Genomic DNA, 72089 nt, shown 5'->3' on the forward strand with positions numbered 1-72089 from the left:
TTGTGCCTTTTGTATTTAATTCCGATGCAATTTCTGTGTTTCATCGTCAATAAGATGATCAGAGGGATACAGTACACCTGAAGTGAAGCATCGGAATCTATAACTAGTGTCACAGGAATGGTTCAAAACATAGACAGTAAGAAGAGCCAGTCTTCTTGTACTTCAGTCGGCATTGTGCCTTTTGTATTTAATTCCGATGCACTTTCTGTGTTTCATCGTCAGTAAGAAGGTCAGAGGGATATAGTAAACCTGATGTGAAGCATCGGAATCTATAACTAGTGTCATCGGAATGGTACAAAACATAGACAATAGAAAGAGGCAGTCTTCTTGAACTTAAGTCGGCATTGTGCCGTATGTATTTAATTCCGATGCATATTCTGTGTTTCATCGTCAATAAGAGGGTCAGAGGGATACAGTAAACCAGAAGTGAAGCAGAGGAATCTATAACTAGTGTCACAGAATTAATTCAAAACATAGACAGTGAGAAGAGTCAGTCTTCTTGTACTTAAGTCGGCATTGTGCCATTTGTATATATTTCCGATGCAATTTCTGTGTTTCATCGTCAATAAGAAGGTCAGCTGGGTACAGTAAACCTGAAGTGAAGCATCGGAATCTATAACTAGTGTCACAGGAATGGTTAAAAACGTAGAGAGTAGGCAGAGTCAGTCTTCTTGTACTTAAGTCGGCATTGTGCCTTATGTATTTCATTCCGATGCAATTTCTGTGTTTCATCGTCATTAAGAAGGTCAGAGGGATACAGTAAACCTGAAGTGAAGCATCGGAATATATAACTAGTGTCACAGGAATGGTTCAAAACATAGACAGTAAGGAGAGTCAGTTTTCTTGTACTTAAGTCGGCATTGTGCCTTATGTATTTAATTCCGATGCAATATCTGTGTTTCATCGTCAATAAGAAGGTCAGAGGGATACAGTAAAACTGAAGTGAAGCATCGGTATCTAAAACTGGTCTCACAGGAATGGTTCAAAACATTGACACTAAGAAGAGTCAGTCTTCTTGTACTTAAATCGGCATTGTGCCTTTGGTATTTAATTCCGATGCAATTTCTGTGTTTCATCGTCAATAAGAAGGTCAGCTGGATACAGTAAACCTGAAGTGAAGCATCGGAATCTATAACTAGTGTCACAGGAATAGTTCAAAACATAGACAGTAAGAAGAGTCATTTTTCTTGTACTTAAGTCGGCATTGTGCCTTTTGTATATAATTCCGCTGCAATTTCTGTGTTTCATCGTCAATAAGAAGGTCAGAGGGATACAGTAAACCTATGTGAAGCATCGGAATCTATAACTAGTGTCACAGAAATGGCTCATAACATAGACAGTAAGAAGAGTCAGTTTTCTTGTACTTAAGTCGGCATTGTGCCTTTGGTATTTCATTCCGATGCAATTTCTGTGTTTCATCGTCAATAAGAAGGTCAGGGGGATACAGTACACCTGAAGTGAAGCATCGGAATCTATAACTAGTGTCACAGGAATGGTTAAAAGCATAGACAGTAAGAAGAGCCAGTCTTCTTGTACTTGAGCCGGCATTGTGCCTTTTTTATTTAATTCCGATGCACTTTCTGTGTTTCATCGTCAATAGGAAGGTCAGAGGGATACAGTAAACCTGAAGTGAAGCATCGGAATCTATAACTACTGTCACCGGAATGGTTCAAAACATAGACAATAGAAAGAGTCAGTCTTCTTGAACTTAAGTCGGCATTGTGCCTTATGTATTTAATTTCGATGCAATTTCTGTGTATGATCGTCAATAAGAAGGTCAGAGGGATACAGTAAACTTGATGTGAAGCATCGGAATCTATTACTAGTGTCACAGGAATGGTTCAAAACATAGACAGTAAGAAGAATCAGTCTTCTTGTACTTACGTCTGCTTTGTGCCTTTTGTATTTAATTAAGATGCAATATCTGTGTTTAATCGTCAATAAGAAGGTCAGAGGGGTACAGTAAACCTGAAGTGAAGCATCGTAATCTATAACTAGTGTCACAAGAACGGTTCATAACATAGACAGTAAGGAGAGTCAGTTTTCTTGTACTTAAGTCGGCATTGTGCCTTTTGTATATAATTCCGATGCAATTTCTGTGTTTCATCGTCAATAAGAAGGTCAGAGGGATAAAGTTAACCTATGTGAAGCATCGGAATCTATAACTAGTACCACAGAAATGGCTCAAAACATAGACAGTAAGAAGAGTCAGTTTTCTTGTACTTAAGTCGGCATTGTGCCTTTGGTATTTCATTCCGATGCAATTTCTGTGTTTCATCGTCAATAAGAAGATCAGAGGGATACAGTACACCTGAAGTGAAGCATCGGAATCTATAACTTGTGTCACAGGAATGGTTAAAATCATAGACAGTAAGAAGAGCCAGTCTTCTTGTACTTGAGTCGGCATTGTGCCTTTTGTATTTAATTCCGATGCACTTTCTGTGTTTCATCGTCAATAGGAAGGTCACAGGGATACAGTAAACCTGAAGTGAAGCATCTGAATCTATAACTATTGTCACCGGAATGGTTCAATACATAGACAATAGAAAGAGTCAGTCTTCCTGAACTTAAGTCGGCATTGTGCCTTATGTATTTAATTCCGATTCAATTTCTGTGTTTCATCGTCAATAAGAAGGTCAGAGGGATACATTACACCTGAAGTGAAGCATCGGAATCTATAACTAGTATCACAGAAATGGCTCATAACATAGACAGTAAGAAGAGTCAGTTTTCTTGTACTTAAGTCGGCATTGTGCCTTTGGTATTTCATTCCGATGCAATTTCTGTGTTTCATCGTCAATAAGAAGGTCAGAGGGATACAGTACACCTGAAGTGAAGCATCGGAATCTATAACTAGTGTCACAGGAATGGTTAAAAGCATAGACAGTAAGAAGAGCCAGTCTTCTTGTACTTGAGCCGGCATTGTGCCTTTTTTATTTAATTCCGATGCACTTTCTGTGTTTCATCGTCAATAGGAAGGTCAGAGGGATACAGTAAACCTGAAGTGAAGCATCGGAATCTATAACTACTGTCACCGCAATGGTTCAAAACATAGACAATAGAAAGAGTCAGTCTTCTTGAACTTAAGTCGGCATTGTGCCTTATGTATTTAATTTCGATGCAATTTCTGTGTATGATCGTCAATAAGAAGTTCAGAGGGATACAGTAAACCTGATGTGAAGCATCGGAATCTATTACTAGTGTCACAGGAATGGTTCAAAACATAGACAGTAAGAAGAATCAGTCTTCTTGTACTTACGTCTGCTTTGTGCCTTTTGTATTTAATTAAGATGCAATATCTGTGTTTAATCGTCAATAAGAAGGTCAGAGGGGTACAGTAAACCTGAAGTGAAGCATCGTAATCTATAACTAGTGTCACAAGAACGGTTCATAACATAGACAGTAAGGAGAGTCAGTTTTCTTGTACTTAAGTCGGCATTGTGCCTTTTGTATATAATTCCGATGCAATTTCTGTGTTTCATCGTCAATAAGAAGGTCAGAGGGATAAAGTTAACCTATGTGATGCATCGGAATCTATAACTAGTGTCACAGAAATGGCTCAAAACATAGACAGTAAGAAGAGTCAGTTTTCTTGTACTTAAGTCGGCATTGTGCCTTTGGTATTTCATTCCGATGCAATTTCTGTGTTTCATCGTCAATAAGAAGATCAGAGTTATACAGTACACCTGAAGTGAAGCATCGGAATCTATAACTTGTGTCACAGGAATGGTTAAAATCATAGACAGTAAGAAGAGCCAGTCTTCTTGTACTTGAGTCGGCATTGTGCCTTTTGTATTTAATTCCGATGCACTTTCTGTGTTTCATCGTCAATAGGAAGGTCACAGGGATACAGTAAACCTGAAGTGAAGCATCTGAATCTATAACTATTGTCACCGGAATGGTTCAATACATAGACAATAGAAAGAGTCAGTCTTCCTGAACTTAAGTCGGCATTGTGCCTTATGTATTTAATTCCGATTCAATTTCTGTGTTTCATCGTCAATAAGAAGGTCAGAGGGATACATTACACCTGAAGTGAAGCATCGGAATCTATAACTAGTGTCACAGGAATGGTTCAAACCATAGACAGTTAGAAGAGTCAATGTCCTTGTGCTTAAGTCGGCATTGTGCCTTTTGTATTTACTTAAGATGCAATTTCTGTGTTTCATCGTCAATAAGAAGGTCAGAGGGATACAGTAAACCAGAAGTGAAGCATCGGAATCTATAACTAGTGTCACAGGAATGGTTCAAAACATAGACAGTAAGAAGAGTCAGTCTTCTTGTACTTAAGTCGGCATTGTGCCATTTGTATATAAGTCCGATGCAATTTCTGTGTTTCATTGTCAATAAGAAGGTCAGCTGGGTACAGTAAACCTGAAGTGAAGCATCGGAATCTATAACTAGTGTCACAGCAATGGTTCAAAACATAGACAGTAAGAAGAGTTAGTCTTCTTGTACTTAAGTCGGCATTGTGCCTTTTGTATTTAATTCCGAGACAATATTTGTGTATCATCGTCAATATGGAGGTCAGAGGGATACAGTAAACCTGAAGTGAAGCATCGGAATCTAAAACTAGTGACACAGAAATGGTTCAAAACATAGACAGTAGAAAGAGTCAGTCTTCTTGTACATAAGTCGGCATTGTGCCTTTTGTATTTAATTCCGATGCAATTTCTGTGTTTCATCGTGAATAAGAAGGTCAGAGGGATACAGTATAAGTGAAGTGAAGCATCGGAAACTATAACTAGTGTCACAGGAATGGTTCATAACATAGACGGTAAGAAGACTCAGTTTTCTTGTACATTAGTCGGCATTGTGCCTTTTGTATTTAATTCCGATGTAATTTCTGTGTTTCATCGTCAATAAGAAGGTCAGAGGGATACATTACACCTGAAGTGAAGCATCGGAATCTAAAACTAGTGTCACAGCAATGGTTCTAAACATAGACAGTAAGAAGAGTTAGTTTTCTTGAACTTAAGTCGGCATAGTGACTTAAATATTTAATTCAGATGCAATATCTGTGTTTCATCGTCAATAACAAGGTCAGACGGGTACAGTAAACCTGAAGTGAAGCATCGTAATCTATAATTAGTGTCACAGGAACGGTTCATAACATAGACAGTAAGAAGAGTCAGTTTTCTTGTACTTAAGTAGGCATTGTGCCTTTTGTATATAATTCCGATGCACTTTCTGTGTTTCATCGTCAATAGGAAGGTCAGAGGGATACAGTAAACCTGAAGTGAAGCATCGGAAACTATAACTATTGTCACCGGAATGGTTCAAAACATAGACAATAGAAAGAGTCAGTCTTCTTGAACTTAATTCGGCATTGTGCCTTATGTATTTAATTCCGATGCAATTTCTGTGTTTCATCGTCAATAAGAAGGTCAGAGGGATACAGTAAACCTGATGTGAAGCATCGGAATCTATTACTAGTGTCACAGGAATGGTTCAAAACATAGACAGTAAGAAGAGTCAGTCTTCTTGTACTTACGTCTGCATTGTGCCTTTTGTATTTAATTAAGATGTAATTTCTGTGTTTCATCGTCAATAAGAAGGTCAGAGGGGTACATAAACCGGAAGTGAAGCATCGTAATCTATAACTAGTGTCACAGGAACGGTTCATAACATAGACAGTAAGAAGAGTCAGTTTTCTTGTACTTAAGTCGGCATTGCGCCTTTTGTAAATAATTCCGATGCAATTTCTGTGTTTCATCGTCAATAAGAATGTCAGAGAGATGCAGTAAACCTATGTGAAGCATCGGAATCTATAACTAGTGTCACAGAAATGGCTCAAAACATAGACAGTAAGAAGAATCAGTTTGCTTGTACTTAAGTCGGCATTGTGCCTTTGGTATTTAATTCCGATTCAACTTCTGTGTTTCATCGTCAATAAGAAGGTCAGAGGGATACAGTACACCTGAAGTGAAGCATCGGAATCTATAACTAGTGTCACAGGAATGGTTAAAAACATAGACAGTAAGAAGAGCCAGTCTTCTTGTACTTGAGTCGGCATTGTGCCTTTTGTATTTAATTCCGATGCACTTTCTGTGTTTCATCGTCAATAGGAAGGTCAGGGGGATACAGTAAACCTGATGTGAAGCATCGGAATCTATAACTCTTGTCACCGGAATGGTTCAAAACATAGACAATCGAAAAAGACAGTCTTCTTGAACTTAAGTCGGCATTGTGCCTTATGTATTTAATTCCGATGCAATTTCTGTGTTTCATCGTCAATAAGAAGGTCAGAGGGATACATTACACCTGAAGTGAAGCATCCGAATCTATAACTAGTGTCACAGGAATGGTTAAAACCATAGGCAGTTAGAAGAGTCAATGTCCTTGTGCTGAAGTCGGCATTGTGCCTTTTGTATTTACTTAAGATGAAATTTATGTGTTCATCGTCAATAAGAAGATCAGAGGGATACAGTAAACCATAAGTGAAGCATCGGAATCTATAACTAGTGTCACAGGAATGGTTCAAAACATAGACAGTAAGAAGATTCAGTCTTCTTGTACTTAAGTCGGCATTGTACCTTTTGTATTTAATTCCGATGCAATTTCTGTTCTTCAACGTCAATAAGAGGGTCAGCTGGATACAGTTAACCTGAAGTGAAGCATCGGTATCTAAAACTAGTGTCACAGGAATGCCGCAAAACATAGACAGTAAGAGTAGCCAGTCTTCTTGTACTTGAGTTGGCATTGTGCCTTTTGTATTTAATTCCGACGAATTTTCTGTGTTTGATCGTAAATAAGAAGGTCAGAGGGATAAAGTAAACCTGAAGTGAAGCATCAGAATCTGTAACTAGTTTCACAGGAATGGTTCAAACCATAGACAGTAAGAAGAGACAGTGTTCTCGTACTGAAGTCGGCATTGTGTCTTTTGTATTCAATTAAGATGCAATTTCTGTGTTTCATTGTCAATAAGAAGGTCAGCTGGGTACAGTAAACCGGAAGTGAAGCATCGGAATCTATAACTAGTGTCACAGGAATGGTGCAAAACATAGACAGTAAGAGGAGCCAGTCTTCTTGTACTTGAGTCGGCATTGTGACTATTATATTTAATTCCGATGAAATTTCTGTTTTTCATCATCAATATGAAGGTCAGAGGGATACAGTAAACCTGAAGTGAAGCATCGGAATCTTTAACTAGTGTCACAGGAATGGTTAAAAACATAGAGAGTAGGCAGAGTCAGTCTTCTTGTACTTAAGTCGGCATTGTGCCTTTTGTATTTAATTCCGATGCAATTTCTGTGTTTCATCGCCAATAACAAAGTCAGACGGATACAGTAAACCTGAAGTGCAGCATCGAAATCTATAACTAGTGTCACAGGAATGGTTCAAATCATAGACAGTAAGAAGATTCAGTCTTCTTGTACTTAAGTCGGCATTGTGCCTTTTGTATTTAATTCCGATGCAATTTATGTGCCTCAACGTCAATAAGAAGGTCAGCTGGATACAGTAAACCTGAAGTGTAGCACCGGAATCTATAACTACTGTCACAGGAATGGTTCAAAACATAGACAGTAAGAAGAGCCAGTCTTCTTGTACTTGAGTAGGCATTGTGCCTTTTGTATTTAATTCCGATGAATTTTCTGTGTTTGATCGTCAATAAGAAGGTCAGAGGGATACAGTTAACCTGAAGTGAAGCATCGGAATCTATAACTAGTGTCACAGGAATGGTTCAAAACATAAACAGTAAGAAGAGTCAGTTTTCTTGTAGTTAAGGCGGCATTGTGCCTTTTGTATTTAATTCCGATGCAATTTCTGTGTTTCATCGCCAATAACAAAGTCAGACGGATACAGTAAACCTGAAGTGCAGCATCGAAATCTATAACTAGTGTCACAGGAATGGTTCAAAACATAGACAGTAAGAAGAGTCAGTTTTTAGGAACTTAAGTCGGCATTGTAACTTATGTATTTAATTCCGATGCAATTTCTGTGTTTCATCGTCAATAAGAAGGTCAGCTGGATACAGTAAACCTGAAGTGAAGCTTCGGAATCTATAACTAGTGTCAGAGGAATGATGCAAAACATAGACAGTAAGAAGAGTCAGTCTTCTTGTACTTAAGTCGGCATTGTGCCTTTTGTATTTAATTCCGATGCAATTTCTGTGCTTCATCGTCAAAAATAAATACAGCTGGATACAGTAAACGTGAAGTGAAGCATCGCAATCTATAACAAGTGTCACAGGAATGGTTCAAATCATGGACAGTAAGAAGAACCAGTCTTCTTGTACTTGAGTCGGCATTGTGCCTTTTGTATTTAATGCCGATGAATTTTCTGTGTTTGATCGTCAATAAGAATGTCAGAGGGATACAGTAAACCTGAAGTGAAGCATCGGAATCTATAACTAGTGTCACAGGAATGGTTCAAACCATAGACAGTAAGAAGAGTCAGTGTTCTTGTGCTGAAGTCGGCATTGTGCCTTTTGTATTTACTTAAGATGCAGTTTCTGTGTTACATCGTCAATAAGTAGGTTAGAGGGATACAGTAAGCCAGAAGTGAAGCATCGGAATCTATAACTAGTGTCACAGGAATGGTTCAAAACATAGACAGTAAGAAAAGAATCAGTCTTCTTGTACTTAAGTCGGCATTGTGCCATTTGTATATAATTCCGATGCAATTTCTGTGTTTCATCGTCAATAAGAAGGTCAGCTGGCTACAGTAAACCTGAAGTGAAGCATCGGAATCTATAACTAGTGTCACAGGAATGGTTCAAAACATAGGCAGTAAGGAGACCTATTTTTCTTGTACTTCAGTCGGCATTGTGCCTTTTGTATTTAATTCCGATCAGTTTTCTCTAATTGATCGTCAATAAAACGGTCAGAGGGATAGAGTTAACCTGCAGTGAAGCATCGGAATCTATAACTAGTGTCACAGGAATGGTTGAAAGCATAGACAGTAAGAAGAGTTAGTTTTCTTGTACTTAAGTCGGCATTGTGACTTAAATATTTAATTCAGACGCAATTTCTGTGTTTCATCGTCAATAAGAAGGTCAGCTGGATACAGTAAACCTGAAGTGAAGCATCGGAATATATAACTAGTGTCACAGGAATGGTTCAAAACATAGACAGTATGAAGAGTCAGTCTTCTTGTACTCAAGTCGGCATTGTGCATTTTGTATTTAATTCCGATGCAATTAACGAGATTCATCGTCAATAATAAGGTCAGAGTGATACAGTAAACCTGAAGTGAAGCATAGGAATTTATAACTAGTGTCACAGGAATGGTTAAAAACATAGACAGTAAGAAGAATCAGTTTTCTTGTACTTAAGTCGGCATTGTGCCTTTTGTATTTAATTCCGATGCTATTTCTGTGTTTCATCGTCAATAAGAAGGTCAGAGGGATACAGTAAACCTGAAGTGAAGCATCGGAATCTATAACTAGTGTCACAGGAATTGTTCAATACGTAGACAGTAAGAAGAGTCTGTTTTCTTGAACTTAAGTCGGCATTGTGCCTTTTGTATTTAATTCCGATGTTATATCTGTGTTTCATTGTCAATAAGAAAGTCAGAGGGTTTCAGTAAACCAGAAGTGAAGCATCGGAATCTATAACTAGTGTCACAGGAATGGTGCAAAATATAGACAGTAAGAAGTTAGTCTTCTTGTACTTAAGTTGGCATTGTGCCTTTTGTATTTAATTCCGATGTAATTTCTGTGCTTCATCGTCAATAATAAATTCAGCTGGATACAGTAAACCTGAAGTGAAGCATCGCAATCTATAACTAGTGTCACAGGAATGGTTCAAATCATGGACAGTAAGAAGAGCCAGTCTTCTTGTACTTGAGTCGGCATTGTGTCTTTTGTATTTAATGCCGATGAATTTTCTGTGTTTGATCGTCAATAAGAAGGTCAGAGGGATACAGTAAACCTGAAGTGAAGCATCGGAATCTATAACTAGTGTCACAGGATTGGTTCAAACCATAGACAGTAAGAAGAGTCAGTGTTCTTGTGCTGAAGTCGGCATTGTGCCTTTTGTATTTACTTAAGATGCAGTTTCCGTGTTTCATCGTCAATAAGAAGGTTAGAGGGAAACAGTAAGCCAGAAGTGAAGCATCGGAATCTATAACTAGTGTCACAGGAATGGTTCAAAACATAGACAGTAAGAAGAGTCAGTCTTCTTGTACTTAAGTCGGCATTGTGCCATTTGTATATAATTCCGATGCAATTTCTGTGTTTCATCGTCAATAAGAAGGTCAGCTGGCTACAGTAAACCTGAAGTGAAGCATCGGAATCTATAACTAGTGTCACAGGAATGGTTCAAAACATAGGCAGTAAGAAGACCGATTTTTCTTGTACTTGAGTCGGCATTGTGCCTTTTGTACTTAATTCCGATGCAATTTACTAGTTTCATCGTCAATAAGAAGGTCAGAGGGATACAGTAAACCTGAAGTGAAGCATAGGAATTTATAACTAGTGTCACAGGAATGGTTCAAAACATAGACAATAAGAAGAATCAGTTTTTTTGTACTTAAGTCGGCATTGTGTCTTTTGTATTTAATTCCGAAGCAATTTCTGCGTTTCATAGTCAATAAGAAGGTCAGAGGGGTACAGTAAACCTGAAGTGAAGCATCGGAATCTATAACTAGTGTCACAGGAATTGTTCAATACATAGACAGTAAGAAGAGTCTGTTTTCTTGTACTTAAGTCGGCATTGTGCCTTTTGTATTTAATTCCGATGCAATTTACAAGTTTCATCGTCGATAAGAAGGTCAGATGGATACAGTAAACCTGAAGTGAAGCATAGGAATTTATAACTAGTGTCACAGGAATGGTTCAAAACATAGACAATAAGAAGAATCAGTTTTCTTGTACTTAAGTCGGCATTGTGCCTTTTGTATTTAATTCCGATGCAATTTCTGCGTTTCATAGTCAATAAGAAGGTCAGAGGGGTACAGTAAACCTGAAGTGAAGCATCGGAATCTATAACTAGTGTCACAGGAATTGTTCAATACATAGACAGTAAGAAGAGTCAGTTTTCTTGAACTTAAGTCGGCATTGTGCCTTTTGTATTTATTTCTGATGCAATTTCTGTGTTTATGGTCACAAAGAAGGTCACAGGGATACAGTAAACCTGAAGTGAAGCATCGGAAACGATAACTAGTTTCACAGGAATGGTGCAAAACATAGACAGTAAGAAGAGCCTGTCTTCTTGTACTTGAGTAGGCATTGTGCGTTTTGTATTTAATTCAATTGAATTTTCTGTGTTTCATCGTCAATAAGAAGGTCAGCTGGATACTGAAAACCTGAAGTGAAGCATCGGAATCAATAACTAGTGTCACAGAATTGGTTCAAAACATAAACAGTAAGCAGACTCAGTCTTCTTGTACTTAAGTAGGCATTGTGCCTTTTGTACTTAATTCCGATGCAATTTATGTGCTTCATCGTCAATAAGAAGGTCAGCTGGATACAGTAAACCTGAAGTGAAGCTTCGGAATCTATAACTAGTGTCAGAGGAATGATGCAAAGCATAGACAGTAAGAAGAGTCAGTCTTCTTGTACTTAAGTCGGCATTGTGCCTTTTGTATTTAATTCCGATGCAATTTCTGTGCTTCATCGTCAATAATAAATTCAGCTGGATACAGTAAACGTGAAGTGAAGCATCGCAATCTATAACTAGTGTCACAGGAATGGTTCAAATCATGGACAGTAAGAAGAGCCAGTCTTCTTGTACTTGAGTCGGCATTGTGCCTTTTGTATTTAATGCCGATGAATTTTCTGTGTTTGATCGTCAATAAGAAGGTCAGAGGGATACAGTAAACCTGAAGTGAAGCATCGGAATCTATAACTAGTGTCACAGGAATGGTTCAAACCATAGACAGTAAGAAGAGTCAGTGTTCTTGTGCTGAAGTCGGCATTGTGCCTTTTGTATTTACTTAAGATGCAGTTTCTGTGTTTCATCGTCAATAAGTAGGTTAGAGGGATACAGTAAGCCAGAAGTGAAGCATCCGAATCTATAACTAGTGTCACAGGAATGGTTCAAAACATAGACAGTAAGAAGAATTAGTCTTCTTGTACTTAAGTCGGCATTGTGCCATTTGTATATAATTCCGATGCAATTTCTGTGTTTCATCGTCAATAAGAAGGTCAGCTGGCTACAGTAAACCTGAAGTGAAGCATCGGAATCTATAACTAGTGTCACAGGAATGGTTCAAAACATAGGCAGTAAGAAGACCTATTTTTCTTGTACTTGAGTCGGCATTGTGCCTTTTGTATTTAATTCCGATGAGTTTTCTCTGTTTAATCGTCAATAAAACGGTCAGAGGGATAGAGTTAACCTGCAGTGAAGCATCGGAATCTATAACTAGTGTCACAGGAATGGTTGATAGCATAGACAGTAAGAAGAGTTAGTTTTCTTGTACTTAAGTCGGCATTGTGACTTAAATATTTAATTCAGACGCAATTTCTGTGTTTCATCGTCAATAAGAAGGTCAGCTGGATACAGTAAACCTGAAGTGAAGCATCGGAATATATAACTAGTGTCACAGGAATGGTTCAAAACATAGACAGTATGAAGAGTCAGTCTTCTTGTACTCAAGTCGGCATTGTGCATTTTGTATTTAATTCCGATGCAATTAACGAGATTCATCGTCAATAATAAGGTCAGAGTGATACAGTAAACCTGAAGTGAAGCATAGGAATTTATAACTAGTGCCACAGGAATGGTTCAAAACATAGACACTAAGAAGAATCAGTTTTCTTGTACTTAAGTCGGCATTGTGCCTTTTGTATTTAATTCCGATGCAATTTCTGTGTTTCATCGTCAATAGGAAGGTCAGAGGGATACAGTAAACCTGAAGTGAAGCATCGGAATCTATAACTAGTGTCACAGGAATTGTTCAATACATAGACAGTAAGAAGAGTCTGTTTTCTTGAACTTAAGTCGGCATTGTGCCTTTTGTATTTAATTCCGATGCAATTTCTGTGTTTCATCGTCACTAAGAAGGTCAGAGGGATATAGTAAACCTGAAGTGAAGCATCGGAATCGATAACTAGTTTCACAGGAATGTTTCAAAACATAGACAGTAAGAAGAGTCAGTTTTCTTGTACTTAAGTCGGCATCGTGCCTTTTGTATTTAATTAAGATGCAATTTCTGTGTTTCATTGTCAATAAGAAGGTCACGGTAATACAGTAAACCTGAAGTGAAGCATCGGAATCTATAACTAGTGTCACAGGAATGGTGCAAAACATAGACAGTAAGAAGAGCCTGTCTTCTTGTACTTGAGTAGGCATTGTGCCTTTTGTATTTAATTCCGATGTTATATCTGTGTTTCATCGTCAATAAGAAAGTCAGAGGGTTTCAGTAAACCAGAAGTGAAGCATCGGAATCTATAACTAGTGTCACAGGAATGGTGCAAAATATAGACAGTAAGAAGAGTTAGTCTTCTTGTACTTAAGTCGGCATTGTGCCTTTTGTATTTAATTCCGATGCAATTTCTGTGCTTCATCGTCAATAATAAATTCAGCTGGATACAGTAAACCTGAAGTGAAGCATCGCAATCTATAACTAGTGTCACAGGAATGGTTCAAATCATGGACAGTAAGAAGAGCCAGTCTTCTTGTACTTGAGTCGGCATTGTGTCTTTTGTATTTAATGCCGATGAATTTTCTGTGTTTGATCGTCAATAAGAAGGTCAGAGGGATACAGTAAACCTGAAGTGAAGCATCGGAATCTATAACTAGTGTCACAGGATTGGTTCAAACCATAGACAGTAAGAAGAGTCAGTGTTCTTGTGCTGAAGTCGGCATTGTGCCTTTTGTATTTACTTAAGATGCAGTTTCTGTGTTTCGTCGTCAATAAGAAGGTTAGAGGGATACAGTAAGCCAGAAGTGAAGCATCGGAATCTATAAATAGTGTCACAGGAATGGTTCAAATCATAGACAGTAAGAAGAGTCAGTCTTCTTGTACTTAAGTCGGCATTGTGCCATTTGTATATAATTCCGATGCAATTTCTGTGTTTCATCGTCAATAAGAAGGTCAGCTGGCTACAGTAAACCTGAAGTGAAGCATCGGAATCTGTAACTAGTGTCACAGAAATGGTTCAAAACATAGGCAGTAAGAAGACCTATTTTTCTTGTACTTGAGTCGGCATTGTGCCTTTTGTATTTACTTCCGATGCAATTTACAAGTTTCATCGTCAATAAGAAGGTCAGAGGGATACAGTAAACCTGAAGTGAAGCATAGGAATTTATAACTAGTGTCACAGGAATGGTTCAAAACATAGACAATAAGAAGAATCAGTTTTCTTGTACTTAAGTCGGCATTGTGCGTTTTGTATTTAATTCCGAAGCAATTTCTGCGTTTCATAGTCAATAAGAAGGTCAGAGGGGTACAGTAAACCTGAAGTGAAGCATCGGAATCTATAACTAGTGTCACAGGAATTGTTCAATACATAGACAGTAAGAAGAGTCTGTTTTCTTGTACTTAAGTCGGCATTGTGCCTTTTGTATTTAATTCCGATGCAATTTACAAGTTTCATCGTCGATAAGAAGGTCAGATGGATACAGTAAACCTGAAGTGAAGCATAGGAATTTATAACTAGTGTCACAGGAATGGTTCAAAACATAGACAATAAGAAGAATCAGTTTTCTTGTACTTAAGTCGGCATTGTGCCTTTTGTATTTAATTCCGATGCAATTTCTGCGTTTCATAGTCAATAAGAAGGTCAGAGGGGTACAGTAAACCTGAAGTGAAGCATCGGAATCTATAACTAGTGTCACAGGAATTGTTCAATACATAGACAGTAAGAAGAGTCGGTTTTCTTGAACTTAAGTCGGCATTGTGCTTTTTGTATTTATTTCCGATGCAATTTCTGTGTTTATCGTCACAAAGAAGGTCAGAGGGATACAGTAAACCTGAAGTGAAGCATCGGAATCGATAACTAGTTTCACAGGAATGGTTCAAAACATAGACAGTAAGAAGAGTCAGTCTTCTTGTACTTAAGTCGGCATTGAGCCTTTTGTATTTAATTCCGATGCAATTTCTGTGTTTCATTGTCAATAAGAAGGTCAAAGTAATACAGTAAACCTGAAGTGAAGCATCGGAATCTATAACTAGTGTCACAGGAATGGTGCAAAACATAGACAGTAAGAAGAGCCTGTCTTATTGTACTTGAGTAGGCATTGTGCGTTTTGTATTTAATTCAATTTAATTTTCTGTGTTTGATCGTCAATAAGAAGGTCAGAGGGATACAGTAAACCTGAGGTGAAGCATCGGAATCCATAACTAGTGTCACAGAAATGGTTCAAAACATAGACAGTAAGAAGAGCCAGTCTTCTTGTACTTGAGCCGGCATTGTGCTTTTTGTATTTAATTTCGATGAAATTTCTGTGTTTCTTCGTCAAAAAGAAATTCAGAGGGATACTGTAAACCTGAAGTGAAGCATCGGAATCAATAACTAGTGTCACAGAATTGGTTCAAAACATAAACAGTAAGAAGAGCCAGTCTTCTTGTACTTGAGTCGGCATTGTGCCTTTTGTATTTAATTCGGATGCAATTTCTATGTTTCATCGTGAATAAGAAGGTCAGCTGGATACAGTAAACCTGAAGTGAAGCATCGGAATCTATAACTAGTGTCACAGGAATGGGTCAGAACATAGACAGTAAGAAGAGCCAGTCTTCTTGTACTTAAGTCGGTATTGTGTCTTTTGTATTTAATTCCGATGCAATTTCTGTGGTTCATCGTCAATACGAAGGTTAGAGGGATACAGTAAACCGAAGTGAAGCATCGGAATCTTTAACTGGTGTCACAGGAATGGTTCAAAACATAGACAGTAAGAAGGGTCAGTCTTCTTGTACTTAAGTCGGCATTGTGCCTTTTGTTTTTAATTCCGATGCAATATCTGTGTTTCTTCGTCTATAAGGAGGTCAGAGTGATACAGTAAACCTGAAGTGAAGCATCGGAATCTATAACTAGTGTCACAGAAATGGTTCAACACATAGACAGTAAGAAGAGCCAGTCTTCTTGTACTTGAGTCGGCATTATGCCTTTTGTATTTAATTCCGATGTTATACCTGTGTTTCATCGTCAATAAGAAGGTCAGAGGGATTCAGTAAACCTGAAGTGAAGCATCGGAATCTATAACCAGTGTCACAGGAATGGTTCAAAACATAGACAGTAAGAAGAGTCAGTTTTCTTGTACTTAAGTCGGCATTGTGCCTTTTGTATTTAATTCCGATGCAATTTCTGTGTTTCATCGTCAATAAGAAGGTCAGAGGGATACAGTAAACCTAGAGTGAAGCATCGTAATCTATAACTAGTGTCACAGGAATGGTGCAAAACATAGACAGTAAGAAGGGTCAGTCTTCTTGTACTTAAGTCGGCATTGTGCCTTTCGTATTTAATTCCGATGCAATTTACGTGTTTCATCGTCAATAAGAAGGTCAGAGGTATAGAGTAAAAATGAAGTGAAGCATAGAAATTTATAACTAGTGTCACAGGAATGGTTCTAAACATAGACAGTAAGAAGAATCAGTTTTCTTGTACTTAAGTCGGCATTGTGCCTTTTGTATTTACTTCCGATGCAATTTCTGTGTTTCATCGTCAATAAGAAGGTCGGAGGGATACAGAAAACCTGAAGTGAAGCATCGGAATCTATAACTGGTGTCACAGGAATGGTTCAATCATAGACAGTAAGAAGAGTCAGTCTTCTTGTACTTAAGTCGGCAATGTGCCTTTTGTATATACTTCCGATGCAATTTCTGTGTTTCATCGTCAATAAGAAGCTCAGAGGGATACAGTAAACGTGAAGTGAAGCATCGCAATCTATAACTAGTGTCACAGGAATGGTTCAAATCATGGACAGTAAGAAGAGCCAGTCTTCTTGTACTTGAGTCGGCATTGTGCCTTTTGTATTTAATGCCGATGAATTTTCTGTGTTTGATCGTCAATAAGAAGGTCAGAGGGTTACAGTAAACCTGAAGTGAAGCATCGGAATCTATAACTAGTGTCACAGGAATGGTTGAAAGCATAGACAGTAAGAAGAGTTAGTTTTCTTGTACTTAAGTCGGCATTGTGACTTAAATATTTAATTCAGACGCAATTTCTGTGTTTCATCGTCAATAAGAAGGTCAGCTGGCTACAGTAAACCTGAAGTGAAGCATCGGAATCTATAACTAGTGTCACAGGAATGGTTCAAAACATAGGCAGTAAGAAGACCCATTTTTCTTGTACATGAGTCGGCATTGTGCCTTTTGTATTTAATTCCGATGCAATTTACAAGTTTCATCGTCAATAAGAAGGTCAGAGGGATACAGTAAACCTGAAGTGAAGCATAGGAATTTATAACTAATGTCACAGGAATGGTTCAAAACATAGACAATAAGAAGAATCAGTTTTCTTGTACTTAAGTCGGCATTGTGCCTTTTGTATTTAATTCCGAAGCAATTTCTGCGTTTCATAGTCAATAAGAAGGTCAGAGGGGTACAGTAAACCTGAAGTGAAGCATCGGAATCTATAACTAGTGTCACAGGAATTGTTCAATACATAGACAGTAAGAAGAGTCTGTTTTCTTGTACTTAAGTCGGCATTGTGCCTTTTGTATTTAATTCCGATGCAATTTACAAGATTCATCGTCGATAAGAAGGTCAGAGGGATACAGTAAACCTGAAGTGAAGCATAGGAATTTATAACTAGTGTCACAGGAATGGTTCAAAACATAGACAATAAGAAGAATCAGTTTTCTTGTACTAAAGTCGGCATTGTGCCTTTTGTATTTAATTCCGATGGAATTTCTGCGTTTCATAGTCAATAAGAAGGTCAGAGGGGTACAGTAAACCTGAAGTGAAGCATCGGAATCTATAACTAGTGTCACAGGAACTGTTCAATACATAGACAGTAAGAAGAGTCAGTTTTCTTGAACTTAAGTCGGCATTGTGCCTTTTGTATTTATTTCCGATGCAATTTCTGTGTTCATCGTCACAAAGAAGGTCAGAGGGATGCAGTAAACCTGAAGTGAAGCATCGGAATTGATAACTAGTTTCACAGGAATGGTTCAAAACATAGACAGTAAGAAGAGTCAGTCTTCTTGTACTTAAGTCGGCATTGTGCCTTTTGTATTTAATTCCGATGCAATTTCTGTGTTTCATTGTCAATAAGAAGGTTAAAGTAATACAGTAAACCAGAAGTGAAGCATCGGAATCTATAACTAGTGTCACAGGAATGATGTAAAACATAGACAGTAAGAAGAGCCTGTCTTCTTGTACTTGAGTAGGCATTGTGCCTTTTGTATTTAATTCAATTGAATTTTCTGTGTTTGATCGTCAATAAGAAGGTCAGAGGGATACAGTAAACCTGAAGTGAAGCATCGGAATCTATAACTAGTGTCACAGAAATGGTTCAAAACATAGACAGTAAGAAGAGCCAGTCTTCTTGTTCTTGAGCCGGCATTGTGCTTTTTGTATTTAATTCCGATGCAATTTCTGTCTTTCTTCGTCAATAAGAAGTTCAGAGGGATACAGTAAACCTGAAGTGAAGCATCGCAATCTATAACTAGTGTCACAGGAATGGTTCAAAACATAGACAGTAAGACGAGCCAGTCTTCTTGTACTTGAGTCGGCATTGTGCCTTTTGTATTTAATTCGGATGCAATTTCTATGTTTCATCGTCAATAAGAAGGTCAGCTGGATACTGTAATCCTGAAGTGAAGCATCGGAATCAATAACTAGTGTCACAGAATTGGTTCAAAACATAAACAGTAAGCAGACTCAGTCTTCTTGTACTTAAGTAGGCATTGTGCCTTTTGTACTTAATTCCGATGCAATTTATGTGCTTCATCTTCAATAAGAAGGTCAGCTGGATACAGTAAACCTGAAGTGAAGCATCGGAATCTATAACTAGTGTCACAGGAATGGTTCATAACATAGACAGTAAGAAGAGCCAGTCTTCTTGTACTTAAGTCGGTATTGTGTCTTTTGTATTTAATTCCGATGCAATTTCTGTGGTTCATCGTCAATACGAAGGTTAGAGGGATACAGTAAACCGAAGTGAAGCATCGGAATCTTTAACTGGTGTCACAGGAATGGTTCAAAACATAGACAGTAAGAAGGGTCAGTCTTCTTGTACTTAAGTCGGCATTGTGCCTTTTGTATTTAATTCCGATGCAATATCTGTGTTTCTTCGTCTATAAGAAGGTCAGAGTGATACAGTAAACCTGAAGTGAAGCATCGGAATCTATAACTAGTGTCACAGAAATGGTTCAACACATAGACAGTAAGAAGAGTCAGTCTTCTTGTACTTGAGTCGGCATTATGCCTTTTGTATTTAATTCCGATGTTATATCTGTGTTTCATCGTCAATAAGAAGGTCAGAGGGAATCAGTAAACCTGAAGTGAAGCATCGGAATCTATAACTAGTGTCACAGGAATGGTTCAAAGCATAGACAGAAAGAAGAGTCAGTTTTGTTGTACTTAAGTCGGCATTGTGCCTTTTGTATTTAATTCCTATGCAATTTCTGTGTTTCATCGTCAATAAGAAGGTCAGAAGGATACAGTAAACCTAGAGTGAAGCATCGTAATCTATAACTAGTGTCACAGGAATGGTGCAAAACATAGACAGTAAGAAGGGTCAGTCTTCTTGTACTTAAGTCGGCATTGTGCCTTTCGTATTTAATTCCGATGAAATTTACGTGTTTCATCGTCAATAAGAAGGTCAGAGGTATAGAGTAAAAATGAAGTGAAGCGTAGAAATTTATAACTAGTGTCACAGGAATGGTTCAAAACATAGACAGTAAGAAGAATCAGTTTTCTTGTACTTAAGTCGGCATTGTTCCTTTTGTATTTACTTCCGATGCAATTTCTGTGTTTCATCGTCAATAAGAAGGTCGGAGGGATACAGAAAACCTGAAGTGAAGCATCGGAATCTATAACTGGTGTCACAGGAATGGTTCAATCATAGACAGTAAGAAGAGTCAGTCTTCTTGTACTTAAGTCGGCAATGTGCCTTTTGTATATACTTCCGATGCAATTTCTGTGTTTCATCGTCAATAAGAAGCTCAGAGAGATACAGTAAACCTGAAGTGAAGCATCGGAATCTATAACTAGTGTCACAGAAATGGTTCAACACATAGACAGTAAGAAGAGCCAGTCTTCTTGTACTTGAGTCGGCATTCTGCCTTTTGTATTTAATTCCGATGTTATATCTGTGTTTCGTCGACAATAAGAAGGTCAGAGGGATTCAGTGAACCTGAAGTGAAGCATCAGAATCTGTAACTAGTGTCACAGGAATGGTGCAAAGCATAGACAGTAAGAAGGGTCAGTCTTCTTGTACTTAAGTCGGCATTGTGCCTTTTGTATTTAATTCCGATGCAATTTACGTGTTTCATCGTCAATAAAAAGGTCAGAGGTATAGAGTAAACCTGAAGTGAAGCATAGAAATTTATAACTAGTGTCACAGGAATGGTTCAAAACATAGACAGTAAGAAGAATCAGTTCTCTTGTACTTAAGTCGTCATTGTGCCTTTTGTATTTACTTCCGATGCAATTTCTGTGTTTCATCGTCAATAAGAAGGTCGGAGGGATACAGAAAACCTGAAGTGAAGCATCGGAATCTATAACATGTGTCACAGGAATGGTTCAAAACATAGACAGTAAGAAGGGTCAGTCTTCTTGTACTTAAGTCGGCATTGTGCCTTTTGTATTTAATTCCGATGCAATATCTGTGTTTATTCGTCAATTAGAAGGTCAGTGTGATACAGAAACCCTGAAGTGTAGCATCGGAATCTATAACTAGTGTCACAGAAATAGTTCAAAACATAGACAGTAAGAAGAACCAGTCTTCTTGTACTTGAGTCGGCATTGTGCCTTTTGTATTTAATTCCGATGTTATATCTGTGTTTCATCGTCAATAAGAAGGTCAGAGGGATTCAGTAAACCAGAAGTGAAGCATCGGAATCTATAACTAGTGTCACAGGAATGGTGCAAAACATAGACAGTAAGAAGAGTCAGTCTTCTTGTACTTAAGTCGGCATTGTGCATTTTGTATTTAATTCCGATCCAATTTACGTGTTTCATCGTCAATAAGAAGGTCAGAGGGATACAGTAAACCTGAAGTGAAGCATCGGAATCGATAACTAGTGTCACAGGAATGGTTCAAAACATAGACAGTAAGAGGAGTCAGTCTTCTTGTACTTAAGTCGGCATTGTGCCTTTTGTATTTAATTAAGATGCAATTTCTGTGTTTCATTGTCAATAAGAAGGTCAAAGTAATACAGTAAACCTGAAGTGAAGCATCGGAATCTATAACTAGTGTCACAGGAATGGTTCAAATATAGACAGCAAGAAGAGTCACTCTTCTTGTACTTAAGTCGGCATTGTGCCTTTTGTATTTAATTCCGATGCAATTTCTATGTTTCATCGTCAATAAGAAGCTCAGAGGGATACAGCAAACCCGAAGTGAAAATCCGAATCGATAACTAGTGTCACAGGAATGGTTCAAAACATAGACAGTAAAAAGAGCCAGTCTTCTTGTACTTGAGTCGGCATTGTGCCTTTTGTATTTAATTCCGATGAATTTTCTGTGTTTGATCATCAATAAGAAGGTCAGAGGGATACAGTAAACCTGAAGTGAAGCATCGGAATCTGTAACTAGTGTCACAGGAATGGTTCAAACCATAGACAGTAAGAAGAGACAGTGTTCTTGTACTGAAGTCGACATTGTGCCTTTTGTATTTAATTAAGATGCAATTTCTGTGTTTCATCGTCAATAAGAAGGTCAAAGGAATACAGTAAACCTGAAGTGAAGCATCAGAATCTATAACTAGTGTCACAAGAATGTTCAAAACATAGACAGTAAGAAGAGTCAGTCTTCTTGTACTTAAGTCGGCAATTTGCCTTTTGAATATACTTCCGATGCAATTTCTGTGTTTCATCGTCTATAAGAAGCTCAGAGGGATACAGTAAACCTGAAGTGAAGCACCGGAATCTATAACTAGTGTCACAGGAATGTTTCAAAACATAGACAGTAAGAAGAGTCAGTTTTCTTGTACTTAAGTCGGCATTGTGCCTTTTGTATTTAATACCGATGCAATTTCTGTGTTTCATCGTCAATACGAAGGTCAGAGGGATACAGTAAACCTAGAGTGAAGCATCGTAATCTATAACTAGTGTCACAGGAATGGTGCAAAACATAGACAGTAATAAGGGTCAGTCTTCTTGTACTTAAGTCGGCATTGTGCCCTTTGTATTTAATTCCGATGCAATTTACGTGTTTCATCGTCATTGAGAAGGTCAGAGGTATAGAGTAAACCTGAAGTGAAGCATAGAAATTTATAACTAGTGTCACATGAATGGTTCAAAACATAGACACTAAGAAGAATCAGTTTTCTTGTACTTAAGTCGGCAATGTGCCTTTTGAATATACTTCCGATGCAATTTCTGTGTTTCATCGTCAATAAGAAGCTCAGAGGGATACAGAAAACCTGAAGTGAAGCATCGGAATCTATAACTGGTGTCACCGGAATGGTTCAAAACATAGGCAGTAAGAGGAGTCAGTCTTCTTGTACTTAAGTCGGCAATGTGCCTTTTGTATATACTTCGGATGCAATTTCTGTGTTTCATCGTCAATAAGAAGCTCAGAGGGATACAGTAAACCTGAAGAGAAGCATCGGAATCTATAACTAGTGTCACAGAAATGGTTCAACACATAGACAGTAAGAAGAGCCAGTCTTGTTGTACTTGAGTCGGCATTCTGCCTTTTGTATTTAATTCCGATGTTATATCTGTGATTCATCGACAATAAGAAGGTCAGAGGGATTCAGTAAACCTGAAGTGAAGCATAGGAATTTATAACTAGTGTCACAGGAATGGTTCAAAACATAGACAGTAAGAAGAATCAGATTTCTTGTACTTATGTCGGCATTGTGCCTTTTGTATTTAATTCCGATGCAATTTCTGTGTTTCATCGTCAATAAGAAGGTCAGAGGGATACAGTAAACCTGAAGTGAAGCATCGGAATCTATAACTAGTGTCACAGGAAGTGTTCAATACATAGACAGTAAGAAGAGTCCGTTTTCTTGAACTTAAGTCGACATTGTGCCTTTTGTATTTAATTCCGATGCAATTTCTGTGTTTCATCGTCACTATGAAGGTCAGAGGGATACAGTAAACCTGAAGTGAAGCATCGGAATCGATAACTAGTGTCACAGGAATGGTTCAAAACATAGACAGTAAGAGGAGTCAGTCTTATTGTACTTAAGTCGGCATTGTGCCTTTTGTATATAATTCCGACGCAATTTCTATGTTTCATCGCCAATATGAAGCTCAGAGGGATACAGTAAGCAAGAAGTGAAGAATCGGAATCTATTACTAGTGTCACAGAAATGGTTCAAAACATAGACAGTAAGAAGAGCCAGTCTTCTAGTACTTGAGTCGAAATTTGCCATTTGTATTTTATTCCGATGCAATTTCTGTGTTTATTCGTCAATAAGAATTTAAGAGGGATACAGTATACCTGATGTGAAGCATCGGAATCTATTACTAGTGTCGCAGGAATGGTTCAAAACATAGGCAGTAAGAAGAGCCAGTCTTCTTGTACTTGAGTCGGCATTTCGCCTTTTGTATTTAATTCGGATTCAATTTCTGTGTTCCATCGTCAATAAGAAGGTCAGAGGGATACAGTAATCCTGAAGTGAAGCATCGGACTCTATAACTAGTGTCACAGGAATGGTTCAAAACATAGACAGTCGGAAGAGTCAGTCTTCTTGTACTTAAGTCGGCATTGTGCCATTGTATTTAATTGCGATGCAATTTCTGTGTTTCATCGTCAATAAGAAGGTCAGAGGGATACAGTAAACCTCAAGTGAAGCATCGGAATCTATAACTAGTGTCACAGGAATGGTTCAAAACATAGACAGTAAAAGGAGTCAGTTTTCTTTTACTTAAGTCGGCATTGTGCCTTATGTACTTAATTCCGATGCAATTTCTGTGTTTCATCGACAATAAGAAGGTCAGAGGGATACAGTAAACCTGAAGTGAAGCATCGGAATCTATAACTAGTGTCCCAGGAATGGTTCAAAACATAAACAGTAAGAAGAGTAAGTCCTCTTGTACTTAAGTCGGCATTGTGCCTTTTGTATAAAATTCCGATGCAATTTCTGTGTTTTACCGTCAATAAGAAGCTCAGAGGGATTCAGTAAATCTGAAGTGAAGCATCGGAATCTATAACTAGTGTCAGAGGAATGGTTCAAAACATAGACAGTAAGAAGTGTCAGTTTTCTTCTACTTAAGTCGGCATTGTGCGTTTTGTATTTAATTCCGATGCAAATTCTATGTTTCATCGTCAATAAGAAGGTCAGAAGGATACAGTAAACCTGAAGTGAAGCATCGGAATCTATGACTAGTGTCACAGGAATGGTTCAAAACATAGACAGAAAGAATTGTCAGTCTTTTTGTACTTAAGTCGGCATTGTGCCTTTGTATTTAATTCCGATGCAATATCTGTGTTTCTTCGTCAATAAGAAGGTCAGAGGGATACAGTAAACCTGAAGTGAAACATCGGAAACTATAACTAGTGTCACAGGAATGGTTCATAACATAGACAGTAAGAAAAGCCAGTCTCCTTGTAACTGAGTCGGCATTGTGCCTCTTGTATTTAATTCCGATGTTATTTCTGTGTTTCATCGTCAATAAGAAGGTCAGAGGGATTCAGTAAACCTGAAGTGAATCATCGGAATCTATAACTAGTGTCACAGGAATGGTTCAAAACATAGACAGTAAGAAGAGTCAGTCTTCTTGTACTTAGGTCGGCATTGTGCCTTTTGTATTAATTAAGATGCAATTTACGTGTTTCATCGTCAATAAGAAGGTCAGAGGGATACAGTAAACCTGAAGTGAAGCATCGGAATCTATAACTAGTGTGACAGGAATGGTTCAAAACGTAGACAGTAAGAAGAATCAGTTTTCTTGTACTTAAGTCGTCATTGCGCCTTTTGTATTTAATTCCGATGCAATTTCTGTGTTTCATCGACAATAAGAAGGTCAAAGGGATACAGTAAACCTGAAGTGAAGCATCGGAATCTATAACTAGGGTCCCAGAAATGGTTCAAAACATAGACAGTAAGAAGAGTCAGTCTTCTTGTACTTAAGTCGGCATTGTGATTTTGTATATAATTAAGATGCAATTTATGTGCTTCATCGTCAATAAGAAGGTCAAAGTAATACAGTAAACCTGAAGTGAAGCATCGGAATCCCTAACTAGTGACACAGGAATGGTTGAAAACATAGACAGTAAGGAGAGTCAGTCTTCTTGTACTTAAGTCGGCATTGTGCCTTTTGTATATAATTCCGATCAATTTCTGTGTTTCATCGTCAATAAAAAGCTCAGAGGGATACAGCAAACCTGAAGTGAAGCATCGGAATGTATAACTAGTGTCACAGGAATGGTTCAAAACATAGACAGTAAGAAGAGCCAGTCGTCTTGTACTTGAGCCGGCATTGTGCCTTTTGTATTCAATTCCGATGCAATTTCTGTGTTTCTTCGTCAATAAGAAGGTCAGAGGGATACAGTAAACCTGAAGTGCAGCATCGGAATCTATAACTAGTGTCACAGGAATGGTTCAAAACATAGACAGTAAGAAGAGCCAGTCTTCTTGTACTTGAGTCGGCATTGTGCCTTTTGTATTTAATTCGGATGCAATTTCTCTGTTTCATCGTCAATAAGAAGGTCAGAGGGATACTGTAAACGTGAAGTGAAGCATCGGAATCCATAACTAGTGTCACAGGAATGGTTCAAACATAGACAGTAGAAAGAGTCAGTCTTCTTGTACTTAAGTCGGCATTGTGCGTTTTGTATTTAATTTCGATGCAATTTCTGTGTTTCATCAACAATAAGAAGGTCAGAGGGATACAGTAAACCCGAAGTGAAGCATCGGAATCTATAACTAGTGTCACAGGAATGGTTCAAAACATAGACAGTAAGAAGAGTCAGTTTTCTTGTACTTAAGTCGGCACTGTGCCTTATGTATTTAATTCCGATGCAATTTCTGTGTTTCATCGTCAATAAGAAGGTCAGCTAGATACTGTAAACCTGAAGTGAAGCATCGGAATCTATAACTAGTGTCACAGGATTGGTTCAAAACATAAACAGTAAGAAGACTCAGTCTTCTTGTACTTAAGTCGGCATTGTGCCTTTTGTATTTAATTAAGATGCAATTTCTGTGTTTCATCGTCAATAAGAAGGTCAAAGGGATACAGTAAACCTGAAGTGAAGCATCGGAATCTATAACTAGTGTCACTGGAATAGTTCAAAACATAGACAGTAAGAAGAGTCAGTCTTCTTGTACTTAAGTCGGCAATTAGCCTTTTGTATATTCTTCCGATGCAATTTCTGTGTTTCATCGTCAATAAGAAGCTCAGAGGGATACAGTAAACCTGAAGTGAAGCATCGGAATCTATAACTAGTGTCACAGGAATGGTTCAAAACATAGACAGTTAGGAGAGTCAGTTTTCTCGTACTTAAGTCGGCATTGTGCCTTTTGTATTTAATTCCGATGCAATTTCTGTGTTTCATCGTCAATACGAAGGTCAGAGGGATACAGTAAACCGAAGTGAAGCATCGGAATCTATAACTAGTGTCCAGGAATGGTTCAAAACATAGACAGTAAGATGGGTCAGTCTTCTTGTACTTAAGTCGGCATTGTGCCTTTTGTAATTAATTCCGATATTATATCTGTGTTTCATCGTCAATAAGAAGGTCAGAGGGATTCAGTAAACCTGAAGCGAAGCATCGGAATCTATAACTAGTGTCACAGAAATGGTGCAAAACATGGACAGTAAGAAGGGTCAGTCTTCTTGTACTTAAGTCGGCATTGTGCCTTTTGTATTTAATTCCGATGCAATTTACGGGTTTCATCGTCAATAAGAAGGTCAGAGGTATAGAGTAAACCTGAAGTGAAGCATAGGAATTTATAACTAGTGTCACAGCAATAGTTCAAAACATAGACAGTAAGAAGAATCAGTTTTCTTGTACTTAAGTCGGCATTATGCCTTTTGTGTATAATTCCGATGCAATTTCTGTGTTTCATCGTCAATAAGAAGGTCAGAGGGATACAGAAAACCTGAAGTGAAGCATCGGAATCTATAACTGGTGTCAGAGGAATGCCTCAAAACATAGACAGTAAGAAGGGTCAGTCTTCTTGTACTTTGTCGGCATTGTGCCTTTTGTATTTAATTCCGAAGCAATATCTGTGTTTCTTCGTCAATGAGAAGGTCAGAGTGATACAGTAAACCATAAGTGTAGCATCGGAATCTATAACTAGTGTCACAGGAATGGTTCAAAACATAGACAGTAAGAAGAGCCAGTCTTCTTGTACTTGAGTCGGCATTGTGACTTTTGTATTTAATTCCGATGAAATTTCTGTGTTTCATCGTCAATAAGAAGGTCAGCTGGATACAGTAAACCTGAAGTGAAGCATCGGAATCTATAACTAGTGTCACAGAAATGGTTCAATACATAGACAGTAAGAAGAGCCAGTTTTCTTGTAATTGAGTCGGCATTGTGCATTTTGTATTTAATTCCGATGTTATATCTGTGTTTCATCGTCAATAAGAAGGTCAGAGGGATTCAGTAAACCTGAAGTGAAGCATCGGAATCTATAACTAGTGTCACAGGAATGGTGCAAAACATAGACAGTAAGAAGGGTCAGTCTTCTTGTACTTAAGACGGCATTGTGCCTTTTGTATTTAATTCCGATGCAATTTACGTGTTTCATCGTCAATAAGAAGGTCAGAGGTATAGAGTAAACCTGAAGTGAAGCATAAGAATTTATAACTAGTGTCACAGGAATGGTTCAAAACATAGACAGTAAGAAGAATCAGTTTTCTTGTACTTCAGTCGGCATTGTGCCTTTTGTATTTAATTCCGATGCAATTTCTGTGTTTCATCATCAATAAGAAGGTCAGAGGGAGACAGAAAGCCTGAAGTGAAGCATCGGAATCTATAACTGGTTTCAGAGGAATGGTTCAAATCATAGACAGTAAGATGGGTCAGTCTTCTTGTACTTAAGTCGGCATTGTGCCTTTTGTATTAATTAAGATGCAATTTACGTGTTTCATCGTCAATAAGAAGGTCAGAGGGATACAGTAAACCTGAAGTGAATAGTAGGAATCTATAACTAGTGTGACAGGAATGGTTCAAAACGTAGACAGTAAGAAGAATCAGTTTTCTTGTACTTAAGTCGGCATTGTGATTTTGTATATAATTAAGATGCAATTTCTGTGCTTCATCGTCAATAAGAAGGTCAAAGTAATACAGTAAACCTGAAGTGAAGCATCGGAATCCATAACTAGTGACACAGGAATGGTTGAAAACATAGACAGTAAGGAGAGTCAGTCTTCTTTTACTTAAGTCGGCATTGTGCCTTTTGTATATAATTCCGATCAATTTCTGTGTTTCATCGTCAATAAAAAGCTCAGAGGCATACAGCATACCTGAAGTGAAGCATCGGAATGTATAACTAGTGTCACAGGAATGGTTCAAAACATAGACAGTAAGAAGAGCCAGTCTTCTTGTACTTGAGCCGGCATTGTGCCTTTTGTATTCAATTCCGATGCAATTTCTGTGTTTCTTCGTCAATAAGAAGGTCAGAGGGATACAGTAAACCTGAAGTGCAGCATCGGAATCTATAACTAGTGTCACAGGAATGGTTCAAAACATAGACAGTAAGAAGAGCCAGTCTTCTTGTACTTGAGTCGGCATTGTGCCTTTTGTATTTAATTCGGATGCAATTTCTATGTTTCATCGTCAATAAGAAGGTCAGAGGGATACTGTAAACGTGAAGTGAAGCATCGGAATCTATAACTAGTGTCACAGGAATAGTTCAAAACATAGACAGTAGAAAGAGTCAGTCTTCTTGTACTTAAGTCAGCATTGTGCGTTTTGTATTTAATTTCGATGCAATTTCTGTGTTTCATCAACAATAAGAAGGTCAGAGGGATACAGTAAACCCGAAGTGAAGCATCGGAATCTATAACTAGTGTCACAGGAATGGTTCAAAACATAGACAGTAAGAAGAGTCAGTTTTCCTGTACTTAAGTCGGCACTGTGCCATATGTATTTAATTCCGATGCAATTTCTGTGTTTCTTCGTCAATAAGAAGGTCAAAGGGATACAGTAAACCTGAAGTGAAGCATCAGAATCTATAACTAGTGTCCAGGAATGGTTCAAAACATAGACAGTAAGAAGGGTCAGTCTTCTTGTACTTAAGTCGGCATTGTGCCTTTTGTAAATAATTCCGATGCAATATCTGTGTTTCTTCGCCAATAAGAAGGTCAGAGTAATACAGTAAACCTGAAGTGAAGCATCGGAATCTATAACTAGTGTCATAGAAATGGTTCAATACATAGACAGTAAGAAGAGCCAGTTTTCTTGTACTTGAGTAGGCATTGTGCCTTTTGTATTTAATTCCGATATTATATCTGTGTTTCATCGTCAATAAGAAGGTCAGAGGGATTCAGTAAACCTGAAGTGAAGCATCGGAATCTATAACTAGTGTCACAGAAATGGTGCAAAACATGGACAGTAAGAAGGGACAGTCTTATTGTACTTAAGTCGGCATTGTGCATTTTGTATTTAATTCCGATGCAATTTACGGGTTTCATCGTCAATAAGAAGGTCAGAGGTATAGAGTAAACCTGAAGTGAAGCATAGGAATTTATAACTAGTGTCACAGCAATGGTTCAAAACATAGACAGTAAGAAGAATCAGTTTTCTTGTACTTAAGTCGGCATTGTGCCTTTTGTGTTTAATTCCGATGCAATTTCTGTGTTTCATCGTCAATAAGAAGGTCAGAGGGATACAGAAAACCTGAAGTGAAGCATCGGAATCTATAACTGGTGTCAGAGGAATGCTTCAAAACATAGACAGTAAGAAGGGTCAGTCTTCATGTACTTTGTCGGCATTGTGCCTTTTGTATTTAATTCCGAAGCAATATCTGTGTTTCTTCGTCATTGAGAAGGTCAGAGTGATACAGTAAACCATAAGTGTAGCATCGGAATCTATAACTAGTGTCACAGGAATGGTTCAAAACATAGACAGTAAGAAGAGCCGGTCTTCTTGTACTTGAGTCGGCATTGTGACTTTTGTATTTAATTCCGATGAAATTTCTGTGTTTCATCGTCAATAAGAAGGTCAGCTGGATACAGTAAACCTGAAGTGAAGCATCGGAATCTATAACTAGTGTCACAGAAATGGTTCAATACATAGACAGTAAGAAGAGCCAGTTTTCTTGTAATTGAGTCGGCATTGTGCCTTTTGTATTTAATTCCGATGTTATATCTGTGTTTCATCGTCAATAAGAAGGTCAGAGGGATTCAGTAAACCTGAAGTGAAGCATCGGAATCTATAACTAGTGTCACAGAAATGGTGCAAAACATGGACAGTAAGAAGGGACAGTCTTATTGTACTTAAGTCGGCATTGTGCATTTTGTATTTAATTCCGATGCAATTTACGGGTTTCATCGTCAATAAGAAGGTCAGAGGTATAGAGTAAACCTGAAGTGAAGCATAGGAATTTATAACTAGTGTCACAGCAATGGTTCAAAACATAGACAGTAAGAAGAATCAGTTTTCTTGTACTTAAGTCGGCATTGTGCCTTTTGTGTTTAGTTCCGATGCAATTTCTGTGTTTCATCGTCAATAAGAAGGTCAGAGGGATACAGAAAACCTGAAGTGAAGCATCGGAATCTATAACTGGTGTCAGAGGAATGCTTCAAAACATAGACAGTAAGAAGGGTCAGTCTTCATGTACTTTGTCGGCATTGTGCCTTTTGTATTTAATTCCGATGTAATTTACGTGTTTCATCGTCAATAAGAAGGTCAGAGGTATAGAGTAAACCTGAAGTGAAGCATAGGAATTTATAACTAGTGTCACAGGAATGGTTCAAAACATAGACAGTAAGAAGAATCAGTTTTCTTGTACTTCAGTCGGCATTGTGCCTTTTGTATTTAATTCCGATGCAATTTCTGTGTTTCATCATCAATAAGAACGTCAGAGGGATACAGAAAACCTGAAGTGAAGCATCGGAATCTATAACTGGTTTCAGAGGAATGGTTCAAAACATAGACAGTAAGATGGGTCAGTCTTCTTGTACTTAAGTCGGCATTGTGCCTTTTGTATTTAATTCCGATGCAATTTACGTGTTTCATCGTCAATAAGAAGGTCAGAGGTATAGAGTAAACCTGAAGTGAAGCATAGGAATTTATAACTAGTGTCACACGAATGGTTCAAAACATAGACAGTAAGAAGAATCAGTTTTCTTGTACTTAAGTTGGCATTGTGCCTTTTGTATTTAATTCCGATGCAATTTCTGTGTTTCATCGTCAATAAGAAGGTCAGAGGGATACAGTAAATCTAAAGTGAAGCATCGGAATCTATAACTAGTGTCACAGGAATTGTTCAATACATAGACAGTAAGAAGAGTCAGTTTTCTTGATCTTAAGTCGGCAATGTGCCTTTTGTATTTAATTCCGATGCAATTTCTGTGTTTCATCGTCAATAAGAAGGTCAGAGGGATACAGTAAACCTGAAGTGAAGCATCGGAATCGATAACTAGTGTCACAGGAATGGTTCAAATCATTGACAGTAAGAAGAGTCAGTCTTCTTGTACTTAAGTCGGCATTGTGCCTTTTGTATTTAATTAAGATGCAATTTCTGTGTTTCATTGTCAATAAGAAGGTCAAAGTGATACAGTAAACCTGAAGTGAAGCATCGGAATCTATAACTAGTGTCACAGGAATGGTTCAAAGCATAGACAGCAAGAAGAGTCACTCTTCTTCTACTTAAGTCGGCATTGTGCCTTTTGTATATAATTCCGATACAATTTATATGTTTCATCGTCAATAAGAAGCTCAGAGGGATACAGTAAACCCGAAGTGAAGCATCGGAATTTATAACTAGTGTCACAGGAATGGTTCAAAACGTAGACAGTAAGAAGGGTTAGTCTTCTTGTACTTAAGTCGGCATTTTGCACTTTGTATTTAATTCCGATGCAATTTCTGTGTTTCATCGTCAATAAGAAGGTCAGAGGGATACTGTAAACCTGAAGTGAAGCATCGGAATCTATAACTAGTGTCACAGAAATGGTTCAAAACATAGACAGTAAGAAGAGAAAGTATTCTTGCACTTGAGTCGGAATTTGCCATTTGTATTTATTTCCGATGCAATTTCTGTGTTTCTTCGTCAATAAGAAGGTCAGAGGGATACAGTATACCTGATGTGAAACATCGGAATCTATAACTAGTGACGCAGGAATGGTTCAAAACATAGACAGTAAGAAGAGCCAGTCTTCCTGTACTTGAGCCGCATTGTGCCTTTTGTATTTAATTCGGAATCAATTTATGTGTTCAATCGTCAATAAGAAGGTCAGAGGGATACAGTAAACCTGAAGTGAAGCATCGGACTCTATAACTAGTGTCACAGGAATGGTTCAAAACATAGACTGTAGGAAGAGTCAGTCTTCTTGTACTTAAGTCGGCATTGTGGCTTTTGTATTTAATTCCGATGCAATTTCTGTGTTTCATCGTCAATAAGAAGGTCAGAGGGATACAGTAAACCTGAAGTGAGGCATCGGAATCTATAACTAGTGTCACAGGAATGGCTCAAAGCAGAGACAGTAAGAAGAGTCAGTTTCCTTTTACTTAAGTCGGCATTGTGCCTTATGTATTTAATTCCGATGCAATTTCTGTGTTTCATCGTCAATAAGAAGGTCAGCTGGATACAGTAAACCTGAAGTTAAGCGTCAGAATTTACAACTAGTGTCACAGGATTTGTTCAAAACATAAACAGTAAGTAGAGTCAGTCTTCTTGTACTTAAGTTGGCATTGTGCCTTTTGTATTTAATTCCGATGCAATTTATGTGCTTCATCGGCAATAAGAAGGTCAGCTGGATACAGTAAACCTGAAGTGAAGCATCGGAATCTGTAACTAGTGTCACAGGAATGGTTTAAAATATAGACAGTAAGAAGAGCCAGTCTTCTTGTACTTGAGTCGGCATGGTGTCTTTTGTAATTAATTCCGATGAATTTTCAGTGTTTGATCGTCAGTAAGAAGGTCAGAGGGATACAGTAAACCTGAAGTGAAGCATCGGAATCGATAACTAGTGTCACAGGAATGGTTCAAATCATAGACAGTAAGAAGAGTCAGTCTTCTTGTACTTAAGTCGGCATTGTGCCTTTTGTATTTAATTAAGATGCAATTTCTGTGTTTCATTGTCAATAAGAAGGTCAAAGTGATACAGTAAACCTGAAGTGAAGCATCGGAATCTATAACTAGTGTCACAGGAATGGTTCAAAGCATAGACAGCAAGAAGAGTCACTCTTCTTCTACTTAAGTCGGCATTGTGCCTTTTGTATATAATTCCGATGCAATTTATATGTTTCATCGTCAATAAGAAGCTCAGAGGGATACAGTAAACCCGAAGTGAAGCATCGGAATTTACAACTAGTGTCACAGGAATGGTTCAAAACGTAGACAGTAAGAAGGGTTAGTCTTCTTGTACTTAAGTCGGCATTTTGCACTTTGTATTTAATTCCGATGCAATTTCTGTGTTTCATCGTCAATAAGAAGGTCAGAGGGATACTGTAAACCTGAAGTGAAGCATCGGAATCTATAACTTGTGTCACAGAAATGGTTCAAAACATAGACAGTAAGAAGAGCCAGTATTCTTGCACTTGAGTCGGAATTTGCCATTTGTATTTATTTCCGATGCAATTTCTGTGTTTCTTCGTCAATAAGAAGGTCAGAGAGATACAGTATACCTGATGTGAAACATCGGAATCTATAACTAGTGACGCAGGAATGGTTCAAAACATAGACAGTAAGAAGAGCCAGTCTTCTTGTACTTGAGCCGCATTGTGCCTTTTGTATTTAATTCGGAATCAATTTATGTGTTCAATCGTCAATAAGAAGGTCAGAGGGATACAGTAAACCTGAAGTGAAGCATCGGACTCTATAACTAGTGTCACAGGAATGGTTCAAAACATAGACTGTAGGAAGAGTCAGTCTTCTTGTACTTAAGTCGGCATTGTGGCTTTTGTATTTAATTCCGATGCAATTTCTGTGTTTCATCGTCAATAAGAAGGTCAGAGGGATACAGTAAACCTGAAATGAGGCATCGGAATCTATAACTAGTGTCACAGGAATGGCTCAAAGCAGAGACAGTAAGAAGAGTCAGTTTCCTTTTACTTAAGTCGGCATTGTGCCTTATGTATTTAATTCCGATGCAATTTCTGTGTTTCATCGTCAATAAGAAGGTCAGCTGGATACAGTAAACCTGAAGTTAAGCGTCAGAATTTACAACTAGTGTCACAGGATTTGTTCAAAACATAAACAGTTAGTAGAGTCAGTCTTCTTGTACTTAAGTTGGCATTGTGCCTTTTGTATTTAATTCCGATGCAATTTATGTGCTTCATCGGCAATAAGAAGGTCAGCTGGATACAGTAAACCTGAAGTGAAGCATCGGAATCTATAACTAGTGACACAGGAATGGTTTAAAATATAGACAGTAAGAAGAGCCAGTCTTCTTGTACTTGAGTCGGCATGGTGCCTTTTGTATTTAATTCCGATGAATTTTCTGTGTTTGATCGTCAGTAAGAAGGTCAGAGGGATACAGTAAACCTGAAGTGAAGCATCGGAATCGATAACTAGTGTCACAGGAATGGTTCAAATCATAGACAGTAAGAAGAGTCAGTCTTCTTGTACTTAAGTCGGCATTGTGCCTTTTGTATTTAATTAAGATGCAATTTCTGTGTTTCATTGTCAATAAGAAGGTCAAAGTGATACAGTAAACCTGAAGTGAAGCATCGGAATCTATAACTAGTGTCACAGGAATGGTTCAAAGCATAGACAGGAAGAAGAGTCACTCTTCTTCTACTTAAGTCGGCATTGTGCCTTTTGTATATAATTCCGATGCAATTTATATGTTTCATCGTCAATAAGAAGCTCAGAGGGATACAGTAAACCCGAAGTGAAGCATCGGAATTTATAACTAGTGTCACAGGAATGGTTCAAAACGTAGACAGTAAGAAGGGTTAGTCTTCTTGTACTTAAGTCGGCATTTTGCACTTTGTATTTAATTCCGATGCAATTTCTGTGTTTCATCGTCAATAAGAAGGTCAGAGGGATACTGTAAACCTGAAGTGAAGCATCGGAATCTATAACTAGTTTCACAGAAATGGTTCAAAACATAGACAGTAAGAAGAGCCAGTATTCTTGCACTTGAGTCGGAATTTGCCATTTGTATTTATTTCCGATGCAATTTCTGTGTTTCTTCGTCAATAAGAAGGTCAGAGAGATACAGTATACCTGATGTGAAACATCGGAATCTATAACTAGTGACGCAGGAATGGTTCAAAACATAGACAGTAAGAAGAGCCAGTCTTCTTGTACTTGAGCAGCATTGTGCCTTTTGTATTTAATTCGGAATCAATTTATGTGTTCAATCGTCAATAAGAAGGTCAGAGGGATACAGTAAACCTGAAGTGAAGCATCGGACTCTATAACTAGTGTCACAGGAATGGTTCAAAACATAGACTGTAGGAAGAGTCAGTCTTCTTGTACTTAAGTCGGCATTGTGGCTTTTGTATTTAATTCTGATGCAATTTCTGTGTTTCATCGTCAATAAGAAGGTCAGAGGGATACAGTAAACCTGAAGTTAAGCGTCGGAATTTACAACTAGTGTCACAGGATTTGTTCAAAACATAAACAGTAAGTAGAGTCAGTCTTCTTGTACTTAAGTTGGCATTGTGCCTTTTGTATTTAATTCCGATGCAATTTATGTGCTTCATCGGCAATAAGAAGGTCAGCTGGATACAGTAAACCTGAAGTGAAGCATCGGAATCTATAACTAGTGACACAGGAATGGTTTAAAATATAGACAGTAAGAAGAGCCAGTCTTCTTGTACTTGAGTCGGCATGGTGCCTTTTGTATTTAATTCCGATGAATTTTCTGTGTTTGATCGTCAGTAAGAAGGTCAGAGGGATAAAGTTAACCTAAAGTGTGGCATCTGAATCTATAACTAGTGTCACAGGAATGGTTCAAACCATAGACAGTAAGAAGAGTCAGTGTTCTTGTACTGAAGTCGGCATTGTGCCTTTTGTATTTAAATAAGATGCAATTCCTGTGCTTCATCGTCAATATTAAGGTCAGAGGGATACTGTAAACCTGACGTGAAGTATCGGAATCTACAACTAGTGTCATAGGATTGGATCAAAACATAGTCAGTGAGAAGAGTCAGTCTTCTAGTACTTAAGTCGGCATTGTGCCTTTTGTATATAATTCCGATGCAATTTCTGTGTTTCATCGTCAATAAGAAGGTCAGCCGGATACAGTATACCTGAAGTGAAGCATCGGAATCTATAACTAGTGTCACAGGAATGGTTCAAATTATAGGCAGTAAGAAGAGCCAGTCTTCTTGTACTTGAGTCGGCATTGTGCCTTTTGTATTAAATTCTGATGAAATTTCTGAGTTTGATCGTCAATAAGAAGGTCAAAGGGATACAGTAAACCTGAAATGAAGCATCGGAATCTATAACTAGTGTTACAGGAACGGTTCAAAACATAGACAGTACGAAGAGGAAGTCCTCTTGTACTTAAGTCGGCATTGTGCCTTTTGTATTTAATTCCTATGCAATTTCTGTGTTTCATCGTCAATAAGAAGGTCAGAGGGATACAGTAAACCTGAACTGAAGCATCGGAATCTATAACTAGTGCCACAGAAATGGTTCACATCATAGACAGTAAGAAGAGTCAGTCTTTCTGGTCTTAACTCGGCATTGTGCCTTTTGTATTTAATTCTGATGTTATATCTGTGTTTCATCGTTAATAAGATGGTCAGAAGGATTCAGTAAACCTGAAGTGAAGCATCGGAATCTATAACTAGTGTCCCAGGAATGGTGCAAAACATAGACAGTAAGAAGGGTCAGTCTTCTTGTACTTAAGTCGGCATTGTGCGTTTTGTATTTAATTCCGATGCAATTTACGTGTTTCATCGTCAATAAGAAGGTCAGAGGGATAGAGTAAACCTGAAATGAAGCATAGGAATTCATTACTAGTGTCACAGGAATGGTTCAAATATAGACAGTAAGAAGAATCAGTTTTCTTGTACTTAAGTCGGCATTGAGCCTTTTGTATTTAATTCCGATGCGATTTCTGTGTTTCATCGTCAATAAGAAGGTCAGAGGGATACAGAAAACCTGAAGTGAAGCATCGGAATCTATAACTGGTGTCAGAGGAATGGTTCAAAACATAGACAGTAAGATGGGTCAGTCTTCTTGTACTTGAGACGGCATTGTGCCTTTTGTATTTAATTCCGATGCAATTTACGTGTTTCATCGTCAATAAGAAGGTCAGAGGTATAGAGTAAACCTGAAGTGAAGCATAGGAATCTATAATTAGTGTCACAGGAATGGTTCAAAACATAGACAGTAAGAAGAATTAGTTTTCTTGTACTTAAGTCGGCATTGTGACTTTTGTATTTAATTCCGATGCAATTTCTGTGTTTCATCGTCAATAAGAAGGTCAGAGGGATACAGTAAATCTAAAGTGAAGCATCGGAATCTATAACTAGTGTCACAGGAATGGTTCAAAACATAGACCGTAAGAAGAATCAGTTTTCTTGTACTTAAGGTGGCATTGTGCCATTTGTATTTAATTCCGATGCAATTTCTGTGTTTCATCGTCAATAAGAAGGTCAGAGGGATACAGTAAATCTAAAGTGAAGCATCGGAATCTATAACTAGTGTCACAGGAATTGTTCAATACATAGACAGCAAGAAGAGTCAGTTTCCTTGACCTTAAGTCGGCAATGTGCCTTTTGTATTTAATTCCGATGCAATTTCTATGTTTCATCGTCAATAAGAAGCTCAGAGGGATACAGTAAATCTAAAGTGAAACATCGGAATCTATAACTAGTGTCAAAGGAATTGTTCAATACATAGACAGTAAGAAGAGACAGTTTCCTTGACCTTAAGTCGGCATTGTGCCTTTTGTATTTAATTCCGATGCAATTTACGTGTTTCATCGTCAATAAGAAGGTCAAAGGGATACAGTAAACCTGAAATGAAGCATCGGATTCTATAACTAGTGTTACAGGAATGGTTCAAAACAAAGACAGTAAGAAGAGTAAGTCCTCTTGTACTTAAGTCGGCATTGTGCCTTTTGTATTTAATTCCTATGCAATTTCTGTGTTTCATCGTCAATAAGAAGGTAAGAGGGATACAGTAAACCTGAACTGAAGCATCGCAATCTATAACTAGTGTCACAGAAATGGTTCACATCACAGACAGTAAGAAGAGTCAGTCTTTTTGTACTTAACTCGGCATTGTGCCTTTCGTATTTAATTTCCGATGCAATTTCTGTGTTTCATCGTCAATACGAAGGTCAGAGGGATACAGTAAACCTGAGGTGAAGCATCGGAATCTATAACTAGTGTCACAGGAATGGTTCAAAACATTGACAGTAAGAAGGGTCAGTCTTCTTGTACTTAAGTCGGCATTGTGACTTTTGTATTTAATTCCGATGCAATATCTGTGTTTCTTCGTCAATAAGAAGGTCAGAGGGATACAGTAAACCTGAAGTGAAACATCGGAATCTATAACTAGTGTCACAGGAATGGTTCAAAACATAGACAGTAAGAAGAGCCAGTCTTCTTGTACTTGAGTCGGCATTGTGCCTTTTGTATTTAATTCCGATCTTATTTCTGTGTTTCATCGTCAATATAAAGGTCAGAGGGATTCAGTAAACCTGAAGTGAAGCATCGGAATCTAAAACTAGTGTCACAGGAATGGTTCAAAACATAGACAGTAAGAAGAGTCTGTCTTCTTGTACGTATGTCGGCATTGTGCCTTTTGTATTAATTCCGATGCAATTTACGTGTTTCATCGTCAGTAAGAAGGTCAGAGGGATACAGTAAACCTGAAGTGAATCATAGGAATCTATAATTAGTGTCACAGGAATGGTTCAAAACATAGACAGTAAGAAGAATTAGTTTTCTTGTACTTAAGTCGGCATTGTGCCTTTTGTATTTAATTCCGATGCAATTTCTGTGTTTCATCGTCAATAAGAAGGTCAGAGGGATAAAGTAAACCTGAAGTTAAGCATCGGAATCTATAACTAGCGTCACAGGAATGGTTCAACATAGACACTAAGACGGATCAGTTTTCTTGAACTTAAGTCGGCTTTGTGCCTTTTGTATTTAATTCCGATGCAATTTCTGTGTTTCATCGGCAATAAGAAGGTCAGAGGGATACAGTAAACCTGAAGTGAAGCATCGGAGTCTATAACTAGTGTCCCAGGAATGGTTCAAAACATAGACAGTAAGAAGAGTAAGTCCTCTTGTACTTAAGTCTGCATTGTGCCTTTTGTATATAATTCCGATACAATTTCTGTGTTTTATCGTCATTAAGAAGATCAGAGGGATGCAGTAAACCCGAAGTGTAGCATTGGAATCTATAACTAGTGTCACAGGAATGGTTCATAACATAGACAGTAAGAAGAGTCAGGTTTCTTGTACTTAAGTCGGCAGTGTGCCTTTTGCATTTAATTCCGATGCAATTTCTGTATTTCATCGTCAATAAGAAGGTCAGAGGGATACAGTAAACCTGAAGTGAAACATCGGAATCTATAACTAGTGTCACAGGAATGGTTCAAAACATAGACAGTAAGAAGAGTCAGTTTTTATATTCTTAAGTCGGCATTGTGACATTTGTATTTAATTTCCGATGCAATTTCTGTGTTTCATCGTCAATACGAAGGTCAGAGGGATACAGTAAACCTGAAGTGAAGCATCGGAATCTATAACTAGTGTCACAGGAATGGCTCAAAACATAGACAGTAAGAACGGTCAGTCTTCTTGTACTTAAGTCGGCATTGTGCCTTTTGTATTTAATTCCGATGCAATATCTGTGTTTCTTCGTCAATAAGAAGGTCAGAGGGATACAGTAAACCTGAAGTGAAGCATCGGAATCTATAACTAGTGTCTCAGAAATGGTTCACAATATATACAGTAAGAAGAGCCAGTCTTCTTGTACATATGTCGGCATTGTGCCTTTTGTATTAATTCCGATGCAATTTACGTGTTTAATCGTCAATAAGAAGGTCAGAGGGATACAGTAAACCTCAAGTGAATCATAGGAATCTATAACTAGTGTCACAGGAATGGTTCAAACATAGACAGTAACAAGAATCAGTTTTCTTGTACTTAAGTCGGCATTGCGAATTCCGTATTTAATTCCGATGCAATTTCTGTGTTTCATCGACAATAAGAAGGTCAGAGGGATACAGTAAACCTGAATTGAAGCATCGGAATCTATAACTAGTGTCCCAGGAATGGTTCAAAACATAGACAGTAAGAAGTGTCAGTCTTCTTGCACTTAAGTCGGCATTATGCCTTTTGTATTTAATTAAGAAGCAATTTCTGTGTTTGATCGACAATAAGAAGGTCAAAGTAATACAGTAAACCTGAAGTGAAGCATCGGAATCTATAACTAGTGTCACAGGAATGGTTCAAAACGTAGACAGTAAGGAGAGTCAGTCTTCTTGTACTTAAGTCGGCATTGTGCCTTTTGTATATAATTCCGATGCAATTTCTGTGTTTCATCGTCAATAAGAAGCTCAGAGGGATAGAGATAACCTGAAGTGAAGCATCGGAATCTATAACTAGTGTCACAGGAAAGGTTCAAAACATAGACAGTAAGAAGAGTCAGTTTTCTTGTACTTAAGTCGGCATTGTGCCTTTTGCATTTAATTCCGTTGCAATTTCTGTGTTTCATCGTCAATAAGAAGCTCAGAGGGATGCAGTAAACCCGAAGTGAAGCATCGGAATCTATAACTAGTGTCACAGGAATGGTTCATAACATAGACAGTAAGAAGAGTCAGTTCTCTTGTACTTAAGTCGGCATTGTGCCATTTGTATTTAATTTCCGATACAATATCTGTGTTTCATCGTCAATACGAAGGTCAGAGCGATACAGTAAACCTGAAGTGGAGCATCGGAATCTATAACTAGTGTCACAGGAATGGTTCAAAGCATAGACAGTAAGAACGGTCAGTCTTCTTGTACTTAAGTCGGCATTGTGCCTTTTGTATTTAATTCCGATGCAATATCTGTGTTTCTTCGTCAATAAGGAGGTCAGAGGGATACAGTAAACCTGAAGTGAAACATCGGAATCTATAACTAGTGTCACAGAAATGGTTCAAAACATATACAGTAAGAAGAGCCAGTCTTCTTGTACATATGTCGGCATTGTGCCTTTTGTATTAATTCCGATGCAATTTACGTGTTTCATCGTCAGTAAGAAGGTCAGAGGGATACAGTAAACCTGAAGTGAATCATAGGAATCTATAACTAGTGTCACAGGAATGGTTCAAATATAGACAGTAACAAGAATCAGTTTTCTTGTACTTAAGTCGGCATTGCGCCTTTCGTATTTAATTCCGATGCAATTTCTGTGTTTCATCGACAAAAAGAAGGTCAGAGGGATACAGTAAACCTGAAGTGAAGCATCGCAATCTATAACTAGTGTCCCAGGAATGGTTCAAAACATAGACAGTAAGAAGTGTCAGTCTTCAGGTACTTAAGTCGGCATTATGCCTTTTGTATTTAATTAAGATGCAATTTCTGTGTTTGATCGTCAATAAGAAGGTCAAAGTAATACAGTAAACCTGAAGTGAAGCATCGGAATCTATAACTAGTGTCACAGGAATGGTTTCTAAACGTAGACAGTAAGGAGAGTCAGTCTTCTTGTACTTAAGTCGGCATTGTGCCTTTTGTATATAATTCCGATGCAATTTCTGTGTTTCATCGTCAATAAGAAGCTCAGAGGGATAGAGTGAACCTGAAGTGAAGCATCGGAATCTATAACTAGTGTCACAGGAATGGTTCAAAATATAGACAGTAAGAAGAGTCAGTTTCCTTGTACTTAAGTCGCCATTGTGCCTTTTGAATTTAATTCCGGTGCAATTTCTGTGTTTCATCCTCAATAAGAAGGTCAGAGGGATACAGTACACCTGAAGTGAAGCATCGGAATCTATAACCTGTGTCGCAGGAATGGTTCAAATCTTAGACAGTATGAAGAGCCAGTCTTCTTGTACTTGAGTTGGCATTGTGCCATTTGTATTTAATTCGGATGCAATTTCTGTGTTTCATCGTCAATAAGAAGGTCAGCTGGATACAGTAAATCTGAAGTGAAGCATCGGAATCTATAACTAGTGTAACAGGAATGGTTTAAAACATAGGCACTAAGAAGAGCTAGTCTTCTTGTACTTGAGTCGGCATTGTGCCTTTTGTATTTAATTCTGAAGACATTTCTGTGTTTGATCGTCAATAAGAAGGTCAGAGGGATACAGTAAACCTGAAGTGAAGCATCGGAATCTATAACTAGTGTCACAGGAATGGTTCAAATCATAGACAGTAAGAAGAGTTACTCTTCTTGTACTTAAGTCGGCATTGTGCCTTTTTATTTAATTAAGATGCAATTTCTATGTTTCATCATCAATAAGAAGGTCAAAGGGATACAGTAAGCCTGAAGTGAAGCATCGGAATCTATAAGTAGTGTCACAGGAATGGTTCAAAACATAGACAGTAAGACGAGTCAGTTTCCATGTACTTAAGTCGGCATTGTGCCTTTTGTATTTAATTCCGATGCAATTTCTGTGTTTCATCGTCAATAAGAAGGTCACAGGGTTACAGTAAACCTCAAGTGAAGCTTCGGAATCTATAACTAGTGAAACAGGAATGGTTCAAAACATAGACAGTAAGAAGAGTCACTCTTTTTGTACTTAAGTCGGCATTGTGCCTTTTGTATTTAATTCCGATGCAATTTCTGTGTTTCATCGTCAATACGAAGGTTAGAGGGATACCGTAAACCTGAAGTGAACTATCGGAATCTATAACTAGTGTCACAGGAATGGTTCAAAACATAGACAGTAAGAAAGGTCAGTCTTGTTGTACTTAAGTCGGCGTTGTGCATTTTGTATTTAATTCCGAAGCAATTTCTGTGTTTCATCGTCAATAAGAAAGTCAGAGGGATACAGTAAACCTGAAGTGAAGCATCGGAGTCTATAACTAGTGTTACAGAAATGATTCATAACATACACAGTAAGAAGATCCAGTCTTCTTGGACTTGAGTCGGAATTTGCCTTTTGTATTTATTCCTATGCAATTTCTGTGTTTCTTCGTCAATAAGAAGGTCAGAGGGATACAGTAAACCTGAAGTGAAGCATCGGAATCTATAACTAGTTTCGCAGGAATGGTTCAAAACATAGACAGTAAGAAGAGCCAGTCTTTTTGTACTTGAGTCGGGATTGTGCCTTTTGTATTTAATTCGGATGCAATTTCTGTGTTTCATCGTCAATACGAATGTCAGAGGGATACAGTAAACCTGAAGTGAAGCATCGGAATCTATAACTAGTGTCACAGGAATGGTTAAAACATAGACAGTAAGAAAGGTCAGTCTTGTTGTACTTAAGTCGGCATTGTGCCTTTTGTATATAATTCCGATGCAATTTCTGTGTTTCATCGTCAATAAGATGCTCAGAGGGATAACGTAAACCTGAAGTGAAGCATCGGAATCTATAACTAGTGTCACAGGAATGGTTCGAAACATAGACAGTAAGAAGAGTCAGTTTTCTTGTACTTAAGTCTTAATTGTGCCTTTTGCATTTAATTCCGATGCAATTTCTTTGTTTCATCGTCAATAAGGTAACGGGGATACAGTAAACCTGAAGTGGAGCATCGGAAACTGTAACTAGTGTCACAGGAATAATTCAAAACATAGACAGTAAGAAGAGTATGTCCTCTTGTACTTAAGTCGGCATTGTGCCTTTTGTATATAATTCCGATGCAATTTCTGTGTTTCATCGTCAATAAGAAGCTCAGAGGGATACAGTAAACCTGAAGTGAAGCATCGGAATCTATAACTAGTGTCACAGGAATGGTTCAAAACATAGACAGTAAGAAGAATCAGTTTTCTTGTACTTAAGTCGGCATTGTGCCTTTTGTATTTAATTCCGATGCAATTTCTGTGTTTCATCGTCAATAAGGTAACGGGGATACAGTAAACCTGAAGTGAAGCATCGGAATCTATAACTAGTGTCACAGGAATGGTTCATAACATAGACAGTAAGAAGGGTCAGTCTTCTTGTACCTAAGTCGACATTGTGCATTTTGTATTTAATTCCGATGCAATTTCTGTATTTCATCGTCAATAAGAAGGTCAGAGGGATACAGTAAACCTGAAGTGAAGCATCGGAATCTGTTACTAGTGTCACAGGAATGGTGCAAAACATAGACAGTAAGAGGAGCCAGTAGTCTTGTACTTGAGTCGGCATTTGCCTTTTGTATTTAATTCCGATGCAATTTCTGGGTTTCTTCGTCAATAAGAAGGTCAGAGGGATACAGTAAACCTTAAGTGAAGCATCGGAATCTATAACTTGTGTCGCAGGAATGGTTCAAATCTTAGACAGTATGAAGAGCCAGTCTTCTTGTACTTGAGTCGGCATTGTGCCTTTTGTATTTAATTCGGATGCAATTTCTGTGTTTCATCGTCAATAAGAAGGTCAGCTGGATACAGTAAACCTTAAGTGAAGCATCGGAATCTATAACTAGTGTAACAGGAATGGTTCAAAACATAGGCACTAAGAAGAGCCAGTCTTCTTGTACTTGAGTCGGCATTGTTCCTTTTGTATTTAATTCTGATGACATTTCTGTGTTTGATCGTCAATAAGAAGGTCAGAGAGATACAGTAAACCTGAAGTGAAGCATCGGAATCTATAACTAGTGTCACAGGAATGGTTCAAATCATAGACAGTAAGAAGAGTTACTCTTCTTGTACTTAAGTCGGCATTGTGCCTTTTGTATTTAATTGAGATGCAATTTCTATGTTTCATCATCAATAAGAAGGTCAAAGGGATACAGTAAACCTGAAGTGAAGCATCGGAATCTATAACTAGTGTCACAGGAATGTTTCAAAACATAGACAGGAAGTAGAGTAAGTCCTCTTGTACTTAAGTCGGCATTGTGCCTTTTGTATATAATTCCGATGCAATTTCTGTGTTTCATCGTCAATAAGAAGCTCAGAGGGATACAGTAAACCTGAAGTGAAGCATCGTAATCTATAACTAGAGTCACAGGAATGGTTCAAAACATAGACAGTAAGAAGTGTCAGTTTTCATGTACTTAAGTCGGCATTGTGAATTTTGTATTTAATTCCGATGTAATATATGTATTTCTTCGTCAATACGAAGGTCAGAGGGATACAGTAAACCTGTAGTGAAGCATCGGAATCTATACCTAGTGTCACAGAAATGGTTGAAAACATAGACAGTAAGAAGAGCCAGTCTTCTGGTACTTGAGTCAGAATTGTGCCTTTTGTATTTAATTCCGATGCTATTTCTGTGTTTCATCGTCAATAAGAAGGTCAGAGGGATTCAGTAAACCTGAAGTGAAGCATCGGAATCTATAACTAGTGTCACAGGAATGGTTCAAAACATAGACAGTAAGAAGAATCAGTTTTCTTGTACTTAAGTCGGCATTGTGCCTTTTGTATTTAAGTCCGATGCTATTTCTGTGTTTCATTGTCAATAAGAAGGTCACAGGGATACAGCAAACCTGAAGTGAAGCAACGGAATCTATAACTAGTGTCGCAGGAATGGTTCAAAACATAGACAGTAAGAACAGTCAGTTTTCTTGTACTTAAGTCGGCATTGTGACTTTTGTATTTAATTCCGATGCAATTTCTGTGTTTCATCGTCAATAAGAAGGTCAGAGGGATACAGGAAACCTGAAGTGAAGCATCGGAATCTATAACTAGTGTCACAGGAATGGTTCAAAACATAGAGAGTAAGAAGAGTCAGTCTTTTTGTACGTAAGTCGACATTGTGCCTTTTGTATTTAATTCCGATGCAATTTCTGTGTTTCATCGTCAATACGAAGGTGAGAGGGATACAGTAAACCTGAAGTGAAGCATCGGAATCTATAACTAGTGTCACAGGAATGGTTCAAAGCATAGACAGTAAGAAGGATCAGTCTTCTTGTACTTAAGTCGGCATTGTACATTTTGTATTTAATTCCGATGCAATGTCTGTGTTTCATGGTCAATAAGAAGGTCAGAGGGATACAGTAAACCTGAAGTGAAGCATCGGAGTCTATAACTAGTGTCACAGAAATGATTCATAGCATAGACAGTAAGAATAGCCAGTCTTCTTGTACTTGAGTCAGAATTGTGCCTTTTGTAATTAATTCCAATGCTATTTCTGTGTTTCATCGTCAATAAGAAGGTCAGAGGGATTCAGTAAACCTGAAGTGAAACATCGGATCTATAACTAGTGTCACAGAAATGGTTCAAAACATAGACAGTAAGAAGAGTCGGTCTTCTTGTACTTAAATCGGCATTATGCCTTTTGTATTTAATTCCGATGCAATTTCTGTGTTTCATCGTCAATAAGAAGGACACAGGGATACAGTAAACCTGAAGTGAAGCATCGGAATCTATAACTAGTGTCACAGGAATGGTTCAAAACATAGACAGTAAGAAGAGTAAGTCCTCTTGTACTTAAGTCGGCATTGTGCCTTTTGTAAATAATTCCGATGCAATTTCTGTGTCTCATCGTCAATAAGGTAACAGGGATACAGTAAACCTGAAGTGAAGAATCGGAATCTATAACTAGTGTCACAGGAATGTTTCATAACATAGACAGTAAGATGAGTCAGTCTTCTTGTACTTAAGTCGGCATTGTGCCTTTTGTTTACAATTCCGATGCAATTTCTGTGTTTCATCGTCAATAATAAGGTCAGAGGGATACAGTAAACCTGAAGTGAAGCATCGGAATCTATAACTAGTGTCACTGGAATGGTTCAAAACATAGACAGTAAGAAGAGTCAGTCTTCTTGTACTTAAGTCGGCATTGCTCCTTTTGTATATAATTCCGATGCCATTTCTGTGTTTCATCGTCAATAAGAAGCTCAGAGGGATACAGTAAACCTGAAGTGGAGCATCGGAATCTATAACTAGTGTCACAGGAATGATTCAAAACATAGACAGTAAGAACAGTCTGTTTTCTTGTACTTAAGTCGGCATTGTGACTTTGTATTTAATTACGACGCAATTTCTGTGTTTCATCGTCATTAAGAAGGTCAGAGGGATACAGTAAACCTGAAGTGAAGCATCGGAGTCTCTAACTAGTGTCACAGAAATGATTCATAACATAGGCAGTAAGAAGAGCCAGTCTTCTTGGACTTGAGTCGGGATTGTGCCTTTTGTATTTAATTCGGATGCAATTTCTGTGTTTCATCGTCAATAAGAAGCTCAGAGGGATACAGTAAACCTGAAGTGAAGCATCGGAACTATAACTAGTGTCACAGGAATGGTTCAAAACATAAACAGTAAGTAGAGTCAGTCTTCTTGTACTTAAGTCGGCATTGTGCCTTTTGTATTTAATTAAGATGCAATTTCTATGTTTCATCGTCAATAATAAAATCAGAGGGATATAGTAAACCTGAAGTGAAGTATCGGAATCTATAACTAGTGTCACAGGAATAGTTCAAACATAGTCAGTAAGAAGAGTCAGTCTTCTTGTACTTATGTCGACATTGTGCCAATAGTATATAATTCCGATGCAATTTCTGTGTTTCATCGTCAATAAGAAGGTCAGCCGTATACAGTAAACCTGAAGTGAAGCATCGGAATCTATAACTAGTGTCACAGGAATGGTTCAAAACATAGACAGTAAGAAGAGTAAGTCCTCTTGTACTTAAGTCGGCATTGTGCCTTTTGTAAATAATTCCGATGCAATTTCTGTGTTTCATCGTCAATAAGGAGCTCAGAGGGATATAGTAAACCTGATGTGCAGCATCGGAATCTGTGACTAGTGTCACAGGAATGGTTCAAGGTATAGACAGTAAGAAGAGTCAGTTTTCATGTACTTAAGACGGCATTGTGCCTTTTCTATTTAATTCCGATGCAATTTCTGTGTTTCATCGTCAATAAGATGGTCACAGGGATACAGTAAACCGGAAGTGAAGCATCGGAATCTATAACTAGTGTCACAGGAATGGTTCAAAACATAGACAGTAAGAAGAATCAGTTCTCTTGTACTTAAGTCGGCATTGTGCCTTTTGTATTTAATTCCGATGCAATTTCTGTGTTTTATCGTCAATAAGGTAACAGGAATACAGTAAACCTGAAGTGAAGCATCGGAATCTATAACTAGTGTCACAGGAATGGTTCATAACATAGACAGTAAGAAGAGTCAGTATTCTTGTACTTAAGTCGGCATTGTGCCTTTTGTTTTTAATTCCGATGCAATTTCTGTGTTTCATCGTCAATAATAAGGTCAGAGGGATACAGTAAACCTGAAGTGAAGCATCGGAATCTATAACTAGTGTCACAGAAATGGTTCAAAACATAGACAGTAAGAAGAGTCAGTCTTCTTGTACTTAAGTCGGCATTGTGCCTTTTGTATATAATTCCGATGCAATTTACGTGTTTCATCGTCAATAAGAAGCTCAGAGGGATACAGAAAACCTGAAGTGAAGCATCGGAATCTATAACTAGTGTCACAGGAATGGTTCGAAACATAGACAGTAAGAAGAGTCAGTTATCTTGTACTTATGTCTTAATTGTGCCTTTTGTATTTAATTCCGATGCAATTTCTGTGTTTCATCGTCAATAAGATGGTCAGAGGGATACAGTAAACCTGAAGTGAAGTATCGGAATCTATAACTAGTGTCACAGGAATGGTTCAAAACATAGACAGTAAGAAGAGCCAGTCTTCTTGTACTTAAGTCGGCATTGTGCCTTTTGTATTTAATTAAGATGCAATTTCTGTGTTTCATCGTCAATAGGAAGGTCAAAGTAATACAGTAACCCAGAAGTGAAGCATCGGAATCTATAACTAGTGTCACAGGAATGGTTCAAAGCATAGACAGTAAGAAGAGTCAGTCTTCTTGTACTTAAGTCGGCATTGTTCCTTTTGTATATAATTCCGATGCCATTTCTGTGTTTCATCGTCAATAAGAAGCTCAGAGGGATGCAGTAAACCTGAAGTGGAGCATCGGAATCTATAACTAGTGTCACAGGAATGGTTCAAAACATACACACTAATAAGAGTCAGTTTTCTTGTACTTAAGTCGGCATTGTGACTTTTGTATTTAATTCCGACGCCATTTCTGTGTTTCTTCGTCAATAAGAAGGTCAGAGGGATACAGTAAACCTGAAGTGAAGCATCGGAGACTATAACTAGTGTCACAGAAATGATTAATAACATAGACAGTAAGAAGAGCCAGCCTTCTTGGACTTGAGCCGGGATTGTGCCTTTTGTATTTAATTCGGATGCAATTTCTGTGTTTCATCGTCAATAAGAAGCTCAGAGGGATACAGTAAACCTGAAGTGAAGCATCGGAACTATAACTAGTGTCACAGGAAACTTTCAAAACATAAACAGTAAGTAGAGTCAGTCTTCTTGTACTTAAGTCGGCATTGTGCCTTTTGTATTTAATTAAGATGCAATTTCTGTGTTTCATCGTCAATAATAAGGTCAGAGGGATACAGTAAACCTGAAGTGAAGTATCGGAATTTATAACTAGTGTCACAGGAATAGTTCAAAACATAGTCGGTAAGAAGAGTCAGTCTTCTTGTACTTAAGTCGACATTGTGCCATTAGTATATAATTCCGATGCAATTTCTGTGTTTCATCGTCAATAAGAAGGTCAGCCGTATACAGTAAACCTGAAGTGAAGCATCGGAATCTATAACTAGTGTCACAGGAATGGTTCAAAACATAGGCAGTAAGAAGAGTCAGTCTTCTTGTACTTAAGTCGGCATTATGCCTTTTGTATTTAAATCCGATGCAATTTCTGTGTTTCATCGTCAATAAGAAGCTCAGAGGGATACAGTATGTAATAACTATAACGGCTTCTGACATCAAATGTAACAGTTGTGTTACTGAATGTGACAGTTCTGTCACTCAATGTAACTGGGTTTTCTCTTTTGATGCTGTCAATTGTCAGGATGAGCATCCTAAAGCATTCTGTCAGGGTGAAAATATTAAATAAATTAACTTTTCTCTCTTACAACATGTGGGCAGGGTGGGTTCTCCCTTGGCTCGGGTATGAGGTCGAATGAAACATCATTTTTACATAAGATAACTTTTATTGAAAGTTTCGTACAACTGTATCTTACTGGATGTTCTGGTTCGGAGAGCGGCAGCCGTGTCGTTTGCGTAGCCTTGTGCTGCGACAGCGGCGGCGGCGGCGGCGGCGGCGGCGTCTGATTACGCGTAGCGGTGTGTATCTCGTGTCGCCGTCTCGCCCAGCTGACCGGAGACGCGCAGCGCGAGGTGGCCCGTTTAATTATTGCGAGCGACGTCGTGCATCGGATGGTGATACCTTGAATGTGACGTCCCAGTGTTTCTCTTCTCTAAGCGGCCGCGTGTGTTGTGCGTCGACCAGCGGAGCGGCGCGGCGGGGGAAGGCCAGTGTCCCGAACTCGAACCACGGACTCCCGCTTGCCAGTCTTCGGCTGTCAGGTCTTCATCCCAGCTCACAGGTAACTACTGATGTGAGGCCGTCTCCTTCCCGTCCTCACGAGTCACCCGGGTATGTAAAAACCAGACTTCCAATACCTTTTAACTTCTGTCTTCTGGCGCCGCGGCTGCTGCTTGCTATTCCATTACAGCGGCGGACTTGGTGCGTCTGTGCATGATGCAGTCTCTTCTTGCATGACGGTCTTCAGCACCGAAACTGACTGAAAACTACTGCTACTCTTCTTTTCTTCCTTCGTCTCTCGTCTTCGTCTCCGTCTGTCTTCATCTGTCTTCATCTGTCTTCCTCTGTCGGGCCCACCGCGTCTCGCGTATTTATTCACATCAGTTCACTGGAGGTGAACGACTTCACGGCCATTGCCTCTTCTGTCACGTTGAAAAGCTTCTCGAAGAATCTTCTTGACCTGGGTCATTGGCTCTTGGAATGTAGGCGGGGGCCTCTGATCGCATGTGACGACTGAGAAACACGTGAGCCGGTCATTGCCTCTTCCGTCACGTTGAAATGCTTCTCGAAGAATCCTCTTAACGTCGGTCATTGGCTCTTGGAATGTAGGCGAGGGCCTTTGCTCACATGCGACAACTGAGAAACACGTGAGCCGGTCTGGCGATGCCCTGACGGCTGAATCGACAGCGCCCGCTTATGTGGAACTCGCTGACTCGACGGTCATTGTTTCTTCTGTTCTGCCCGCTGAATGCCAGTATGTAACTCTCTAAACTAAACCAAGTTTTCCATTTATATTCTAATTTGTAGTTCACTTTGATTTCACTAATTTATTTACTTAAGTAACACTCAACATTCCTCCACCCTTCGGAGAAATTCGCCCTCGAATTTACCACTCAACATTCCTCCACTCTTCACACGGCAAAAGCACAAGCACTGAAAACTCTCGACTTAGAAGATTACACACGCTTCACATAAAGTATGTGGAAAATACTTAATCACTTTACAAAAGCACTGTACGGTCATGAATCACATAGTTCTTACATAAACAGTTGTAATAAGTGTAACAAATCTTGATGACAATGAATAAACAAAAAATCAGATTTTGCACTTAGAAAATTACATAGCAACAGCTGTTTAATCTACGCTATACTAATGCAAGAATATCTATTCTACAGTATTGTTTATGTTAACAAGAGACTGTTTAATAAAGAATGAAGTACAATAAACAATATTAATACACTAATGCTCAAAAGTAACTGCTGAAGTACACCAGTTAAGAGTGTGGTATCCAGTTAACAGGAATTTGATGTAGTGGTATATTATTATTTGGTTTATTTTTTCGTCTTAAATAAAAGGAAACTGTACAAAGCAGAAACACCAACACAAAGGTTCCAGATATACCCGTTCCTAGCATTATTATTTTAGTTTTGCGTTCACTTTTAATTTTAAGACCTTTTGCATCATAACATTGGCATCAATTTTGCCTTGCTGTGAGTTTATGACTTCAGAAGGGGACTGTCAAGGGAGTCATTAAGGTAGGATAGGTTTTATGTAGGAAATGCTTGCATGGCGTTTTCTGAAAAAAGCAAACAACATGGTTATGAACCTACAAACCTTGTAAAAACAAAAACAATGAACAGAAGGAATACATCGTTAACTACAAGATCTACATGTTTCTACGTTCAACTTTCTTTTTCTTAAAAAATAAACCATTATAATTTATTAATTATTTACATTTGTATACTGTCCACAGTCTACTAAGATTCAACTAGGACATTCGCACCCTTGAACGAAGATTGTATGGTGCCATGTCTGTATGTTGTGCTGGCGTGGCCACTCTTTTTCCTTTACGGGAACTTCCTCCACCCTTCGGAAAAGCAGACACTATTGTTGAAGGAATTACATCTGGAGCGCCCTTAAAAGGTTTTAAACGACTTGCATGGACAATGGTAGTTCGGGTGGGCAGTTGCAATTTAACGTTGACTGGTGACGTGATCTCAATAATTTGATAAGGACCTCTGTAGTTTGTTACAAATTTCTTCGTTTTTCCTTTAGCTATGTAAGGAGCTGAAAGCATTACCCACTGACCGATTTTGTAATTTGGATATTTAGCTTGGGTATTACCTAATCTTTCCTGTCGTTCCAAAGCCTTTGTATTAGATTTTTGAACCTTTTTCCATACATCCTTCATCATTCGACTGAAATCTCTTACTGTTTCTCCGACTTTTCCGTTTTTCTGCCTGATTACATCAAAAGGGGACGGCATTTTTTTTCCATAGACCACTTCATAAGGTGACATGCCAGTTGCTTCATGCGTTTTGGCGTTGTATACCGACACGATTATTGGTAAATACGTATCCCAATTAGAATGTTGTTCGTTAATATAATAACTAAGCATCTTGCCAATTGTCCGATGAACTCTTTCTGTGCGCCCGTTGCACTGAGGGTGTAACGGAGTTGTGCGTAATTTGCGTATTTTTAATAAGTGGCATAGCTGTTTCATTAATTCAGACATAAAATTAGATCCCTGATCTGTGATAATAGCTTCAGGTACGCCAAATTTAAGTATCCAGTTGTTAACTAAAGCTTGGGCAACTGTATTTGCTTGCTGATCTGGGAGACTCACCATAGCTAGATAGCGTGAAAAGTGATCGATAATTGTAAGAACATACTTATTACCAGCAGGTGTTTTATGAAATGGCCCGTAGAGATCCAATCCGCAGATTTGAAATGGACATGAAGCCTCGGGGAGCCTCTGTAAGGGTATTTTTGAACGAGAAAGTTCAGCTCGTTGTGCGCACGCAATGCAATTACGAACGTACTGCGCAACATCCTGCTTTCTGGTTTGCCACCAAAATCGCTCTGCTACTCGTCTTTCGGTTGTCCGCTGTCCACCGTGTCCTGCAAGGATATGATCGTGGACCTCTGCCATTATTTCTTGTCTAAGGTGTTGGGGAACAACAATTCGCGGTCCAAGTTTTGTTTTACGGCATAATACACCATCTTCAAAGCAAAATTGTTTTTGAGTTGCGTATTTTTTACATTCTGTATCCTCATCTTGTGCCTTTCTCCAGTTCTTAGTATCTCGGCCTGTTGCTTCCAAAAGTGCTATTTTCCGACTTAGGCAATCTGCATTTGTGTGTTTTTTGCCTGGTTTATGGATAACTTCGAAATCCATTTCGGAAAGACATAGGGCCCAACGGGTAAGACGACTAGATGGATCCTTTAATCCAAGCAACCATTTTAAAGCTGCGTGGTCTGTAAGGACCTTGAATTTCCTACCATACAAGTAGCATTTAAAGTATTTGATACCATAAATAACACAACAATTCTTTCTCCGTTGTGGAATAATTTCTTTCTGCTTTTGTTAGTTGTCTCGAAGCATAGGCTATGGGGTGTTCCGTGCCATTAATATTCTGACTCAAAACAACTCCTACTGAATGACCACTTGCGTCACAGGATAAAATAAATTCTTTGTTATAATCTGGGTAGGCTAATACAGGACTGTGTGTTAACTTATCTCTAAGGGTTTGAAATGCTGATTCACAATCTTCAGACCAATGAAATTTTGCACCCTTTTTCAATAATTGGGTTAAGGGTCGGGCAATTTCAGCAAAATTTTGAACATATTTTCGGTAATACGATGCGAGACCAATGAAACTTTGTACCTCCTTAACGCGTTGTGGTGTTGGGAAGTCCTTAACTGCCGAAATTAATCGAGGATCTGTTTTAATTCCTTTTTCACTAATGACATGCCCTAGGTATGTAACCTCTGTCAATGCAAAACTACATTTTTCCATATTTAATGTTAATTTAGCTTTTCTAAGTCTCTGAAAAACATTACGCAGACGCACAGCATGTTCATTAATGTCTCTGGAGAATACAATAATATCGTCTAGATATACACAACATTGCTGAGTTTTGAGTCCTCGCAATACTCCATCGAGCAGTCTTTGAAAAGTTGCTGGTGCATTTTTCAAACCGAAAGGCATTCTTTTAAATTGCCAGTGGCCTCCAGGGGTAGAAAATGCTGTTTTATGCCTATCTTCAGGTGCAACTTCCAATTGATGATATCCGCTACGTAGATCGATTGTTGAAAAGTATTTACTGTTACCCAAACTGTCAATGATATCTGTAATGTTTGGAAGAGGATAAACATCTGAGATAGTTTGTTTGTTAAGGTGTCTGTAGTCTCAACAAAATCTATATCGTTTCGTACCGTCGGGAGACTTCTTTGGAATAATTACAATATTTGAATTATAAGGAGAATCAGAATATTCTATAATTCCATCTTTTAGATGCTGTTCTATAAATTCATCCAGTACTGGCTGTAAGTGATGCGCAACTCCATAAGGCTTCCTATAAACTGGGGGGCTATTTCCTGTTGGGATCCTATGCTGTGTGATATCTGTTGCTGGCAATGGACTTTCTGCATTAAATAAATCTTGGAACTCAACTAAAACTGCTTCTATCGTGTCTCTATCCTTTCCTTTCAAATGCTCAATCTTCTGGCGCAATGCGGTTTTGTAGGCGTCTGGTTTCTGACCATCAGTAATATCTGACCAAATGAAATCTTCTTCTTCAAAAGTACTGACTGTAGCCACTAATATTCCCTTATGCAACTCTTTGTCCTCCACTCCGAAATTGTCAATATGTACCGGTACTTTTCTTTCTCCCTCAACGTCTTGAACCCGTACAACACTCCTACGTACAAAACAATGTGATACATCTAATTCCTCATTTTCCTCTAAAGGCTCTATTAGACACACTGTATCTGTAGGTACTTCGTGGTCAACGGTCATCCAGAGAAGTTTTCCTGAGCCAGATGGTATCTGATCCCGCGAATCAACCTTCAAGGACGTTGCACGCAGTATAGTTGATTTCGCCTTCCGGTTAGGGGAATCTTGCGGCAGAGGGCCCTTTGCAGCGGTGTCACCTAGCTGAAACACTATTCCGCTAAGTTCTACAGTTTTCTGTCTGAGGTCGATTTTAGCGTGATGTTTATTCAGGAAATCCAACCCTAGGATCGCGTCGTACCCGTCAGTTACGTTTGTTACCACTTCTACATCTTCTCGAAATTGTACACCGTGAATATAAAAAATCAGTGATGTACATCCTAATGACTTCACTGTACCTCCTCCTACTCCAATCAATCTATACCTTGGAGGGTCATATTTCTTTTCTCCAAAACATTTATTACTCACTATTGATACGTTTGCGCCTGTATCCACCAGTATCCTTGCCTCTTTATCCTGTATGGTAGCAGATAACCAGCATTCCGCCTTCACATTCGCCTTAATGGCATGAAATTTTATTGGGAACGCCTGGCGGCGGTTCCGACATTCCCGTTTGAGTTTAACTGATTTCTATTTCCAAAAACTTTCTTAGACCTGCATTCCTTGAATGTGTGACCTATTCTTTGACAATTAGTGCATTGAGGTTGTGTGCAGTTTTTTGCTATATGTCCCTGTCGATCGCACCTAAAACATCGTACTCCTGCTGAAAATATATTTCGCTTCTCCTTGTATCTGGTGGCAATGTCAATTTCTTCAAAAGCTGTCGCCACAGATACAGCTTCTGCTAAATTTTTAGGAAACTCTGCCCTGACACGACGGGACGTTTCAGGAGGTAACCCACGTAAAAATGTATCCAGAGCTCTATCTTCTGCCTCTTGTAAAATAACTTTATTTGCTTCATCACTAGTTGTCAACTGATAGGTGTTAATATTAACTTTTCTAATCCTATCTACAAAGCTTTCTAACGACTCGTTTTGCCTCTGAGTGATAGTGTGTAATTTTTCCCTATAAAATCTACAGCTGTTCTGTTTTTGAAAACGTTTAAGCAATCCTTTCTTCAATTCCTCAAATGTTGGAGCATTCCGTAATTCTTCATGGTATAAGACGTGTGCTTTAGCCTCTCCTGTCAATCTTAACTTTGTCATTTGTAAGAGCTGTTCATCTGACCATGATCCTAACTTTGCAGCTGCTACTAAATCATCAAAAAAGGCTGTTATGTCCTCGCCAGGTTTACCTGAAAAAGGAGTTACTAAGGCTACTGCTGAGGAATCTAGGGTGGGAGGGATTGAACTGGTTTGCCTAACCTCACACAACTGTTTAAATAATGCATTATTATCATTTTTAAGCTGTGCTATTTGATTAACTAAGTTCTGAATAGCTTCATCAGTAGAAACCGCTTGTGGTGCTGACTCTGACTTTGTACGATTTCGTGTCATCATTTTACAAACTGTTAGTTACACAATCTTCCTATACTGAATTTAAAAGATGTTTAAATATTTCCGACAAACTCTTAAAATCATGAGAGAAAATACAGTTCTAAATAAAGAAAATATTACGACTGCTCTGCAAACCTCTATCCTTTCACACATTATACAATATTAACTGTGGACCTTCAGTGACTGTCATTCACACCTCATATTGAGCCAAGGGTTTTTTCTCTGACACCAAATGTAACAACTATAACGGCTTCTGACATCAAATGTAACAGTTGTGTTACTGAATGTGACAGTTCTGTCACTCAATGTAACTGGGTTTTCTCTTTTGATGCTGTCAATTGTCAGGATGAGCATCCTAAAGCATTCTGTCAGGGTGAAAATATTAAATAAATTAACTTTTCTCTCTTACAGCATGTGGGCAGGGTGGGTTCTCCCTTGGCTCGGGTATGAGGTCGAATGAAACATCATTTTTACATAAGATAACTTTTATTGAAAGTTTCGTACAACTGTATCTTACTGGATGTTCTGGTTCGGAGAGCGGCAGCCGTGTCGTTTGCGTAGCCTTGTGCTGCGACAGCGGCGGCGGCGGCGGCGGCGGCGGCGTCTGATTACGCGTAGCGGTGTGTATCTCGTGTCGCCGTCTCGCCCAGCTGACCGGAGACGCGCAGCGCGAGGTGGCCCGTTTAATTATTGCGAGCGACGTCGTGCATCGGATGGTGATACCTTGAATGTGACGTCCCAGTGTTTCTCTTCTCTAAGCGGCCGCGTGTGTTGTGCGTCGACCAGCGGAGCGGCGCGGCGGGGGAAGGCCAGTGTCCCGAACTCGAACCACGGACTCCCGCTTGCCAGTCTTCGGCTGTCAGGTCTTCATCCCAGCTCACAGGTAACTACTGATGTGAGGCCGTCTCCTTCCCGTCCTCACGAGTCACCCGGGTATGTAAAAACCAGACTTCCAATACCTTTTAACTTCTGTCTTCTGGCGCCGCGGCTGCTGCTTGCTATTCCATTACAGCGGCGGACTTGGTGCGTCTGTGCATGATGCAGTCTCTTCTTGCATGACGGTCTTCAGCACCGAAACTGACTGAAAACTACTGCTACTCTTCTTTTCTTCCTTCGTCTCTCGTCTTCGTCTCCGTCTGTCTTCATCTGTCTTCATCTGTCTTCCTCTGTCGGGCCCACCGCGTCTCGCGTATTTATTCACATCAGTTCACTGGAGGTGAACGACTTCACGGCCATTGCCTCTTCTGTCACGTTGAAAAGCTTCTCGAAGAATCTTCTTGACCTGGGTCATTGGCTCTTGGAATGTAGGCGGGGGCCTCTGATCGCATGTGACAACTGAGAAACACGTGAGCCGGTCGGGCGATGCCCTGACGGCTGAATCGACAGCGCCCGCTTATGTGGAACTCGCTGACTCGACGGTCATTGTTTCTTCTGTTCTGCCCGCTGAATGCCAGTATGTAACTCTCTAAACTAAACCAAGTTTTCCATTTATATTCTAATTTGTAGTTCACTTTGATTTCACTAATTTATTTACTTAAGTAACACTCAACAAGTAAACCTGAAGTGAAGCATCGGAATCTGTAACTAGTGTCACTGGAATGGTTCAAATCATAGACAGTAAGAAGAGTCAGTTTTCTTGTACTTAAGTCGGCATTGTGCCTTTTGTATTTAATTCCGATGCAATTTCTGTGTTTCATCGTCAATAAGAAGGTCAGAGGGATACAGTAAACCTGAAGTGAAGCATCGTGATCTATAAGTAGTGTTGTGTCGGTATCTGGGCCGACACCGTGAAGTTGAGATGGCTGAAAATGCACGCTAGACTAACGCAGACGGGCGTGATGTACTGGAACAGGATACGTAATTAATGTTAGGAAGAAAAGTACGGAGCAGGATTAATACTTATCTTTAATATCATTATGGTACATCGATCTTGACGATACACAGGAGACTTTAAGTACAGTCACTGTATGGCTAATGGCATCTTGCTAGTTCGTAGCCATTAACTTAGCTGATGGCTATTCTGTCTCTCGGCTAATGAGAGAGAAAGGCTTCGTACATCTGGTCGGTAGCTAGGTTCTCGTACAACTGGGGTGAGTGCTCTCTCGTATCACGAGACCTGCCTCGGTGGCGGCGCTAGGTCTGCGATTACACAGTGGCGACACGCGGGTCCGACATGTACTAAATGGACCGCGGCCGATTTAAGCTACCACCTAGCAAGTGTGCTGTCTGGCGGTGACACCACAAGTAGTGTCACAGGAATGGTTCAAACATAGACAGTAAGAAGAGTCAGTCTTTTTGTACTTAAGTCGGCATTGTGCCTTTTGTATTTAATTCCGATGCTATTTATGTGTTTCATCGTCAATACGAGGGTCAGAGGGATACAGTAAACCTGAAGTGAAGCTTCGGAATCTATAACTAGATTCACAGGAATGGTTCAAAACGTAGACAGTAAGAAGGGTCAGTCTTCTTGTACTTAAGTCGGCATTGCGCATTTTGTGTTTAATTCCGAAGCAATTTCTGTGTTTCATCGTCAATAAGAAAGTCAGAGGGATACAGTAAACCTGAAGTGAAGCATCGTAATCTATAACTAGTGTCGCAGGAATGGTTCAAATCATAGACAGTAAGAAGAGCCAGTCTTCTTGTACTTGAGTCGGCATTGTGCCTTTTGTATTTAATTCGGATGCAATTTCTGTGTTTCATCGTCAATAAGAAGGTCAGAGGGATAGAGTAAACCTGCAGTGAAGCATCGGAATCTATAACTAGTGTCACAGGAATGGTTCAAAACATAAACAGTAAGTAGAGTCAGTCCTCTTGTACTTAAGTCGGCGTTGGGCCTTTTGTATTTAATTCCGATGCAATTTATGTGCTTCTTCGTCAATAAGAAGGTCAGCTGGATACAGTAAACCTGAAGTGAAGCATCGGAATCTATAACTAGTGACACAGGAATGGTTCAAAACATAGGCAGTAAGAAGAGCCAGTCTTCTTGTACATGAGTCGGCATTGTGCATTTTGTACTTAATTCTGATGAAATTTCTGTGTTTGATCGTCAATAAGAAGGTCAGAGGGACACTGTAAACCTGAAGGAAGCATCGGAATCTATAACTCGTGTCACAGGAATGGTTCAAATCATAGACAGTAAGAAGAGTCAGACTTCTTGTACTTAAGTCGGCATTGTGCCTTTAGAATTTAATTAAGATGCAATTTCTGTGTTTCATCGTCAATAAGAAGGTGAAAGGGATACAGTAAACCAGAAGTGAAGCATCGGAATCTATAACTAGTGTCACAGGAATGGTTTAAAACATAGACAGTAAGAAGAGTAAGTCCTCTTGTACTTAAGTCGGCATTGTGAATTTTGTATATAACTCCGATGCAATTTCTGTGTTTCATCGTCAATAAGCAGCTCAGAGAGATACAGTAAACCTGAAGTGAAGCATCCGAATCTATAACTGGTGTCACAGGAATGGTTCAAGACATAGACAGTAAGAAGAGTCAGTTTTCTTGTACTTAAGTCGGCATTGTGCCTTTTGTATTAAATTCCGATGCAATTTCTGTGTTTCATCGTCAATCAGAAAGTCAGAGGGATACAGTAAACCTGAAGTGAACATCGGAATCTATACCTAGTGTTACAGGAATGGTTAAAATCATAGACAGTAAGAAGAGTCAGTCTTTTTGTACTTAATTGGCATTGTGCCTTTTGTATTTAATTCCGATGCAATTTCTGTGTTTCATCGTCAGTACGAAGGTCATAGGGAAACAGTAAATCTGAAGTGAAGCATCGGAATCTATAACTAGTGTCACAGGAATGGTTCAAAATATAGACAGTAAGAAGATAAGTATTCTTGTACTTAAGTCGGCATTGTGCCTTTTGTATTTAATTCCGATGCAATATCTGTGTTTCTTCGTCAATAAGAAGGTCAGAGGGATACAGTAAACCTGAAGTGAAGCATCGGAATCTATACCTAGTGTCACAGAAATGGTTCAAAACATAGACAGTAAGAAGAGCCAGTCTTCTTGTACTTGAGTCGGCATTGTGCCTTTTGTATTTAATTCCGATATTATTTCTGTGTTTCATCGTCAATAAGAAGGTGAAAGGGATACAGTACTCCTGAAGTGAAGCATCGGAATCTATAACTAGTGTCACAGGAATGGTTCAAAACATAGACAGTAAGAAAGGTCAGTCTTGTTGTACTTAAGTCGGCATTGTGCCTTTTGTATATAATTCCGATGCAATTTCTGTGTTTCATCGTCAATAAGAAGGTCACAGGGATACAGTCAACCTGAAGTGATGCATTGGAATCTATAACTAGTGTCACAGGAATGGTTCAAATCATAGAAAGTAAGAAGAGTCGGTCTTTTTGTACTTAAGTCGGCATTGTGCCTTTTGTATTTATTCCGATGTAATTTCTGTGTTTCATCGTCAATACGATGGTCAGAGGGATACAGTAATCCTGAAGTGAAGCATCGGAATCTATAACTAGTGTCACAGGAATGGTTCAAAACATAGACAGTAAGAAAGGTCAGTCTTGTTGGTCTTAAGTCGGCATTGTGCCTTTTGTATATAATTCCGATGCCATTTCTGTGTTTCATCGTCAATAAGAAGCTCAGAGGGATACAGTAAACCTGAAGTGAAGCATCGGAATCTATAACTAGTGTCACAGGAATGGTTCGAAACATAAACAGTAAGAAGAGTCAGTTTTCTTAAACTTAAGTCTTAATTGTGCCTTTTGTATTTAATTCCGATGCAATTTCTGTGTTTCATCGTCAATAAAAAGGTCAGAGGGATACAGTAAACCTGAAGTGAAGCATCGGAATCTATAACTAGTGTCACAGGAATAGTTCAAAACATAGACAGTAATAAGAGCAAGTCTTCTTGTACTTAAGCCGGCATTGTGCCTTTTGAATTTAATTAAGATGCAATTTCTGTGTTTCATCGTCAATAAGAAGGTCAAAGTAATACAGTAACCCAGAAGTGAAGCATCGGAATCTATAACTAGTGTCACAGGAATGGTTCAAAACATAGACAGTTAGAAGAGTCAGTCTTCTTGTACTTAAGTCGGCATTGTGCCTTTTGTATATAATTCCGATGCCATTTCTGTGTTTCATAGTCAATAAGAAGCTCAGAGGGATACAGTAAACCTGAAGTGGAGCATCGGAATCTATAACTAGTGTCACAGGAGTGGTTCAAAACATAGACAGTAAGAAGAGTCAGTTTTCATGTACTTAAGTCGGCATTGTGCCTTTTGTATTTAATTCCGATGCAATTTTGTGTTTCATCGTCAATACGAAGGTGAGAGGGATACAGTAAACCTGAAGTGAAGCATCCGAATCTATAACTAGTGTCACAGGAATTGTTCAAATCATAGACAGTAAGAAGGGTCAGTCTTCTTGTACTTAAGTCGGCATTGTGCATTTTGCATTTAATTCCGATGCAATTTCTGTGTTTCATCGTCAATAAGAAGGTCAGAGGGATACAGTAAACCTGAAGTGAAGCATCGGAGTCTATAACTAGTGTCACAGAAATGATTCATAAATAGACAGTAAGAAGAGCCAGTCTTCTTGGACTTGAGTCAGCATTTGCCTTTTGTATTTATTCCTATGCAATTACTGTGTTTCTTCGTCAACAAGAAGGTCAGAGGGATACAGTAAACCTGAAGTGAGGCACCGGAATCTATAACTAGTGTCACAGGAATGATTTAAAACATAGACAGTAAGAAGAGTCAGTTTTCTTGTACTTAAGTCGGCATTGTGCCTTATGTATTTAATTCCGATGCAATTTCTGTGTTTCATCGTCAATAAGAAGGTCAGCTGGATACAGTAAACCTGAATTGAAGCATCGGAACTATAACTAGTGTCACAGGAATGGTTCAAAACATAAACAGTAAGTAGAGTCAGTCTACTTGTACTTAAGTCGGCATTGTGCCTTTTGTATTTAATTAAGATGCAATTTCTGTGTTTCACGTCAATAATAAGGTTAGAAGGATACAGTAAACCTGAAGTGAAGTATCGGAATCTATAACTAGTGTCACAGGAATAGTTTAAAACATAGTCAGTAAGAAGAGTCAGTCTTCTTGTACTTAAGTCGACATTGTGCCATTAGTATATAATTCCGATGCAATTTCTGTGTTTCATCGTCAATAAGAAGGTCAGAGGGATACAGTAAACCTGTAGTGAAGCATCAGAATCTATAACTAGTGTCACAGAAATGGTTCAAAACATTGTCAGTAAGAAGAGCCAGTCTTCTTGTACTTGAGTCAGAATTGTGCCTTTTGTATTTAATTCCGATGCTATTTCTGTGTTTCATCGTCAATAAGAAGCTCAGAGGGATTCAGTTAACCTGAAGTGAAGCATCGGAATCTATAACTAGTGTCACAGGAATGGTTCAAAACATAGACAGTAAGAAGAGTCGGTCTTCTTGTACTTAAATCGGCATTGTGCCTTTTGTATTTAATTCCGATGCACTTTACGTGTTTCATCGTCAATAAGAAGGTCAGAGGGATACAGTAAACCTGAAGTGAAGCATCGGAATCTATAACTAGTGTCACAGGAATGGTTCAAAACATAGACAGTAAGAAGAATCAGTTTTCTTGTACTTCAGTCGGCATTGTGCCTTTTGTAATTAATTCCGATGCAATTTCTATATTTCATCGTCAATAAGGTAACAGGGATGCAGTAAACCTGAAGTGCAGCATCGGAATCTATAACTAGTGTCACAGGAATGGTTCAAAACATAGACAGTAAGAAGAGTCAGTCTTCTTGTACTTAAGTCGGCATTGTGCCTTTTGTTTATAATTCCGATGCAATTTCTGTGTTTCATCGTCAATAAGAAGGTCAGAGGGATACAGTAAACCTGAAGTGAAGCATCGGAATCTATAACTAGTGTCACAGGAATGGTTCAAAACATAGACTGTAAGTAGAGTAAGTCCTCTTGTACTTAAGTCGGCATTGTGAATTTTGTATATAACTCCGATGCAATTTCTGTGTTTCATCGTCAATAAGAAGCTCAGAAGGATACAGTAAACCTGAAGTGAAGCATCGGAATCTATAACTGGTGTCACAGGAATGGTTCAAGACATAGACAGTAAGAAGAGTCAGTTTTCTTGTACTTAAGTCGGCATTGTGTCTTTTGTATTTAATTCCGATGCAATTTCTGTGTTTCATCGTCAATCAGAAAGTCAGAGGGATACAGTAAACCTGAAGTCAACATCGGAATCTGTAACTAGTGTCACAGGAATGGTTCAAAACATAGACAGTAAGAAAGGTCAGTCTTGTTGTACTTAAGTCGGCATTGTGACTTTTCTATTTAATTCCGATGCAATATCTGTATTTCTTCGTCAAAAAGAAGGTCAGAGGGATACAGTAAACCTCTAGAGAAGCATCAGAATCTATAACTAGTGTCACAGAAATGGTTCAAAACATAGTCAGTAAGAAGAGCCAGTCTCCTTGTACTTGAGTCAGAATTGTGCCTTTTGTATTTAATTCCGATGCTATTTCTGTGTTTCATCGTCAATAAGAAGGTCAGAGGGATTCAGTAAACCTGAAGTGAAGCATCGGAATCTATAACTAGTGTCACAGGAATGGTTCAAAACATAGACAGTAAGAAGAGTCGGTCTTCTTGTACTTAAAACGGTATTGTGCCTTTTGTATTTAATTCCGATGCAATTTACGTGTTTCATCGTCAATACGAAGGTCAGAGGGATACAGTAAACCTGAAGTGAAGCATCGGAATCTATAACTAGTGTCACAGGAATGGTTCAAAACATAGACAGTAAGAAGAAACAGTTTTCTTGTACTTAAGTCGGCATTGTGCATTTTGTAATTAATTCCGATGCAATTTCTGTGTTTCATCTTCAATAAGGTAACAGGGATGCAGTAAACCTGAAGTGCAGCATCGGAATCTATAACTAGTGTCACAGGAATGGTGCAAAACATAGACAGTAAGAAGAGTCAGTCTTCTTGTACTTAAGTCGGCATTGTGCATTTTGTTTATAATTCCGATGCAATTTCTGTGTTTCATCGTCAATAAGAAACTCAGAGGGATACAGTAAACCAGAAGTGAAGCATCGGAATCTATAACTAGTGTCACAGGAATGGTTCAAAACATAGACAGTAAGAATAGTAAGTCCTCTTGTACTTAAGTCGGCATTGTGAATTTTGTATATAACTCCGATACAATTTCTGTGTTTCATCGTCAATTAGAAGCTCAGAGGGATACAGTAAACCTGAAGTGAAGCATCGGAATCTATAACTAGTGTCACAGGAATGGTTCAAAACATAAACAGTAAGTAGAGTCAGTCTTCTTGTACTTAAGTCGGCATTGTGCCTTTTGCATTTTATTCCGATGCAATTTATGTCCTTCATCGTCAATAAGAAGGTCAGCTGGATACAGTAAACCTGAAGTGAAGCATCGGAATCTATAACTAGTGTCACAGGAATGGTTCAAAACATAGGCAGTAAGAAGAGCCAGTCTTCTTGTACATGAGTCGGCATTGTGCTTTTTGTATTTAATTCTGATGAAATTTCTGTGTTTGATCATCAATAGGAAGGTAAGAGGGACACAGTAAACCTGAAGTGAAGCATCGGAATCTATAACTCGTGTCACAGGATTGGTTCAAATCATAGACAGTAAGAAGAGTCAGACTTCTTGTACTTAAGTCGGCATTGTGCCTTTTGTATTTAATTAAGATGCAATTTCTGTGTTTCATTGTCAATACGAAGGTGACAGGGATACAGTACACCAGAAGTGAAGCATTGGAATCTATAACTAGTGTCACAGGAATGGTTCAAAACATAGACAATAAGAAGAGTAAGTCCTCTTATACTTAAGTCGGCATTGTGAATTTTGTATATAACTCCGATGCAATTTCTGTGTTTCATCGTCAATAAGAAGCTCAGAGGGATACAGTAAACCTGAAGTGAAGCATCGGAATCTATTACTAGTGTCACAGGAATGGTTCAAAACATAGACAGTAAGAAGAGTAAGTTTTCATGTACTTAAGTCGGCATTGTGCCTTTTGTATTTAATTCCGATGCAAATTCTGTGTTTCATCGTCATTAAGAAGGTCACAGGGATACAGTAAACCTGAAGTGATGCATCGGAATCTATAACTATGGTCACAGGAATGGTTCAAAACATAGACAGTAAGAAGAGTCAGTCTTTTTGTACTTAAGTCGGCATTGTGCCTTTTGTATTTAATTCCGATGCAATTTCTGTGTTTCATCGTCAATACGATGGTCATAGGGATACAGTAATCCTGAAGTGAAGCATCGGAATCTATAACTAGTGTCACAGGAATGGTTCAAAACATAGACAGTAAGAAAGGTCAGTCTTGTTGTACTTAAGTCGGCATTGTGCCTTTTGTATTTAATTCCGATGCAATATCTGTATTTCTTCGTCAATAAGAAGGTCAGAGGGATACAGTAAACCTGTAGTGAAGCATCAGAATCTATAACTAGTGTCACAGAAATGGTTCAAAACATTGTCAGTAAGAAGAGCTAGTCTTCTTGTACTTGAGTCAGAATTGTGCTTTTTGTATTTAATTCCGATGCTATTTCTGTGTTTCATCGTCAATAAGAAGGTCAGAGGGATTCAGTTAACCTGAAGTGAAGCATCGGAATCGATATCTAGTGTCACAGGAATGGTTCAAAACATAGACAGTAAGAAGAGTCGGTCTTCTTGTACTTAAATCGGCATTGTGCCTTTTGTATTTAATGCCGATGCAATTTACGTGTTTCATCGTCAATAAGAAGGTCAGAGGGATACAGTAAACCTGAAGTGAATTATCGGAATCTATAACTAGTGTCACAGGAATGGTTCAAAACATAGACAGTAAGAAGAATCAGTTTTCTTGTACTTAAGTCGGCATTGTGCATTTTGTAATTAATTCCGATGCAATTTCTGTGTTTCATCGTCAATAAGGTAACAGGGATGCAGTAAACCTGAAGTGCAGCATCGGAATCTATAACTAGTGTCACAGGAATGGTTCAAAACATAGACAGTAAGAAGAGTCAGTCCTCTTGTACTTAAGTCGGCATTGTGCCTTTTGTTTATAATTCCGATGCAATTTCTGTGTTTCATCGTCAATAAGAAACTCAGAGGGATACAGTAAACCAGAAGTGAAGCATCGGAATCTATAACTAGTGTCACAGGAATGGTTCAAAACATAGACAGTAAGAAGAGTAAGTCCTCTTGTACTTAAGTCGGCATTGTGCATTTTGTATATAACTCCGATGCAATTTCTGTGTTTCATCGTCAATAAGAAGCTCAGAGGGATACAGTAAACCTGAAGTGAAGCATCGGAATCTATAACTAGTGTCACAGAAATGGTTCAAGACACAGACAGTAAGAAGAGTCAGTTTTCTTGTACTTAAGTCGGCATTGTGCCTTTTGTATTTAATTCCGATGCAATTTCTGTGTTTCATCGTCAATCAGAAAGTCAGAGGGATACAGTAAACCTGAAGTGAACATCGGAAACTATACCTAGTGTCACAGGAATGGTTCAAATCATAGACAGTAAGAAGAGTCAGTCTTTTTGTACTTAAGTCGGCATTGTGCCTTTTGTATTTAATTCCGATGCAATTTCTGTGTTTCATTGTCAATACGAAGGTCACAGGGAAACAGTAAACCTGAAGTGAAGCATCGGAATCTATAACTAGTGTCACAGGAATTGTTCAAAACATAGACAGTAAGAAGATAAGTCTTCTTTTACTTAAGTCGGCATTGTGCCTTTTGTATTTAATTCCGATGCAATTTCTGTGTTTCTTCGTCAATAAGAAGGTCAGAGGGATACAGTAAACCTGAAGTGAAGCATCGAAATCTATACCTAGTGTCACAGAAATGGTTCAAAACATAGACAGTAAGAAGAGCCAGTCTTCTTGTACTTGAGTCGGCATTGTGCCTTTTGTATTTAATTCCGATGTTATTTCTGTGTTTCATCGTCAATAAGAAGGTCAGAGGGATTCAGTAAACCTGAAGTGAAGCATCGGAATCTATAACTAGTGTCACAGGAATGGTTCAAAACACAGAGAGTAAGAAGAGGCAGTCTTCTTGTACTTAAGTCGGCATTGTGTCTTTTGTATTTAATTCCGATGCAATTTCTGTGTTTCATCGTCAATCAGAAAGTCAGAGGGATACAGTAAACCTGAACATCGGAATCTATAACTAGTGTCACAGGAATGGTTCAAAACATAGACAGTAAGAAAGGTCAGTCTTGTTGTACTTAAGTCGGCATTGTGCCTTTTCTATTTAATTCCGATGCAATATCTGTATTTCTTCGTCAAAAAGAAGGTCAGAGGGATACAGTAAACCTCTAGTGAAGCATCAGAATCTATAACTAGTGTCACAGAAATGGTTCAAAACATAGTCAGTAAGAAGAGCCAGTCTTCTTGTACTTGAGTCAGAATTGTGCCTTTTGTATTTAATTCCGGTGCTATTTCTGTGTTTCATCGTCAATAAGAAGGTCAGAGGGATTCAGTAAACCTGAAGTGAAGCATCGGAATCTATAACTAGTGTCACAGAAATGGTTCAAAACATAGTCAGTAAGAAGAGCCAGTCTTCTTGTACTTGAGTCAGAATTGTCCCTTTTGTATTTATTCCTATGCAATTACTGTGTTTCTTCGTCAATAAGAAGGTCAGAGGGATACAGTAAACCTGAAGTGAGGCACCGGAATCTATAACTAGTGTCACAGGAATGATTTAAAACATAGACAGTAAGAAGAGTCAGTTTTCTTGTACTTAAGTCGGCATTGTGCCTTATGTATTTAATTCCGATGCAATTTCTGTGTTTCATCGTCAATAACAAGGTCAGCTGGATACAGTAAACCTGAAGTGAAGCATCGGAACTATAACTAGTGTCACAGGAATGGTTCAAAACATAAACAGTAAGTAGAGTCAGTCTTCTTGTACTTAAGTCGGCATTGTGCCTTTTGTATTTAATTAAGATGCAATTTCTGTGTTTCACGTCAATAATAAGGTTAGAAGGATACAGTAAACCTGAAGTGAAGTATCGGAATCTATAACTAGTGTCACAGGAATAGTTTAAAACATAGTCAGTAAGAAGAGTCAGTCTTCTTGTACATAAGTCGACATTGTGCCATTAGTATATAATTCCGATGCAATTTCTGTGTTTCATCGTCAATAAGAAGGTCAGCCGTATACAGTAAACCTGAAGTGAAGCATCGGGATCTATAACTAGTGTCACAGGAATGGTTCAAAACATAGCCAGTAAGAAGAGCCAGTCTTCTTGTACTTAAGTCGGCATTGTGCCTTTTATATTTAATTCCGATGCAATTTCTGTGTTTCATCGTCAATAAGAAACTCAGAGGGATACAGTAAACCAGAAGTGAAGCATCGGAATCTATAACTAGTGTCACAGGAATGGTTCAAAACATAGACAGTAAGAAGAGTAAGTCCTCTTGTACTTAAGTCGGGATTGTGAATTTTGTATATAACTCCGATGCAATTTCTGTGTTTCATCGTCAATAAGAAGCTCAGAGGGATACAGTAAACCTGAAGTGAAGCATCGGAATCTATAACTAGTGTCACAGGAATGGTGCAAAACATAGACAGTAAGAAGAGTCAGTTTTCATGTACTTAAGTCGGCATTGTGCCTTTTGTATTTAATTCCGATGAAAATTCTGTGTTTCATCGTCAATAAGAAGGTCATAGGGATACAGTAAACCTGAAGTGATGCATCGGAATCAATAACTAGTGTCACAGGAATGGTTCAAAACATAGACAGTAAGAAGAGTCAGTCTTTTTGTACTTAAGTCGGCATTGTGCCTTTTGTATTTAATTCCGAAGCAATTTCTGTGCTTCATCTTCAATACGATGGTCAGAGGGATACAGTAATCCTGAAGTGAAGCATCGGAATCTATAACTAGTGTCACAGGAATGGTTCAAAGCAGAGACAGTAAGAAAGGTCAGTCTTGTTGTACTTAAGTCGGCTTGTGCCTTTTTTATTTAATTCCGATGCAATATCTGTATTTCTTGGTCAATAAGAAGGTCAGAGGGATACAGTAAACCTGTAGTGAAGCATCAGAATCTATTACTAGTGTCACAGAAATGGTTCAAAACATTGTCAGTAAGAAGAGCCAGTCTTCTTGTACTTGAGTCAGAATTGTCCCTTTTGTATTTAATTCCGATGCTATTTCTGTGTTTCATCGTCAATAAGAAGCTCAGAGGGATTCAGTTAACCTGAAGTGAAGCATCGGAATCTATAACTAGTGTCACAGGAATGGTTCAAAACATAGACAGTAAGAAGAGTCGGTCTTCTTGTACTTAAATCGGCATTGTGCCTTTTGTATTTAATTCAGATGCACTTTACGTGTTTCATCGTCAATAAGAAGGTCAGAGGGATACAGTAAACCAGAAGTGAAGCATCGGAATCTATAACTAGTGTCACAGGAATGGTTCAAAACATAGACAGTAAGAAAAATCAGTTTTCTTGTACTTCAGTCGGCATTGTGCCTTTTGTAATTAATTCCGATGCAATTTCTGTGTTTCATCGTCAATAAGGTAACAGGGATGCAGTAAACCTGAAGTGCAGCATCGGAATCTATAACTAGTGTCACAGGAATGGTTCAAAACATAGACAGTAAGAAGAGTCAGTCTTCTTGTACTTAAGTCGGCATTGTGCATTTTGTTTATAATTCCGATGCAATTTCTGTGTTTCATCGTCAATAAGAAGGTCAGAGGGATACAGTAAACCTGAAGTGAAGCATCGGAATCTATAACTAGTGTCACAGGAATGGTTCAAAACATAGACAGTAAGAAGAGTAAGTCCTCTTGTACTTAAGTCGGCATTGTGAATTTTGTATATAAAACCCCGATGCAATTTCTGTGTTTCATCGTCAATAAGAAGCTCAGAGGGATACAGTAAACCTGAAGTGAAGCATCGGAATCTATAACTGGTGTCACAGGAATGGTTCAAGACATAGACAGTAAGAAGAGTCAGTTTTCTTGTACTTAAGTCGGCATTGTATCTTTTGTATTTAATTCCGATGCAATTTCTGTGTTTCATCGTCAATCAGAAAGTCAGAGGGATACAGTAAACCTGAAGTGAACATCGGAATCTATAACTAGTGTCACAGGAATGGTTTAAAACATAGACAGTAAGAAAGGTCAGTCTTGTTGTACTTAAGTCGGCATTGTGCCTTTTCTATTTAATTCCGATGCAATATCTGTATTTCTTCGTCAAAAAGAAGGTCAGAGGGATACAGTAAACCTCTAGTGAAGCATCAGAATCTATAACTAGTGTCACAGAAATGGTTCAAAACTAAGTCAGTAAGAAGAGCCAGTCTCCTTGTACTTGAGTCAGAATTGTGCCTTTTGTATTTAATTCCGATGCTATTTCTGTGTTTCATCGTCAATAAGAAGGTCAGAGGGATTCAGTAAACCTGAAGTGAAGCATCGGAATCTATAACTAGTGTCACAGGAATGGTTCAAAACATAGGCAGTAAGAAGAGTCGGTCTTCTTGTACTTAAATCGGCATTGTGCCTTTTGTATTTAATTCCGATGCAATTTACGTGTTTCATCGTCAATACGAAGGTCAGAGGGATACAGTAAACCTGAAGTGAAGCATCGGAATCTATAACTAGTGTCACAGGAATGGTTCAAAACATAGACAGTAAGAAGAATCAGTTTTCTTGTACTTAAGTCGGCATTGTGCATTTTGTAATTAATTCCGATGCAATTTCTGTGTTTCATCTTCAATAAGGTAACAGGGATGCAGTAAACCTGAAGTGCAGCATCGGAATCTATAACTAGTGTCACAGGAATGGTTCAAAACATATACAGTAAGAAGAGTCAGTCTTCTTGTACTTAAGTCGGCATTGTGCATTTTGTTTATAATTCCGATGCAATTTCTGTGTTTCATCGTCAATAAGAAACTCAGAGGGATACAGTAAACCAGAAGTGAAGCATCGGAATCTATAACTAGTGTCACAGGAATGGTTCAAAACATAGACAGTAAGAAAAGTAAGTCCTCTTGTACTTAAGTCGGCATTGTGAATTTTTTATATAACTCCGATGCAATTTCTGTGTTTCATCGTCAATTAGAAGCTCAGAGGGATACAGTAAACCTGAAGTGAAGCATCGGAATCTATAACTAGTGTCACAGGAATGGTTCAAAACATAAACAGTAAGTAGAGTCAGTCTTCTTGTACATAAGTCGGCATTGTGCCTTTTGTATGTTATTCCGATGCAATTTATGTCCTTCATCGTCAATAAGAAGGTCAGCTGGATACAGTAAACCTGAAGTGAAGCATCGGAATCTATAACTAGTGTCACAGGAATGGTTCAAAACATAGGCAGTAAGAAGAGCCAGTCTTCTTATACATGAGTCGGCATTGTGCTTTTTGTATTTAATTCTGATGAAATT

Source organism: Schistocerca americana, chromosome 9 (genome assembly GCF_021461395.2).
Source record: "Schistocerca americana isolate TAMUIC-IGC-003095 chromosome 9, iqSchAmer2.1, whole genome shotgun sequence".
NCBI classification, from domain to species: Eukaryota; Metazoa; Arthropoda; class Insecta; order Orthoptera; family Acrididae; genus Schistocerca; species Schistocerca americana.